General features: G+C 38.9%; 2 protein-coding genes across 2 annotated transcripts; both read right to left on the reverse strand.

The window, feature by feature from the left end:
- Positions 1–40,394: 40,394 nt before the first annotated feature.
- LOC131997993 (uncharacterized) lies at positions 40,395–41,537 on the reverse strand. The gene is made up of 2 exons (XM_059369944.1): positions 40,656–41,537; positions 40,395–40,439 (listed from the first exon to the last, which is right to left on the reverse strand). The coding sequence occupies exons 1-2, from the start codon at positions 41,535–41,537 to the stop codon at positions 40,395–40,397; spliced, it is 927 nt and encodes a 308-aa protein (XP_059225927.1).
- A 913-nt stretch (positions 41,538–42,450) lies between these two features.
- LOC131997994 (uncharacterized) lies at positions 42,451–45,941 on the reverse strand. The gene is made up of 2 exons (XM_059369945.1): positions 42,590–45,941; positions 42,451–42,515 (listed from the first exon to the last, which is right to left on the reverse strand). Exons 1-2 carry the CDS (start codon positions 45,939–45,941, stop codon positions 42,451–42,453), a joined length of 3,417 nt encoding a protein of 1,138 aa, XP_059225928.1.
- Positions 45,942–72,089: the final 26,148 nt, after the last annotated feature.

The raw sequence follows: 72,089 nt of genomic DNA on the forward strand, positions 1-72,089 counted from the left end.
TGCTTATTCCGATGATATAATGGCGCAGTGTCAAACTATTGCCCACTCCATGGAAAATGCCGTTGTTGGGTACCGGAAGTCTCCTCCAAGAAACCCATGGTACGACCAAAAGTGTCAAGATGCTACTGAAGCCAAGAATGCGGCATATAGAGCAACACTGCAATCAGTAGCAACGCACCAGATAAAGGAGAGGTATCGGGAGAAAAGGAGAGAGGAGAAACATGTATTCCGCAGAAAGAAATAGGAAATGGAAAGACGTGAGTGTGGGCGAATTGAGATGTACAGGAGTCAGAATGAAGTGCGGAAATACTACCAAAGAATTAAACATCAACTTCAAGTGGAAAGACGTGAGTGTGGGCGAATTGAGATGTACAGGAGTCAGAGTGAAGTCCGGAAATTCTACCAAAGAATTAAACATCAAACCGTTGGCTTTGGTGCAGGCACATCCCCCTGCAGAGACAAAGAAGGAGATCAGGTAACTGACACAGATAACATGCTAAGGATATGGAAATAACATTTTACCCAACTGCTAGTGTCCGACATTGGCGGCGAAGAGGTTACCTTAGAACCAATCCCTGATGATGGTATAGAATGTTTACCTCCTAGTCAGAATGAGGTCCAAGTAGCAGTGACCCGACTAAAGAACAACAAGGCAGCAGGAGCCGACGGATTACCCGCTGAACTATTTAAGAACGGAGGCGACACGCTGTTAAGGCTTATGCATCAGCTTATCTGCGCTATCTGGCTAGAAGAACGCATACCCGATGATTGGAACCTCAGAATACTATGTACCGTACACAAGAAAGGAGACATGACGGAATTTGCCAACTACAGAGGAATAAGTCTCTTCCCCATCGCATACAATATACTCTCGAGCGTACTGTGTGAAAGATTAAAACCTAAAGTCATTGCGATAATTGGGCCATACCAATGCGGCTTTAGACCTGGTAAATCCACCCTGGACCAGATATTCACACCGTGCCAAATCCTGGAAAAGACCCGAGAAGGACTAATCAACACCTACCATTTCTTTGTCGACTACAAAGCCGCCTTCGATACTCCTTTACGTTCAAAGGTATTTCAAGCCATGTCTGAGTTTTGGTATCCCTGCAAAATTAGTTAGAGTCTGCAGGATGACACTTGCTGATACGCGTTACTCAGTAAGAGTAGGAAAGAATCTCTCCGCACCATTTAATATCAAATGAGGTTTCAGACAAGGAGATAGTCTATCGTGTAATCTCTTTAATATTCTGCTGGAAAAGATTAGACGAGATGCAGATGCGAATAGATATGGCACACTAATCACAAGAGTACACATTCTACTCGCCAATGCCGACGACATCGATATCATGGGTCGGTCACCGGAAGTAGTAACTGCAGCCTTTGAAAGAATCGAAAGAGAGTAAGTGAAAATGGGTTTGACAGTAAATGGAGATAAAACGAAATGGATAGTTTCAACTCCCAAAAAGCCTTGCTCAACCGAGCAGATAAAGAAAATGGAGAAAGTTGGGAATCTCAACTTTGAGACAGTCAGTAACTTTATCTACCTCGGCACCGCCGTAACCAAAACGAATGACACCAGTTTTGGATTAAGCGAAGAATAATACTGGCAAACAGATGCTACTTTGGACTAAGTAAACTACTTTGGACACTGATGGTTCTGAAGCATGGGTACTTGTGAGAGCAGATGAGGCAGTGCTTGGAGTATTTGAGAGAAGGATTCTTCGTAAAATATATGGACCACTTTGCCTTAATGGAGAGCGTACCAGCAAAGAAGTCTTTTGAAGGCAAACACGGTGGTACACGCAAACCGTGAAGACCAAAAGCCCAATGGAAAGATCAAGTGGTGGGAGACGTCTCGAAACTTGGTGTCGGAGATTTTACAATGAGCGCAGAAGATCGAGGCGCTTGGAACGCTATTCTACGTTCGGCTAGTGGAACAAATATTCTGTCATATCCAATTAGAGTAAAGTAGGTATTGTGATAGAGTTAATTTCTTTGTAAGAAAGATAGATCCTTTGATAAATATGCAGATAGACTCAGAATCAGTTTTGATTCGATTTAGCTATGACCGTCCGTCAGTCAAGCTATGTCGGTCCGTCTATAATCTTTACATTTCACCCATACACCCGAACATGAGATAATACCCTCTCTGTATGCAATCCTTAAACTTTTCGTTGTCTTATCTCCGACCCAGGTTGGTAATTGAAAAAGTTCTTTAGAGTCCTTGGTTCAAAAACTACTCTCGTTTTAAAATTTTCTATTTTGTAAATTTTAATTCAAATACAAACAGTCAACACTTGAAATAGTTTTCTAAAATTTTTACAATATTGCCTGCCCCTTCCCTTAAAAATCTGAACAAATGCAAATAGTTGATATTGATGCCCCTATGTATAGCAAATGCATAGGAACAAAGCTTTTGCCATACTGCCTCTCTGAGAATAATTTTTTCAAAAGTAATTTTAACTTGATGTCAGTTTCAGAAACGTTTTTCATGTGGACAACACTTCAGTCAATTGAAATTGATGCATATTATGTGGAATGCATAAAACATAATTTTAAGCTGCAAGTGGCTCTTATCACCACCATCAACACGACAACAACGTCATGATCACCATCATCATAGTCGTCATCATCATTGTGTTATTATCATTTTCATGGACATGACCATGCAGCTGAACACCAGGGAACGAAGAACAATTTTTACATGGCATCAAGGATGATGACATTATTATGGTGAGTGGATGAATGAATGAATGAATGGCTCATGTTGTTTAACTTTTCAAGGGTTTTCCCATTTGTATGGGACCAAACTTACACATGGTCCAGATAAAAATTCACCTCGAGTGTGAAAAATCTGCCATTTAATAATAATGTTGAACACCAAAAAGTTTTAAATTAAAATGGGCAAATAAACTTTGGTATAAGTTTGCAAAATTGATTACACTACACGTTAAGTGACATAAAGGAAAATGAGAAGTTGTTAAGCAGCACCAAGGGATGCTGCCAATGTTAGGAAAATGAAATCATAGAAGACATTGAGAGGTATGCCTAAAGTTACATACCCTACACCACAACTGTAGAGTAACTTTGTGCATACGTTTGCAACACTAAGAAATAGCTCGTCTTCTTCTCCATCCATATTCATTTTTCTTTCATTCTTCTTTAATTGGCTATGACAGAATATTTGTTCCACTAGCCGAACGTAGAATAGCATTCCAAGCGCCTCCATCTTCTGCGCTCATTCTAAAATCTCTGACACCAAGTTTCGAGGTATATCCCACAACTTGATCTTTCCATCGGGCTTTTGATCTTCCCATTTTGCGTGTACCACCATGTTTCAAAAGACTTCTTTGCTGGAGCTTCTTCATCCATTCTGACAACATGACCTAGCCAACGCAGCAGTTGTATTTTGATGCGTGTAACTATGCTATCGTCGTCATACAGCTCATACAAATTGTGGTTCATACATCGCCTATATTCTCCAATAACGCAAACTGGTCCATATAAAGGGTGATTTTTTTGAGGTTAGGATTTTCATGCATTAGTATTTGACAGATCACGTGGGATTTCAGACATGGTGTCAAAGAGAAAGATGCTCAGTATGCTTTGACATTTCATCATGAATAGACTTACTAACGAGCAACGCTTGCAAATCATTGAATTTTATTACCAAAATCAGTGTTCGGTTCGAAATGTGTTCAAATGTTGACAAATTTTGTTCAGCGATGAGGCTCATTTCTGGTTGAATGGCTACGTAAATAAGCAAAATTGCCGCATTTGGAGTGAAGAGCAACCAGAAGCCGTTCAAGAACTGCCCATGCATCCCGAAAAATGCACTGTTTGGTGTGGTTTGTACGCTGGTGGAATCATTGGACCGTATTTTTTCAAAGATGCTGTTGGACGCAACGTTACGGTGAATGAACACATTTCGAACCGAACACTGATTTTGGTAATAAAATTCAATGATTTGCAAGCGTTGCTCGTTAGTAAGTCTATTCATGATGAAATGTCAAAGCATACTGAGCATCTTTCTCTTTGACACCATGTCTGAAATCCCACGTGATCTGTCAAATACTAATGCATGAAAATCCTAACCTCAAAAAAATCACCCTTTATTTAACGAAGAATCTTTCTCTCAAATACTCCAAGCACTGCCTCATCTGCTTTCACAAGTACCCATGTTTCAGAACCATATAACAGCACGGGTGGTATCAGTGTCTTGTAAAGTGTAATCTTCGTCTGTCGAGAGGTGGCCTTGTTTCTAAACTGCTTACTTAGTCCAAAGTAGCATCTGTTTGCCAGTATTATTCTTCGCTTAATCTCAAAGCTGGTTTCGTTCGTTTCGTTTACGGCGGTGCCGAGGTAGATAAAGTTACTGACTATCTAAAAGTTGTGGTTCCCAACTTTCTCCATGTTCTTTATCTGCTCAATTGTGCAAGGCTTTCAATGAGTTGAAACCTTCCATTTCGTCTTATCTCCATTTACTGCCAGACCCATTTTCACTGTCTCTCTTGCGATTCTTGCAAAGGCTGCAGTTACCACCTCCGGTGACCGACCTATGATATGGATGTCGTCGGCATAGGCGAGTAGCATATGTTCTCTTGTGATTAGTGTGCCACATCTTTTCACATCCGCATCTCGTTTAATCTTCTCCAGCAGGATATTGAAGAGATCACACTACAGGCTGTCACCTTGTCTGAAACCTCGTTTGGTATTAAATGGTTCGGAGAGATTCTTTCCTATTATTACTGAGGAACCCGTATCAGCAAGTATCATTCTGCAGAGCCTTATTAATTTTGCAGGGATACCAAACTCAGACATGGCTTGAAATACCTTTGAACGTAAAGGTGTATCGATGGCGGCTTTGTAGTCAACAAAGAGATGGTAGGTGTTGATTTGTCCTTCTCGGGTCTTTTCCAGGATTTGGCGCAGTGTGAATATATGGTCTAGGGTGGATTTACCAGGTCTAAAGCCGCATTGATAGGGCCCAATTATCTTATTGACTTTAGGTTTTAATCTTTCACACAGTACGCTTGAGAGTATCTTATATGCGTTGGGGAGGAGACTTATTCCTCTGTAGTTGGCACATTCCGTCTAGTCTCTTTTCTTGTGTACGGGACATAGTATGCTGAGGTTCCAATCATAGGGTATGCGTTCTTCTCGTCAGATTGCGCAGATAAGCTGATGCATATACCTTATCAGCGTGTCGCCGCCGTTCTTAAATAGTTCAGCGGGTAATCCGTTGGCTCCTGCTGCCTTGTTGATCTTGAGTCGGTTCACTGCTACTTGGACCTCATTCTGACTAGGAGGTAAATATTCTATACCAACATCAGAGATTGGTTCTGCGGTATCCTCTTCGCCGCCAACGTCGGACACTAGCAGTTAGGTAAAATGTCCTTCTTGAGTCTTTTCCAGGATTTGGCGCAGTGTGAATATCTGATCCAGAGTGGATTTACCAGATCTAAAGCCGCATTGATAGGGCCCAATTATCTCATTGACTTTAGGTTTTAATCTTTCACACAGTACGCTCGAGAGTATATTGTATGCGATGGGGAGTTGACTTATTCCTCTGTAGTTGACATATTCCGTCTTATCTCCTCTTGTGTACGGGACATAGTATGCTGAGGTTCCAATAATCGGGTATGGGTACTTCTAGCCAGATTGCGCCGATAAGCTGATGCACATGTCTTAACAGCGTGTCGCCTCCGATCTTTATTAGTTCAGCGGGTAACCCGTCGGCTCCTGCTGCCTTGTTGTTCTTTAATCGGATCACTGTTACTACACCAACATCAGGGATTGGTTCTGCGGAATCCTCTTCGCCGCCAACGTCGGACACTAGCAGTGGGGTAAAATGTTCTTTGCATATCCTCAGCATGTTATCTGTGTCAGTTACCAGATTTCCTTCTTTGTCTCTGCAGGAGGATGTGCATGCACCAAAGACATCGGTTTGATGTTTAATTCTTTGGTAGAATTTTCGGACTTCATTCTGACTCCTGTACATGTCAATTCGCTCACACTCACGTCTTTCCATTTCCTGTTTCTTTCTGTGCTTCGACAGTTAGTTTGAGCGCATACCAAAATGCATTAGTCATGCTGGAGGATACTTTAAAAAACCATAAAACCATTGTTGATGAAAAATTTTGTTTTTTCATTATTCGGCCAAAAATTTATATAGCAGCCCTCGCAAAAGGTATCCGCTTGAAATGTTGCACATATACTTCTTATTGATGTAGTTCATTGGGGATTTTAAATGAGCCATATCGGTGGTTAAGATTACCGATCCTTGAATATGAGTTAATTAATCACTAGAGAGCGCAATTTTTATAGGATTCGGCAATGACTTCCTTTTAAGACCTCCAACATCCCTTCTAAGTATTGTCTGAATTTGTTCCTTACCTGATATATCTTCCATAGAACCCATCCCCCTATAATACTTCTTGCATCCTTAAGGGCGCCAATATCATTGAATTTTTAACTTTAAACAAAATTCAATGTTCTTGACCCATCGGATCACCCTATATATGAACTGTAACTGAATTAACATTTTTTTCACACCATTTTTTGCTCACCTTTTTTAAAACACTTTTGCTAATGCTCCCCACTTGAGCCATGGATGGCTCCTTAAAATCCCTTGAAACCATTCATTGCAATTCTTGTAATTGCAAACAGTCTTTGTTTCGTCGATTCGTTCGTTCGTTCGTTTCGTTTCATTGGTGCTTCGAATTGAAACCTTTGTGTAATCAAAGATAAAAAAGGCCACAATGCGTAAACCTAGATTACGCTGATGAGTAAGTGAATATCAATTGAAGGACTTGATGTGAAGCATCCCCCCATGTGAGTGGTTGTGAATGCGTGTGCGTCAGAGTGTCAGTAATCCTGTCAAATTGAAACGGATTCAAAGGGGCTTACAATTGCTTTGAAAATTAATCAATTTGTATTAACTGAACAACCCATCCACGATTCAATGCACATCTATGCTCACGCACCTAACACCAGAAGATATGCGAGCATTTCAAATAAATTGAAATGTCGGCTGCAACAGTATCATCAACTTGCAAATTTCAACTCTTCTATGTGGGATGAATTCAAAAAAAAATAACTAAAAGGTGCAGGTCTAGTAAAAAGCATATGAATGGGGATACGCAAAGGTCCTGGTCAACAGCAATGAAATTCCGTATCTCTATTGGGCATAGACAATATCGTAAATCATGAACTGTCTGTTTGAGCTCTTTTATTGATATTTTCGTGATTTTTCGAACATTTTCCAGCTCTAGGTTATATTCAATGATTTTTATTCAAATAATAGCTTCGCAAAGAACTTTTAAAAATAAAAGAGCGCAAACAGACAAACCAAACAAAAAAATCGGCCCTTCGCACAGTGTCGCGGACAGAGCAAATAGGTGGGAAAAATCAACATTTTCATGAGCGCCTACGAAATTTTGAAAGAACCTATCTTATGGAAAACTTTCCAAAAAAATGGTACGTATTTTTTAGGAGATACTAGCTGGACAGGGCCCTCTACGTTGCGCCTTCTTTCACTCTCTTGTTTTACTGGCACGGTCAGGAAATATGTTCGGTCCAATGTGGATATCATTTTAGCGCTCATATTTGCCATATTCCACAAATATGTCCATTTTAAGGGGTATTTATGGTGGGGCGGCCAACCACATACTAAGCTCTTAAAAATTATCAGTATCATGCTCTACTTTCAAATTCCTACTATTTGGGCCCCAATTGCCATTGGCTTAAAGGGAGTTTATGGGGTGAGACGACCTCTACATACTTGGCCTCAAAATTGAATATCAAATTCATTTTCTACTATCAAATACCTATTAGTAGGTGAACATGGCCGGTTTGAAGGGAGTTTAGGGGGCGCACCCTGAGATAATAACAGCATCGTGCTAGAGCCCGATTTTATTTAAACCCCTATAATGTGAAACATTTTTTCGTTCAGATCTGCACAAATATTTTTTTTAGTATTGGTTATCTACATTCAAAACCGTACTTCCAAGTAAATACTTGGGATACCACATTTTTTAATATCCGTAGGTCCTCCTATGCCCATCCCAATTTGGGGATGTACTCTACTACCGAAGGCCTTCTATTGCTGTGCTCAGACAACAAGGAATACATTTTTATGTCAGATTTGTACTTTACTTTTGAACACCTTTCATTTGATACCCATATTGCCCAAAGCGGTGAAAGAGTCCTGTTGGGGGGGTTTTTTGGGTGTGGAGGACCCCCTCCGAACGCTTAGATTGAAATTTGCATACCAAGTATATAGTCTACTCTTAAATACTTTTCATTTGATACCCATATTGTCCCAATCGGAAAACTTGTCCGTTCTGCTGGGATTTGAGATGGGTCCCCCCCCCCAGGTTATTTGGGCCTAACATTTTATACCAATTTCGTGTTTTTGAGGTACCATGGGGATGACATAGAAAATTTCGCTTAAATCGGTGCACCAATCTCCGAGATCTGGCGATTTTTGAAAGGGCGGCAAAGGGGAGGGCCCCCCTCCCCCCAGGTAAAGGGGAGGCCCCCCCCAAACTATGAGGAAAGGAAGGCGTCGAGAAGGGACCCGACATGCCAGGATGAAGTCTTTAGCAGACTCAGAAGACGAGGCTCACGTTGTTCTTTTCCAAGATTTATGGGTCAGTGGAGGAATGGTATGTGGACTAAGAATTGCTAGTTGTAAACTTCTCAAGGATACAGAGAATGGTAGACTCAGATGCTGTATTCTTGCTAAGAGTAGCCTAAATATTTGTATACCCACCATCACAGGAAAGGGGGTGGATTAGGTTAGGTTAGGTTTAAGTGGCAGTCTGCCATAAGACTCAGTTAGACGTTTTCGTTCATTGTGATAGCACAGGAACAGAAGAATGAAGCTACCTTCTAGTTCCTACCGTTGAACCATCCAGATCGCGTTAAAAAGCCCAATAACTTGCGAAAGTTCACATCCGCTAAATCAGACAGGTTCTCAAAGAAATGAAGACCCTTAGTGAAACTCCTAACTGCTAGAGCGGTACACACACACAGAAGGTATTTTATAGTCTCTTCTTCTTCATTGTCCTCACAGCTTCTGCAAAAGTCGTTGCAAAAGTCGTTTCGGCGACACCGGACATTAAATGCGACATTTATGGGCCCAAAGATTTAAATCGAGAGATCGGTCTATATGGAAGCTATATCCAAATCTGGACCGATCTGAGCCTAATTGAAGAAGAATGTCGAAGGGCCTAACACAACTCACTGTGCCAAATTTCGGCGAAATCGGATAATAAATGCGCCTTTTATGGCCCCAAAACCTTAAATCGAGAGATCGGTCTATATGGCAGCTATATCCAACTCTGAATCGATCTGGGCCAAATTCAAGAGGGATGTCGAAGGTTCTAATGCAAATCACTATCTTACATTTCGGCGAAATTGGACAATAAACGCGCAATTTATGGGCCCAAAACCTTATATCTAGAGACCGGTCTAAATGGCAGCTTTATCCAAATCTGAACCGATATGGGGCAAATTGAAGAGGGATGTCGAAAGGCCTAACACAACTCACTGTTCCACAATTCGGTGATATCGGACATTAAATGCGCCTTTTATGGGACCAAAACCTTAAATAGCTATATCCAAATCTGGTCCGATCTGGGCTAAATTGAAGATGGATGTCGAGTGGCGTAACACAAATTTTGGGCAAAATCGGACAATAAATACGCCTTTTATGGGCCCAAGACTTTAAATCGAGAGATCGGTCTACATGGCAGCTATATCCAAATCTGCACCGACCGGGGCCTAACACAACTCACTGTTCCAAATTTCGGCGACATCGGACATTAAATGCGCCCGAAACCCTAAATCGAAAGATCGGTTTTTATGGCAGCTATATCCAAATCTAAACCATTCGGGGCCACATTGAAGAAGGATGTTGAAGGGCCTAACATAACTCACTGTAAAACATTTCAGCAAAATAGGATAGTAAAAGTGATCTTTATGAGGCTAAGACCTTTAATCGGCGGATCGGTCTATACGGGGGCTATATCAGGTTATTGACCGATTCGGACCGTTATTGCCACAGTGGTTGGAAGTCATAACAGAACACTACCTGCAAAATTTAATCCAAATCGGGTGCTTTAGATCGGGTGGAAGATCGGTTTATATGAGAGCTATATCAGGTTATGGAACGATTTAGACCGTACTTGACACAGCTGTTGGAAATCGTAACAGAACACCGCATGCGAAATTTCAGCCGAATCGGAAAAAAATTGTGGCTTCCGGGGTCTATTATGGAACTATATCAGGTTATAGACCGATTTGGACCGCACTTAGCACAGATATTGAAAGTCATAAAAGAATACCTTGTGCAAAATTTAAGCTCAATCGGAAAAAAATTGTGGCTTCCAGGGGCTCAGGAAATCAAATCGGGAGATCGGTTTATATGGGAGCTATATATCGGGTTATAGACCGATTCGGACCGTACAGAGTTGTTGGAAGCAATAAAAGAACACTTCGTGCAAAATTTAAGCCCAATCGGAAAAAAATTGTGGCTTCCAGGGGCTCAAGAAATCAAATTGGGAGTTGGATTTTTCGGAAGCTATATCTAAATTTGAACCGATCTCAATACTCAATTTTAAATATCTATGCAAAATTTAAAGCGGATAGCTTTACGCGTTCGGCCGCTATCATGATTTCAACAGACGGGCGGACGGTCGGACGGATGGACGGACGGACGGACGGACGGATGGACGGACGGATGGACGGACGGACGGACGGACGGACGGATGGACGGACGGACGGACGGACGGACGGATGGACGGACGGATGGACGGACGGTCGGACGGACGGTCGGACGGATGGACGGACGGATGGACGGACGGTCGGACGGATGGACGGACGGACGGTCGGACGGATGGACGGACGGACATGGCTAGATCGACTCATAACGTCGAGACGATCAAGAATATTTCGAGGCGTTACAAACGGAATGGCTGGATTAGTATAACCCCATCCTATGGTGGTGTTTATAAAAGCGAACCACAAATGGTTTCATAAATTGCGAAATACGAAGCCAATCTAAGCCAAAATTTCAACAAATGTAAATTGAAACTCCTATATTCCCGAAACGAGAAGAGATATTGTACACCTAAAGCTGTATTTTTTGTAAGATAGGATTTTTGAGCACTATCCAGTAAAAAAATTTTGAAAATTTGGCCATAAATAAAGATTTGGCAGCCCCAACAAATATTCGAAATACCGAGGTGACCAAAAGTCGCCTGGACAACCTAAAGCCTTGAAATTTTGCACACAATCTGGATAACACCTCAGCTCTAACCATTTATTCAAAGATATATCTCTACCCGTTCTCACACGGCATATTTTTTACTTGTTTTTTTTTTTATTTTCTCCCACTGTGCGTCGCTGTGCTGTGGCCTGATCACAAAAAGCACTTGCAGTGACATTCAAAGAATGTTCAAGTGCACAACAAAAAGAGTATGACAATGTTGATGTATATGTTGTTCTTTGCATTGATGATTAGTTTGTTTAGGAATAAGGCTTTCTTCTCTCTTACTGCACTAAGGAGTGTTAGAAGACTTATTGAGCCCTGTTTCAAAAAAAAAGCGTGCTCTACACTGTACTCAATTGTAGTTGGGTATGTAGAGCACCTTGATCTACTTGATAAAGGTGTTGATGAAGATACATGGCGTATCAGAAATCATGATCCACTAACCAGTCAAAGTGTTTAGAAAGATAACACACACTTCAAAGTTCTTTGCTATGCTATTCTTTGAATAGAAGGCACTGAATATTATCTCGATCTAGAATATGTTCGTAAAATCAAGAGACGTAAATGTTCACCTTACAATGAATCATTATGGGCCTCCGGACTTTCGTTAATGGATAGGATGGCTCCGAAATATATCAGGCAATGGAAAGGGTTTATCTTAAATTTGCAGTTTAAATTTTCATATTTGCCTGGAACATTTCAGTAAGACTTTCCTCAGCACGCAATTTTCAGTTTTAGGAACTTTTTTTGTGTTTTTTTACTTTGTTGATAAATGATTTCGTTATCTTTTTGCGTTTGGTTTTTTCTTCACCCACTCTCTACTCGCAATTATATCAAGAATTGCAGTTAGTATGCAATGGCACGATGCTGGGGAGGAATTCAGAATCTATGATCAACCTCCACCACTACCATCATGGTTAATTTTTTTTAGGCCTGCTATTCGTTTGGCGTTGCATTTTTTTTGCGGTGGCGAATTATTTTTTTAAGGAATGGCAAACAAGCCACAAAAATCGTTTTGACCATTACAAACATGTTTATTTTGCAGTCATTCGGCATTTTGCATGGGAGTCATTGTTTTGGTTTGTTGTTCTTGTTGATTTTTTTCCTTTTGTTTTTGGTGTATGGTCGGTTGCGGAGGGGAAGCCACAAAGCCGAAAAGTGATTTAAACTCCATGCCAAAAAGAAGCGAAAAAAGTGAATGGGATTCAAGCATCCATTCTCTCTCTCTTTCTTTTGCAATAGGCACAACAGTTACAAACTGCAAAATTACAATTGCCACTTGCAAACATTTGGCTGACCGCTGCATTTTTCCAAGCTAACAAAGCCTAGTTGTTCTGAACAGAATGTGAATGTGTGGGCCATACCGAAAGATATCAGTCGGTGTACAAGAGTGGGTTTGTATTTAACCATGGCTTATATACCTAATCCTTATGCAAAAAATAAAAAAAAAAAACATTTCAGAACAATTGTTACCAAAGTCCATTTGTTATTCAAACAGTCAACTTTCTTATTACACTGAAAATAAAAAAAATTTTGAAAACGTATAATTGGATCCATTTAAAATGTAGAAGTAGCCACCCAAAGTAACTAGCTGTCTTTGAAAAAGATGCAAGTTTGACTATGAACTCGTTCGCAAGAATTTTAATTGTCTCCACATTCAACCTTAAAATCCATGGTATTGTAATGCGGAAGCAGTTCACGGTAATTTATAGGGTACAACTTATTCGATTTTATAATACAATATAACTAGCTGAGCCCGACCCGCTTCGCTGCGCCTTCATTTGCATCATGCCTAAAATATATTTCTTATTCTTCCTCTAGAATTTAAATAATCAGAATTTCCTCCGAAATTCTATCTTCTATAGATATTTTTATACCCTCCACCATAGGATGGGAGTATACGCATTTCGTCATTCTGTTTGTAACACCTCTGAGACCCCATATAGTATATATATTCTTGATCGTCATGTCATTTTAAATCGATCTAGCCATGTCCGTCTGTCCGTCCGTCCGCCTGTCTGTCGAAACCACGCTAACTTTCGAAGGAGTAAAGCCAGGCGCTTGACATTTTCCACAAATACTTTCTATTAGTGTAGGTCGGTTGGGATTGTAAATGGGCCAAATAGGTCCATGTTTTGATATAGCTACCACATAAACGGATCTTGGGTCTTGACTTCTTGAGCCTCTAAAGGGCGCAATTCTCGTCCGATTTGGCTGAAATTTTGCACATAGTGTTTTGGTGTCACTTCCAACAACTGTGTTAAGTATGATTCAAATCGGTTCATAATCTGGTATATAAACCGATCTTGGATCTTGACTTCTTGAGCCGCTGGAGGGCGCAATTCTCATCCGATTTGGCTGAAATTTTGCATAAGCTGTTTTGTTATGACTTTCAATAACTGCGCTAAGTATGGCGCAGATCGGTACATAACCTAATATAGCTGCCATATAAACCGATCCGGGATCTTGAGTTCTTGAGCCTCTAGAGGGCGAAATACTCAACCGATTTGGCAGAAATATTGTACAACGGCTTCTCTAATTACCTTCAACATACGTGTCTAATATGGTCTGAATCGATCAATAGCTTGATGCAGCTCCCATATAAACCGATCTCCCGATTTTGCTTCTTGAGCCCCTACAAGGTGCAATTATTTTCCGAATGAAATATTACACAATGACTTCCATAATGTTCAGCATTTATTTATGGTCCGAATCGGACTATAACTTGATATAGCTCCAATAGCATAACAGTTCTTATTCAATATTCTTTGTTTGGCAAAAAAGAGATACCGCGCATAGGACTCGACAAAAGCGATCCATGGTGGAGAGTATATAAGATTCGGCCCGGCCGAACTTAGCACGCTCTTACTTGTTTATTATTTAGAGCGCTTAACAACCCGATTACTACTTAGGTGTATGCCTATAGTGGCATGGGGCGGATTAATATCCGGGATTGTAAATGGGCCATATCGGTCCATATTTTGATATAGCTGCCATATAAACCGATTAGAGATCTTGACTTCTTAAGCCTCTAGTATATTCATTATTGGTCGTCTTGTTATTCTAAGTCGGTGCAGTCATATCTGTCCATATGTCGTTCATTCGAGCGAATGCAAATAGGCACCTGAAATTTTGCCCATATACTTCCTATTAGTACAGGTCGGTTTGGATAGTAAATGGCCATGTTTTGATATCGCTGACATATGTACTGATCTCTAATATTGACTTTTTGAGCCTCTAGAGGGTGCAACTCCCTCTCTAGAGGCTCAAAAAGAAAAACAAGAAAACTTAGTTGGTATTGCTTTTGCGTATCGGGAAATTGCATAACTTATACCAGCGGGGATGCGAGGGTCAGCTATAAATTTATCGCAACCGACATATTTCATTGGGGTGATGGTGGATAGTAAATTAAAGAGAGGCTTGGACAGGGAGTCCACAGCAGACACGAAGTATTTCCAAGTTCACAATGATATATTGGGTTGCCTAAAAAGTAATTGCGGATTTTTTAAAAGAAAGTAACTGTATTTTTAATAAAACTTAGAATAAACTTTAATCAAATATATAATTGCCATTTTGTTCGATAACCTTTTGCCATCTTCCGCTCAAATTTAGTATTCCACGCTCATAGAACTTCTGGCCTTTATCTGCAAAAAACTGAACCAAGTGCGATTTAATAGCCTCATCATTGCCGAAAGTTTTACCATTTAAGGAGTTCTGCAAAGATCGAAATAAATGGTAGTCTGATGGTGCAAGGTCAAGGCTATATGGTGGATGCATCAAAAGTTCCCAGCCAAGCTCACTCAGTTTTTGGCGAGTGACCAAAGATGTGTGCGGTCTAGCGTTGTCCTGGTGGAATATGACACCTTTACGATTGACCAATTCTGGTCGCTTCTCCTTGATGGCTGCATTCAATTTGTCCAATTGTTGACAATAAACATCCGAATTGATCGTTTGGTTCCTTGGAAGCAGCTCAAAATATACCACACCCTTCCAATCCCGCCAAACAGACAGCATAACCTTCTTTTGGTGGATATCAGCCTTTGAAGTGGTTTGAGCTGGTTCACCATGCTTGGACCATGATCGTTTTCGACTAACGTTGTTGTAAACAATCCATTTTTCATCTCCAGTTATGATTCGTTTTAAAAACGGATCGAATTCATTGCGTTTAAGGTGCATATCACAAGCGTTGATTCGGTTTGTTAAATGAATTTCTTTCAATACATGTGGTACCCAAATATCAAGCTTTTTCACCAGTCCAAGACTTTTTTTGTGATAATGAAATTTCGCGCACTTTTTTTCTAAAGCAAGCTAAAAGTAACAGCTGATAACTGACAGAAGAAAGAATGCAATTACAGAGTCACAAGCCGTTGAAAAAATTTGTCAATGCCGACTATATGAAAAATCCGCAATTACTTTTTAGGCAACCCAATATTCATGTTATGGACAGCTCCTTTAATTGCTCCGCATATTGTTTAAAAGCCACCAAAAGTGTTTGCTTCAGAGTTAATTTGAATAGAAAGTTATTCGTGATGGCTTTCAAGTATCAACATAGGTTTGATGATAGGCCCGGCTAAACTTGATGCAGTTTCTTCCAGCTTTTATATTAGACACTAGCTGACCCGGGCCGGCTCCGCTGCGCCTTCTTTTACTTTATATGGAACAAAAGTTTCCTTGGAATATTTATTTTCGATAATGAAAGATGTTTTAGTGAAATACCATGCTAACTTGGCTAACAGTTTAACAATATAAGTGCCTCTATCTGAATCCCATATAATCTTTGTTGGTCTACGAATTTAAGTTTGGATGTACGGTATACTCCATTCTTAAAATACTTCATTTCAGACCGATATTCTCATGATGTCTGATTTATTGGTGTTTTGCGAGGGAGAGGTAGTCCCCCAGATACTTCTTACTTCTTACTTAAAATACTTCATTTCAGCCCGATATTCTCATGATGTCTGATTTAGTGGTGTTTTACGAGGGAGAGGTAGTCCCCCAGATACTTCTCTCAAATACCATTTATTTAAACCCCATATTGCCATTGGCTTAAGAGGAGTTTACAGGATGAGGCGTCCCCCAAACACATGGCCCCAAAATAGGTTATCAAATTCGTTTTCTAATCTCAAATACCTTTCATTTGGGCCACATATTGGCATGGTCGAAAAATGTTTTCCCTTTGGGGGTGTTTTGGGAAAGCGGTGATGTCCTAAATACATGGTCCTACATTTGGATTCCAAATTCGTATTCTACTCCCAAATACCTTTATTTGAGCCCCATATTGCGATGGTCACTAAAAAATTGCTGTTTGTGGGGTATTTTGGGAAAGGGGTAGACGCCCAGAAAATTGGTCCCGAAAATGGGTATCAATTCTTGCTCTTACCCCCCATTTCCTTTCATTTAAGCTCCACGCTGATTTAGGGGTGTTTTGGGGATTGGGGTGGTCCCCCAAACACTAAGCCCGGAAAATATATCAGCAACGTGCTCTATTCTCATATATCTATATATCATTTATTTGAAAGCCATATTGCCATTGCCCTCAAAATTGGATATCAAATTCGTTTTCTAATCTCATTTTAACTCCTTATTGCAAAAATCAGCAATTACGTCCGGTTTGGGGTATTGGCCCTAAAAACTATGAATATTTAGTTCCACTCTCTTTAAGAATTGTCTTGGTGAGCAAGTATGTCCTATTTGGGGGTTGTTATGGTGGTGGGTCGTCCGCTAGACAGTTGGTCCCTAATGTTGATATCAGATACGTGGTCTACTCCTACATTCCTTAAATTTGAGCCCCATATTTCCATAGTCGTAAAACATGACAGGCTTGGGGGGTGTTTTGTGGGATGGGCGGCAACTCTGTAACATGGCCTTAAAAATGCATATCGGATTCGTGTTCTACTCTAAAAACGCTCTTATTTGAGCCTCATATTGTAATAGTCAGCAAATACTTACTATTCGGGTGGTGTTGTGGGGGTGGGGTGGCCCCATAGACACTTTTCCCGAATATTGATATCAGATTTGCGCTTTACTTCCAAAGACTTTTCATTTTGAGCCCCATATTGCTATGGTGGTAAATTTTTCCCCTTGGGGGTATGTTTTTTGGGATAGGCGGCCCCCAAACATTTGGTCCCATATTTGGATATCAGATTCGAATTCTACATTCAAATACCCTTTATTGAAGCCCCATATTCCCATGGTCAGTTTATAAGTCCTGTTTGGGGGGTGTTTTGGGAAAGGGGTGGACCCCCAGAAACGTGGTCCCACATATGGATATCAGATTCGTATTTTACTCGCAAATACCTTTCATTTGAGTTCCATATTGCCATGGTCGGTAAATATGTCCGATTTAGGGGTGTTTTGGGGCTTGGGGTGGTCCACCTAGCACTTGGTTCAACAATTGGATATCAAATACGTTTTTTTATCCTAAATACCTTTTATTTGAGTCCCATATTGTCGTGATTGGTCTAAATATATGTTTGGTAGGTTTTAGGGTGGGGCGTCCCCCCTAGGTACCCCATCCGAAATTTGGTTCCAAATTTTTATTTCTAGGGTACTATAAGAGAGCACACAAAATTTAGTCTAAATCGCACCACCTATCTCCAAGATATTGTTTTGGTCGTAAATTTTTCCACTTTGGGGCATGTTTCTGGGAGGAGGCGGCCTCCAAACACTTGGTCCCATATTTGGATATCAGATTCGTATTCTACATTTAAATACCCTTTATTTAAGCCCCATATTCCCATGGTCAGTTTATAAGTCCTGTTTGGAGGGTGTTTTGGGGAAGGGGTGGACCACCAGGAACGTAGTCCCACATTTGGATATTAGATTCGTATTTTACTCGCAAATACCTTTCATTTGAGTTTCATATTGCCATGGTCGGTAAATATGTCCGATTTAGGGGAGTTTTGGGGCTTGGGGGTGGTCCCCCTAGCACTTGGTCCGATAATTGGATATCAGATACGTTTTCTTATCCTAAATACCTTTCATTTGAGTCCCATATTGTCGTGTTTGCTCTAAATATATGTTTGGTAGGTTTTAGGGTGGGGCGGCCCCCCTAGGTACCCCATCCGAAATTTGGTACCAAATTTTTATTTCTAGGGTACTATAAGAGAGCACACAAAATTTCGTTCAAATCGCACCACCCATCTCCAAGATCTGGCGTTTCTGAAAATTAGGATAAGGGGGAGGGTCCGCCCCCCTTCAGAATCGTACCCTATTTTCACCAGGGGGCATTGTGCACCATCTGTGAAAATTTCAAGAAAATCGGTTCAGCCGTTTTTGAGTCTATGAGGAACACACAAACATACAAACAAACACAAATTGATTTTTATATTGGGTTGCCCAAAAAGTAATTGCGGATTTTTTAAAAGAAAGTAAATGCATTTTTAATAAAACTTAGAATGCACTTTAATCAAATATACTTTTTTACACTTTTTTTCTAAAGCAAGCTAAAAGTAACAGCTGATAACTGACAGAAGAAAGAACGCAATCACAGAGTCACAAGCTGTGAAAAAATTTGTCAACGCCGACTATATGAAAAGTCCGCAATTACCTTTTGGGCAACCCAATAGGAAGACCTTTGCTCTACGAAAATAGAGGAATGTTCCATACTTGTGTCCTATTACTCTTATTTGCCAATTAAAAGATGTTTTACCTTAATTTTCATTGATGTTTCCATTATAAAGGTTATTAACAATGCTCCCTTTGACACTGCCCATTGTGACGCCACACATATGAAATCTACAGAGTATAACTCACTCCATTTTTTGAATACTGAAAAAAAAACAAACAATTTTACCATATCCCATAACCGCTTCCCTTATATATCCGCAGTTATTTCCCGGCGCCATAAAAAAAAAACCCCATGGACATGTCAGGATGATATTCGGATGTTACACATGCGGGCCATCATGATGTCGGCATGTTTTTGAAACATTTTGTGGTCTTTTGTGCATTTGACGTGTTGATAATTAACAAATTCCATTTTTACCCAATCGTTTACATAGAGTTGTACTGCGATTTCTGTTTATCTGCAATGCATTTTTTGCCTTTTTCACTCTTCTACGAATCGAAATTCTAATGGTTCCCTTTGGGGGTATGTGGCAAGGAATGCATAACAAGGTTGCATGATTGCTACTAGGCTTTTGTTGCATCAATTTTGTGTGTGTGTATGAGTGTAAGTTTAAATTTTTTGCCTAAGTGACACAGTTTTTTTTTTTTTAACCGCTTTTGTTTTGTAAGAAAATATTTATTTAAGTTTTGTTTGCACACCCCAGTGAGTGCATGACAAAGCAATGATGATGTCCTTTTGTCAGCCTTTTGAGCACTATCCAAAAGTTGTTATCAACAACAACAATTGCTACAACGAAACAATAACATTTCCCATCCATTTAACCATATTTTAAATTGATATGTTTGTATCATGACCATCAGAGATTTTTTTGCGTGAGCTGAGCGCTTTTTGTTGGGCGATTACCCTTTTTTGCCTCTTTTATCCTTGTCACACACAACAATCCTGAATGAATGATCCTGTTAAAAAGCTTTTAAAACAGTATTTTTCAATTATTTTGCCTGTTCTGTTGAAATAGGTATGAACAGCACAACCAACAGGGTTAAGCCGTCGTGTATCTTTTACTTTGTTTTTTGGCACTTATATGACAACTCTGTCCTTTTTGTGCCAAAACACGTCTGACATAGTGAAGTGTAAATTTTGCATGTGAAAATCGAAAATGATTTCTATTTTGGCAAAACTTAAATAAACAGATGGCTCATTTATGGCAAGCCCTAGGAGGTCAACGAGTTGAAAGCATGCTATTTGAAAAAAAAATTATATGTTGGAGACCTGTGTAAAATGTCAGCCAATTCGAATAAGAATTCCGCCCTTTGGGGGCTCAAGAAGTAAAATAGAGAGATCGATTTATGTAGGAGCTGTATCGGCCTATAGACCGATTCAGACCATAATAAACACGTATGTTAATGGTCATGAGAGAATCCGTCGTACAAAATTTGAGGCAAATCGGATAATAATTGCGACCTCTAGAGGCTCAAGAAGTCAAGATCCCAGATCGGTTTATATGGCAGCTATATCAGGTTATGAACCGACTAGTACTTTATTTGACATAGTTGTTGAAAGTAACAATAAAAACGTCTTGCGAAATTTCAGCCAAATCGGATAGAAATTGCGCCCTCTAGAGGCTCAAGAAGTCAAGTCCCCAGATCTGTTTATATGACAGCTATATCAGGTTATGAACCGATTTGAACCATACTTGGCACAGTTGTTGGATATCATAACAAAATACCACGTGCCAAAATTCATTCAAATTGGATAAGAATTGCGCCCTCTAGAGGCTCAAGAAGTCAAGACCCAAGTTCGGTTTATATGACAGCTATATAATGTTATGGACCGATTTGAACCATACTTGGCACAATTGTAGGAAGTGATACCAAAACACGTCGTGCAAAATTTCATTCCAATCGGATAAGAATTGCGCACTCTAGAGGCTCAAGAAGTCAAGATCCCAGATCGGTTTATATGGCAGCTATATCGGGTTATGGACCGATTTGAACCATATTTGGCACAGTTGTTGGATATTATAACGAAACACGTCGTGCAAAATTTCATTCCAATCGGATAAGAATTGCGCACTCTAGAGGCTCAAGAAGTCAAGACCCAAGATCGGTTTATATGACAGCTATATAAGGTTATGGGCCGATTTGAACCATACTTGACACAGTTATTGGATATCATAACGAAACACGTTGTGCAAAATTTCATTCCAATCGGATAAGAATTGCGCATTCTAGAGGCTCAATAAGTCAAGACCCCAGATAGGTTTATATGGCAGCTATATCAGGTTATGGACCGATTTGAACCATACTTGGCACAGTTGTTGGGTATAATAACAAAACACGTCGTGCAAAATTTCATTCCAATCGGATAAGAATAGCGCCCTCTATTGGCTCAAGAAGTCAAGACCCAAGATCGGTTTATATGGCAGCTATATCAGGTTATGGACCGATTTCGACCATACTTGGCACAGTTGTTGGATATAATAACGAAACACGTCGTGCAAAATTTCATTCCAATCGGATAAGAATTGCGCACTCTAGAGGCTCAAGAAGTCAAGACCCAAGATCGGTTTATATGGCAGCTATATCAGGTTATGAACCGATTTAAACCATACTTGGCACAATTGTTGGAAGTGATACCAAAACACCACGTGCAAAATTTCAGTCCAATCGGACCAGAATTGCACTCTCTAGAGACTCAAGAAGTCAAGACCCAAGATAGGTTTATATGGCAGCTATATCAAAACATGGAACGATATGGCCCATTTACAATCCCAACCAACCTACACTAATAAGAAGTATTTGTGCAAAATTTGAAGCGGCTAGCTTTACTCCTTCGAAAGTAAGCATGCTTTCGACAGACAGACAGACGGACGGACATGGCTAGTTCGACTTAAAATGTCATGACGATCAAGAATATATATACTTAAAGGGGTCTCAGACGAATATTTCGAGTAGTTACAAACAGAATGACGAAATTAGTATTCCCCCATCCTATGGAGGAGGGTATAAAAACAAGTAAAACGATAGATCGCAATTGACCTGTTCGTTGAATGACTTTCCAAATATACAGGAGATAGATCTACGGAGGTCAGTGTAATGCAAAGGTAAGTATGTCCGCCTATGACTCTAAATGCTGGTTTCGAATCCTGTTGAGAACATCAGAAAAACAAATTTAAATAGCGGTTATCCCCTCCCAATGCTGGCGACATTTGTAAGTCACTGTGACAAGCCGTTCAGAATCGGCTATAAACTCGATAATGGCTTGGTTCGTTTTAATTCGAGCTTTCTCAGAGATCGCACTATTCGAGTCGTTATAGATGGGTTCTCATCCAATGATCACAAATTGATCGCAGGTGTACCCCAGGGCTCTGTTCTTTCTCCTTCTCTTTGTCTAATTTTCATCAACGTTCTGTTGGGTCAGACATCGAAACCGATCTAGTCATTTGTGGATGACACTAATCTCTGTCATTCGTACTCATTCGACCTTGGCCTATGGTCGAGAGATTGAGGACAAGAGGCGGGTTATGGACGATACACTTCGCCAGGATTTGCTGGCCTTTTCTGAGTGGGTTCGAATGAATCGAGTAAATTCTAATACACGGAAGACGCAGTGCTGCATGTTGTCACACAAACGATTCGCTGACCCATAACGACCATCTTTGTCTATCAACGGTGCAGATGTTGAGCAATCAGAAGCTCTTGATATCTTGATGGGCATGAAAATACAAAGTGATGTCCGTTGGGCTAAACATGTATTCGAAGTGTCGAAAGAAGCATTCAAGTTTACTCCGTCTGATCTTCTTAACACCTACACCACTTTCATAAGGCCGAAAATGGAGTAAAACTCACATATATGGGCTGGAGCTTAAAAATCAACCCTGCAGCTACTGGACCGTGTACAGAGGAGAACGATGGCATTGATTGGGGACAGTGGGGTATCTAACTCTATTGCCTTCCTTCATCATCGTCGCAATGTGGGTTGTTTGGCGCTGTTCTATCCGTACTTTCATGGTGCGTGCTCGTCTGATATTAGTCTTCTTACTCCTGATGTAAGGATGTATGTCAGGGATAGATGACATTCCAGGAACTCACACCCGTTTGTAATTGATTGGCCAGCGGACCGCAATGTGCGGTCTTTGTTTCAAATTTCAGCGAGTCTTTGTTTCAAATTTCAGCGAGTCTTTGTTTCAAATTTCAGCGAAATCGGATGAAAATTGAGGCGACTGAGAGCGGGGATCGGTTTATATGGGGGTTATATCTGTTTACAGGCTGATTCGGATCATACTTAGCATGGATGTTGGAAGTCATATCCCTAGCTTAGGTTAGGTTGAATGGGTTGCCAACCAAAGGTGAGTTACCTCGGAGGTCAGTTTGGCCCATTGTGGTACCCCAGAGAGAGAAAGGGAAGAGAATAAAGAAGTGAAGAAGGAGGGCAAGGACAGGCAAAGGGGATCAGAAGTCAAGCATCGGAAGCGAAGCCAAGACGAAGCGGGGAAGCCAAAGAAATATCGGTGAGTAGAGTGAACAAGTGCTTAGTGACATAGACAAAGACAAAAGTGACAGTGTTCGCGCGCCGTGTGATATTCGTTAAACTTGGCCGTGTTACCCCCGTAAACAGTGAACTTTCGTGGTCACTGCTCCGTACAAGCATCGGTAAATTTTGCCGTTCGAACCCCGCAAACAGTGAACTTTCGTGGTCACTGCAACGTAAATGCCTTGATAAACTTTGCCGTTTTAGCCCCGTAAACAGTGAACTTTCGTGGTCACTGCAACGTAAATGCTTGTTAAACTTTGCCTTTTGAGCCGTCTGCCGTTTGAACAGTGGACTTTCGTGGTCACTGCAGCGTAAAAGCTTTGATAAACCTTGCCGTTTGATCCCCGTAAACAGTGAACTTTCGTGGTCACTGCAACGTAAATGCCTTGATAAACCTTGCCGTTTGATCCCCGTAAACAGTGAACTTTCGTGGTCACTGCAACGTAAATGCTTTGTTCAGCTTTGCCGTATGAGTCCCGTAAACAGTGAACTTTCGTGGTCACTGCACCGTAAAAGCTTCGCTAAACTTTGCCGTTTGAGCTCCGGACACGGTGAACTTTCGTGGTCACTGCACCGTAAAAGCTACGTTACACTTTGCCCCGGTATTCGTGCACCATAACCACCCAAGACAGCACCCCACCATTCGTACTCTGACTCAACAACCGACGGAACCTGACCCCGACTTTCTCGACGGGTGACCCTGACGAACCCCCCAACGCCACCCTTCCGCCTGGAAGTGCTGACTCCGGCTGCCGCGTAACCAAACCACTGGCCGTTGGCCTCAACCTAGCAACCGTGTAGAAAGTACTGTACCAGGTCTTTCACTTCGTCCTCCTGCACCAATCGGCATCGACCCGCGCTGCTACCCAAATCACCGCCCCGTGAGTGCCATTCTCGACTTCCACTGTGATACCCTACCGCAGCCAATAACCGCCGCCTAGCCAAGTCCCAGCCGTAAACTGAGCGTCTGTGTTTGGAAAAGTGCCGTCCTAGGTCTTCACCCACCCGGTGTAGCTGTGGGCTAACACACCTCGGAGATTGGAGGACTGTTCCAGGTCTCCACCGACATCAACCAACCACTACCCATTTTGGCCCGCATTTCCGAGTGCCGTCCCAGGCCTCGGCGTTAAGTATTCGCCTTTATACACTAACTATTGTTATAGCCCAAACTCAAATAAACAGATTGTGGAATCCCAAACAAACTCCGTGTTCTCTACTCTAGTCTCGGCAAATATAAATTTCTGTGACGAACCCTTCCCCCGCGAGTTATACCCCAGCACACGAGGGGAAACCTGTCGTTATATGCTTTTATATGTTATATAAAAAAACCTCTAGTCCTCTGTGAGAAAGACAGGAGGAATAGAGAACCCGAGGGGGGATGAAGAGACGCCCGTTCCCACGCAAGCACGTTCCCACGCAAGCACGTTCCCACGCAAGCTCAAGATCCATACCAGAGGTACGTTCGCAAGTTCATTCAGATCACAGAAAAAAGGCTCTCCACAAAGCAGAGCCTACGTCTCTGCAGACCCGGACAAGAAGACAGCATGTGCTCAATAGTCTCCTCCTCATCCTCATCGAGGCAACTCCTACAGAAGTCATTGTGCGGCAACCCCATGCGAGCCGTCATGCGGCCTATGGCACAATGTCCGGTTATGACCCCTGTCAAGGCATACGTCTCTGCAGACCCGGACAAGAAGACAGCAAGTGCTCAATAGTCTCCTCCTCATCCTCATCGAAGCAATTCCTACAGAAGTCATTGTGCGGTATCCCCATGCGAGCCGTAATGCTGCCTATGGAACAGTGTCCGGTTGTGACCCTTCTCAAGGTACCCATCGACCACTTATCGAACGCCAGCAACTCCTTAGTCCTCCTCCTGTCGATGACCGGCCATAGCGCCTTTGCAGTCCGGCAATCATCCACCGAGTCCCCCCTCGCCACCGACGCCGCCCTGGCCATTCCCTCTACTGTGTTCAGTAGCTCGACAAATGGCACGTAGGCAAGAACGATGACCGGTCTGCCCGGCGCAGAGGAACCCCTCCTGGCGCACTCGTCCGCCCTCTCATTCCCCGGAATACCCTCATCCCAAGCAAGCCATGTCAGCGGAACATCCGCCACGCATCTTCATCTCATCATCCCCGATCCGTAGGCCTTAAGCGCCGCCATGCTGTCCACATGAATTCTAAGTTCCGGGAGCGGTAAATCCCTTACCAGAATTTCTCTTGTGGCCACTGCAATGGCACAAACCTCTGCCTGAAAGACTGTACACTCATCCGGCAGTCTCAGAGACATACTGATATTGAGTACATCAGAGTAGACCCCCAATTCAGTCCTTTACTCCATTTTGGTGCCTGTGTAGATCGAAGACTCATCCTCCCCAAGTACACCATTCGCTCTTCATTCGTCCCTCTCAGGAAGTCGGCATTGGTGCCAGGTAGTTGGAGATCCTCCTCAGTCTACCCTTCGCATCCATAACACCCAGAAGCGAACTGTGCCCGCAACCATCCTTCTTCAGCATGCCGAGCTCCCTCAGCCAAAGAGCGACCATAGCGGCGCAGTTCCGAATATAGGTCTCAATTGGCTGCATATCCAGCATCGCCTCCAGGCCTGCCTGCGGTGCAGATCTCAGTGCACCTGTAATCCCGACGCAGGCCAGTCTCTGGACCTTCTCGAACTCCCTCGCACGTGTCCTCTTCCCTACGGCATTCCACCATACCAGTGCTCCATAGGTCAGTACTGGTCTCACGATGGCCGTATACATCGAATAAGTCATCTTGGGAGTTACCCTAGCTACTTCACCTCCTTCGACAGCCGCAGGGTGACCCCGTCCAAGGACGGAAGTCTGAACTCCGGTATCTTATATCTACGCGTGAAGAGCACCAGCTCCGTCTTCCCTGGGTTGGTCCTCAACCCATTTCTGGTAACCCATCGCGAACACCTCCTCAGTGACCCTTTCGTTATCCCGCTGATCGTCAACAGAAACCTGCCTCGGACCAGCAGCACGACGTCGTCCGCATAAGCGATAATCCTCGTGCCGTCGCCACCAAGATCCATCAGGTTTTCATTAATCACGAGGTTCCATAGAATCGGTGAGAACACCCCTCCCTTTTAATTAAAGCAAAAACGGTTGTGGATGTAGTCCAAATGGTGAATACCATTTTCGAAGGTTTTCAAGCATACATCGGCCTATACTGCTGCAATTTTGCTTTCGATATGTGTACGAAGTTCATCAATCGTCGCTGGCTTGCGGCATAGATCATAAACTTAACGTAGCCTCACAGGAAATAGTCTAACGGCGTCAAATCTCACGACCGAGTATGCCAATCTCCTGGACCACTTCGTGAGATAGCACGTTCTACAAACTTGGTTTCCAATAAATTGACTGTGACATTCTGTTGGAACCACATATCTTCCAAGTCCATATCATCCGATATAGGACAAAAATATTCTATTATCATTGAATGGTAGAGCTTCCCATTCACAGTAACGTGTCGGTCTTGATCATCATGAATGACGCCGCCAGTCCATAAACCGCAACAAACCGTAATTTTCTCTGGATGCAGTGATGACTCATGGAGTGCGTATCATGGAGTGACGAATCCATTTGGCCAGAAATGTGCCTCAATGCTGAATATGATTTTCGATGAAAACTATGGCCTCATAGCCACATTTTCATGTGGAGGTGGCGATCGTCGTCAAACTCCTGTAGATGAGCAAGCTCGTTCCGGTCCAACGGTCCGATTGCCCCAGGAACATGGTGGGCATTGGCTATTTAAAGGCATCAATAGCTCGCCTTGTCATATCGAGCATTATAGGCACTCAGTATTTGTGCAAGAGCAAGTGCCACTCGATCTCTCACTGAGACTCTCCACTCGATACCGCTGATTGTCCACGACTGCTGTTACAGCTACTCCGTATGGAGCATTCCACTATCCGTAACCTATGAAGGCGTTCAGTAGCTCCCAGCTAAGCTTCTCATGACAGCAATGAACACCACACAGATCGGACCTTAATGTTCCAGCTTTGTGGTGCTCACAGCTATCCCTTATTACAAGATCGGTTTATATGGCAGCTATATCAGATTATCATCCGGCTTAAACCATACTAGGAACAGTTATTGAATATCATAACCATGGACTGAGATCTATTTTCGACTGACTGGCCATAATACGGTCCTGCAGGCGGAGATCCGGGCAATCAAGGAATGCGTGAGGTGGTGTGGTTCACACTCGAAGACATCGAGTGTGAACATCTTTACTGATAGGGCAATAACAACCAGGACGGTAAGGTCACGAACAGTTTTGGAGTGTAAGAAGGAGATTAACACCATCTCTGAGGATGTCACGATCCTCATCGGGTCGTAGGGGGAATGAAGGAGCCACGATTTGGCAGTGATGGCTAGAGTACAGTCATCAATAATCTTGGTTAACCCGAAGCCTTTCGGGTCGACTCAGTTCAAGTTAAAGGCGTGCTCAACGAATGTGACACTGTTGAGCAGCGAAACGCTCGGTAGGACGGCAAAAATCTTATGGCGAGATCCGGATTGTGAGATAATGAAGCTATTATTGAATGGAAGTAGGGATGAAGTCAGTAAAGCTTTTGGTATGACAACGGGACACATAGGACTACGAGCTCACTTATGCAAAGTCGGTGCGGCAAGTGATCGCATGTGTAGGAAATATGGTGAAGATGATGAGACTTTGGAGCATTTGCCATATCATTGCCCTGCTTTCGGGGCTAACAGACACCGGTATTTCGATGGGGACACAATACCAGACATGAACCAAAATAGGGGCGTGGTAAGGATAACAATTAAGGATTTTGTAAGTAGCACCTAACTCCAATCGAAGATTTTCTTTTTCGAGGTTACATTAACAACAAGCCGATTACTGGCTTAGGTGTATGCCCATAGTGTCATGGGGCGGATTAATATCCGTACCCTATTTTCAACCTAACCTAACCTTAAAGCGTGTTAAGTTCGGCTAGGCCGAATCTTATATACCTAAGTGCATTTGATGAAGGTCATAGGAGAAGTTATCGAGCAAATTTTCAGCCAAATCTAATTTATATTGCGCTCTCTTAACATCCAAGAAGTATTATTTGGACTCAGGTTTTGGGCCAATACAAACTACACTTCGTACATCTGTTGGGGGTCATAGTAGGAGTCGTATTGCAAATTCTTGAACTCGGTTTATATAGGAGCTATTGCGAAACGTAAACTGATTAGGCCCATTTAGAATCCTAGCCGTCCTACAATAATAAGAAGTATTTGTGACCAATTTAGGAGGCCACCTTAGCGCAGTGGTTGGCATGTCCGCATATGAAGCAGAACGCCTGAGTTCAAATTCTGGGGAGAACATCAGAAAACATTTTCAGCTCTAGTTATCCCCTCCTAATGCTGGCGACATTTGTGAGATACTATGTCATGTAAATACTTCTCACCAAAGAGGTTGCCCACTGCGGCACCCTGTTAGGAACTCGGCTATAAAAAGGAGGTTCATCATCATTGAGCTTAAAGTTGAATCGGACCGCTGTTCCTTAAAGAAATGTTCATGACCAAATTTCCGACAATAACCGTGCTTTCAATAAACGGACAGACGAAGTATGGCTAGATCGGCTTAAAATTTCATGATGACCAAGAATCTGTATACCTTTTGTGTCTTGGACGAAATGATGATATTGGCACACCCCCATCTTACGGTGGAGGGTGAAAACATATGGCCTGGGCTGGTAAATACTAAATATCTGAGAGATTACATTCGTGCAGCTTGCAACTTGTTTTTTGACCATCTCAGAGCAACAGTCAATGCTAAAGATGATCATATCGATCAAAAGTAGGGTGATCAGTTGGGTTTTTGAAAAACGGGTTTAAGGTTTTCTGTGTAAAGAAATGTTTCATCAATATTCTCGCTTGAAAATTACAAAAATATTATGAAACACAATAAATTTGTTTTAAATGTTTCTAAGAGATATTTTCATGGTAAATTTTCTTTTCATCTTTTCAGAGACTACTTTTGCTAAGAAACAACTAAGGATGGGCTAGAGTTGGACAAAGTCGAATTTTTGATACCCTAAACCAACCACATTGGGTATGCAGGGTAAGTCATCCAAATTAAAATTTCACCATCTTTAATTTCCAAAGGTTATCTTTATCCATTCTCGAAGGGCATATTTTTTTCTAGTTTTGTTCGATTCCACTGTGCGACATGCCTATTTGAATTCTTGAAGTCTTAGATGTACCAATTTTTTTTTGACTTGACTGTCTATGGAGTCCGATATGTAGCTTCCATATAATCCGATCTCCCGTTTTAATGTCCGCGCAATTATTATCAAATTTTGCGAATATTTTGCATGTGCTCTTCTCTTATGACTTGAGCTATACTGGGTGTGCTTAAAATCGCTCTAAAGCATTATATAGCTTACATTGCAACCAATGTGATATCTTTTAAATACGAAGGGCTAAATCTTTATCGGATTTGACTGAGAATTGCGTGTTGAGTTATTTTATGATTTCCAACACCCATGTAGTATTTTCCGAATTTTCCATTTGGACTTCTTGGTACTGACTGTAAGGCGCTTTCTATGCCTTCGGCTTGGACCCACACGAACTTTGACTTATTACTTAAACCGTATTAAACTTTTCTAAATCCTTATCAATTCGATTTAATTTTGATTTATCCAAATAGAATTCAATTAACAAAGTTTAATGAAGTTAACAACTTGACATTTTCATCCAGATGGCAATTCAATTTATTGCTGTCTTCCTTAGTCCCTGATTTTCTAATCATCAACATATTAAGGAAACTTTTCAAATTTCATACATGGCTTTTTTTTCGAGAAAATCTTGGATAATAAGCTTTGTGCGATAAACAATTTTTGTTTTTAAAAACAAAATTAAATCTCATCAATTTAAAATAACATTATAACTGATGTTGTTTCCTTAATTTGAAAATTTCTTGAAAATAAAAATTACTCATATAGTCTGGGGGTAGGAATTAATCTGCTGCTTTGGCGTCTTTCACACCATAAGCTGAAAATAACATTTGGCGTTTGCTACAATGATTGTGTATACTTCGCAGAAAAAGTTTACTTGCAAGCCAAGATTTGTTTACGGATAATCTCTGATAAGGTGTGAAATACGAACACGCGTATGTCAAATTTCCTTTTGCAAGCAAAGCTCCTATTGTACGGCGTTTGTGTTTAAAAAACCGCCCACCATTAAGACATGACAAGAAATTTCTTTTTAAAGTTTAAAAGAGTTTTTTTTTAGAATTGTGCTTTATGACTTAAGAAAGTCGAGCATAGGACAGAAAATATTTTCTTTGCCATTTGTGTTTTTTATACCTATGTGTCATTATTATATAGAATTATTTGCCAAAATCGCGAAGGTTTAGCATGGGGGTAAAATATATCGTAGATCCAAACTAAGGTTAATTCATAATCACGTCGAAAAATTGATATTTTTATAAAAAGTGAATTTTTCCCTTCCAAAACTTAAAATGGCCATATCTCCTTAACTAAGCCTCGTAGAGCAAAACTAAGGTTAATTCGTGATCACTTCGGAAAATTTGTTTTTTTCATGAAAATCAGCCAAAAAGTGAATTTTTCTCTACCAAAACTTAAAATGGCCATATCTCCTTAACTAAGCCTCGTAGAGCAAAACTAAGGTTAATTCGTGATCACTTCGAAAAATTTGTATTTTTGATGAAAATCGGCCAAAAAGTGAATTGTTCCCTTCCAAAACTTAAAATGGCCATATCTCCTTAACTAAGCCTCGTAGAGAAAAACTAAGATTAATTCGTGATCACTTCGGAAAATTATTTTTTCATGAAAATCAGCAAAATAGTGAATTTTTCCCTACCAAAACTTAAAATGGCCATATCTCCTTAACTAAGCCTTGTAGAGCAAAACTAAGGTTAATTCGTGATCACTTCGGAAATTTTGTATTTTTCATGAAAATCAGCCAAAAAGTGAATTTTTTCCTTCCAAAACTTAAAATGGCCATATCTCCTTAACTAAGCCTCTTAGAGCAAAACTAAGGTTAATTTGTGATTACTTCGGAAAATTTGTATTTTTCATGAAAATCAGCCAAAAAGTGAATTTTTCCCTTCCAAAACTTAAAATGGCCATATCTCCTTAACTAAGCCTCGTAGAGCAAAACTAAGGTTAATTCGCGATCACTTTTCATGAAAATCATCCAAAAAATAAATTTTTCCCTTCCAAAACTTAAAATGGCCATATCTCCTTAAATAAGCCTCGTAGAGCAAAACTAAGGTTAATTCGTGATCACTTCGGAAAATTTGTATTTTTGATAAAAATCGGCCAAAAAGTGAATTGTTCCCTTCCAAAACTTAAAATGGCCATATCTCCTTAACTAAGCCTCGTAGAGCAAAACTAAGGTTAATTCGTGATCGCTTCGGAAAATTTGTATTTTTCATGAAAATCACCCAAAAAATGAATTTTTTCCTTCCAAAACTTAAAATGGACATATCTCCTTAACTAAGCCTCGTAGAGCAAAACTAAGGTTAATTCGTGATCACTTCGAAAACTTTGTATTTTTCATGAAAATCAGCCAAAAAGTGAATTTTTCCCTTCCAAAACTTAAAATGGCCATATCTCCTTAACTAAGCCTCGTAGAGCAAAACTAAGGTTAATTTGTGATTACTTTAGAAATTTTGTATTTTTCATGAAAATCAGCCAAAAAGTAAATTTTTCCCTACCAAAACTTAAAAGGCCACTAAGCCTCGTAGAGCAAAACTAAGGTTAATTCATGATCACTTCGGAAATTTGGTATTTTTCAAATTTCAAAAATACCAAAAATTAAAAAGGCCATATCTCCTTAACTAAGCCTCGTAGAGGTTAATTCGTGATCACTTCGGAAAATTTGTATTTTTGATGAAAATCAGCCAAAAATTGAATTTTTCCCTACCAAAACATGAAATGGCGATATCTCCTTAACTAAGCCTCGTAGAGCAAAACTAAGGTTAATTCGTGATCACTTCGGAAAAATTTTATATTTTGATGTAAATCGGCCGAAAGGTGTATTTTTCCCTTCCAAAACTTAAAATGGCCATATCTCCTTAACTAAGCCTCGTAGAGCAAAACTAAGGTTAATTCGTGATCACTTCGAAAAATTGGTATTTATCATGAAAATCAGCCAAAAAGTGTATTTTTTCCTACCAAAACTTAAAATTGCCATATCTACTTAACTAAGCCTCGTAGAGCAAAACTAAGGTTAATTCGTGATCACTTCGAAAAATTGGTATTTTTCATGAAAATCGGCCGAAAAGTGAATTTTTCCCTTCCAAAACTTAAAATGGCCATATCTCCTTAACTAAGCCTCGTAGAGTAAAACTAAGGTTAATTCGTGATCACTTCTGAAATTTTTATTCTTCATGAAAATTAGCCAAAAAGTGAATTTTTCCCTTCCAAAACTTAAAATGGCCATATCTCCTTAACTAAGCCTCGTAGAGCAAAACTAAGGTTAATTCGTGATCACTTCGAAAAATTGGAATTTTCGGTGAAAATCACCCAAAAAGTGTACTTTTCCTTTCCAAAACTTAAAATGGCCATATCTCCTTAACTAAGCCTCGTAGAGTAAAACTAAGGTTAATTCGTGATCACTTCGGAAAATTTGTATTTTTCATGAAAGTCGGCCAAAAAGTAAATTTTTCCCTTCCAAAACTTAAAATGGCCATATCTCCTTAACTAAGCCTCGTAGAGCAAAACTAAGGTTAATTCGTGATCACTTCAGAAAATTTGTATTTTTCATGAAAATCAGCCAAAAAGTGAATTTTTCCCTAAGAAAAATTAAAAAGGCCATATCTCCTTAACTAAGCCTCGTGGAGCAAAACTAAGGTAAATTCGTGATTACTTTGGAAAATTTATATTTTTCATGAAAATCAGCCGAAAAGTGTATTTTTACCTACCACAACTTAAAATGGCCATATCTCCTTAAGTAAGCCTCGTAGAGCAAAACTAAGGTTAATTCGTGATCACCTTGGAAAATTTTATATTTTTCATGAAAATCAGCCAAAAGGTGAATTTTTTCCCTACCTAAACTTAAAATGGCCATATCTCCTTAACTAAGCCTCGTAGAGCAAAACTAAGGTTAATTCCTGATCACTTCGAAAAATTTGTATTTTTGATGAAAATCGGCCAAAAAGTGAATTTTTCCCTACCAAAACTTAAAATGGCCATATCTCCTTAACTAAGCCTCTCAGAGCAAAACTAAGGTTAATTCGTGATCACTTCGGAAAATTAGTATTTTTCATGAAAATCAGCCAAAAAGTGAATTTTTCCCTACCAAAACTTAAAATAGCCATATCTCCTTAACTAAGCCTCGTAGAGCAAAACTAAGGTTAATTCGTGATCACTTCGCAAAATTTTTATTTTTCATGAAAATCGGCCAAAAAGTGAATTTTTCCCTACCAAAACTTAAAATGGCCATATCTCCTTAACTAAGCCTCGTAGAACAAAACTAAGGTTAATTCGTGATCACTTCGGAAAATTTGTATTTTTGATAAAAATCGGCCAAAAAGTGAATTTTTCTCTTCCAAAACTTAAAATGGCCATATCTCCTTAACTAAGCCTCGTAGAGCAAAACTAAGGTGAATTCGTGATCACTTTTGAAATTTTGTATTTTTCATTAAAAATCAGCCAAAAAGTGAATTTTTCCCTTCCAAAACTTAAAATGGCCATATCTCCTTAACTAAGCCTCTTAGAGCAAAACTAAGGTTAATTCGTGATCACTTTGAAAAATTTGTATTTTTGATGAAAATCGGCCAAAAAGTGAATTTTTCCCTACCAAAACTTAAAATGGCCATATCTCCTTAACTAAGCCTCTTAGAGCAAAACTAAGGTTAATTCGTGATCACTTTGAAAAATTTGTATTTTTGATGAAAATCGGCCAAAAAGTGAATTTTTCCCTACCAAAACTTAAAATGGCCATATCTCCTTAACTAAGCCTCGTAGAGCAAAACTAAGTTTAATTCGTGATCACTTCGGAAAATTTGTATTTTTGATGAAAATCGTGAAGTGAATTTTTCCCTTCCAAAACTTAAAATGGCCATATCTCCTCAACTAAGCCTCGTAGAGCAAAACTAAGGTTAAATCGTGATCACTTCGGAAAATTTGTATTTTTCATGAAATTCAGCCAAAAAGTGAATTTTTCCCTACCAAAACTTAAAATGGCCATATCTCCTTAACTAAGCCTCGTAGAGCAAAACTAATGTTAATTCGTGATCACTTCAGAAAATTTGTATTTTTCATGAAAATCAGCCAAAAAGTGAATTTTTCCCTACCAAAACTTAAAATGGCCATATCTCCTTAACTAAGCCTCGTAGAGCAAAACTAAGGTTAAATCGTGATCACTTCGAAAAATTTGTATTTTTCATGAAAATCAGCAAAAAAGTGAATTTTTCCCTACCAAAACTTAAAATGGCCATATCTCCTTAACTAAGCCTCTCAGAGCAAAACTAAGGTTAATTCGTGATCACTTCGGAAAATTTGTATTTTTCATGAAAATCAGCCAAAAAGTGAATTTTTCCCTACCAAAACTTAAAATAGCCATATCTCCTTAACTAAGCCTCGTAGAGCAAAACTAAGGTTAATTCGTGATCACTTCGCAAAATTTTTATTTTTCATGAAAATCGGCCAAAAAGTGAATTTTTCCCTACCAAAACTTAAAATGGCCATATCTCCTTAACTAAGCCTCGTAGAACAAAACTAAGGTTAATTCGTGATCACTTCGGAAAATTTGTATTTTTGATAAAAATCGGCCAAAAAGTGAATTTTTCCCTTCCAAAACTTAAAATGGCCATATCTCCTTAACTGAGCCTCGTAGAGCAAAACTAAGGTTAATTCGTAATCACTTCGCAAAATTTGTATTTTTCATGAAAATCAGCCAAAAAGTGAAATTTTCCCTTCCAAAACTTAAAATGGCCATATCTCCTTAACTAAGCCTCGTAGATCAAAAATCGGCCAAAATTAAATTTTGTATTTTTGATGAAAATCGGCCAAAAAGTGAATTTTTCCCTTCCAAAACTTAAGGTTAATTCGTGATCACTTCGAAAAATTTGTATTTTTCATGAAAATCAGCAAAAAAGTGAATTTTTCCGTACCAAAACTTGAAATGGCCATATTTCCTTAACTAAGCCTCGTAGAGCAAAACTAAGGTTAATTCGTGATCACTTCGAAAATTTTTATTTTTCATGAAAATCAGCCAAAAAGTGAATTTTTCCCTACCAAAACTTAAAATGGCCATATCTCCTTAACTAAGCCTCGTAGAGCAAAACTAAGGTTAATTCGTGATCACTTCGGAAAATTTGAATTTTTGATGAAAATCGGCCAAAAAGTGAATTTTTCCCTTCCAAAACTTAAAATGGCCATATCTCCTTAACTAAGCCTCGTAGAGCAAAACTAATGTTAATTCGTGATCACTTCGGAAAATTTGTATTTTTCATGAAAATCAGCCAAAATGTGAATTTTTCCCTACCAAAACTTAAAATGGCCATATCTCCTTAACTAAGCCTCGTAGAGTAAAACTAAGGTTAATTCGTGATCACTTCTGAAATTTTTATTCTTCATGAAAATTAGCCAAAAAGTGAATTTTTCCCTTCCAAAACTTAAAATGGCCATATCTCCTTAACTAAGCCTCGTAGAGCAAAACTAAGGTTAATTCGTGATCACTTCGAAAAATTGGAATTTTCGGTGAAAATCACCCAAAAAGTGTACTTTTCCTTTCCAAAACTTAAAATGGCCATATCTCCTTAACTAAGCCTCGTAGAGTAAAACTAAGGTTAATTCGTGATCACTTCGGAAAATTTGTATTTTTCATGAAAGTCGGCCAAAAAGTAAATTTTTCCCTTCCAAAACTTAAAATGGCCATATCTCCTTAACTAAGCCTCGTAGAGCAAAACTAAGGTTAATTCGTGATCACTTCAGAAAATTTGTATTTTTCATGAAAATCAGCCAAAAAGTGAATTTTTCCCTAAGAAAAATTAAAAAGGCCATATCTCCTTAACTAAGCCTCGTGGAGCAAAACTAAGGTAAATTCGTGATTACTTTGGAAAATTTATATTTTTCATGAAAATCAGCCGAAAAGTGTATTTTTACCTACCACAACTTAAAATGGCCATATCTCCTTAAGTAAGCCTCGTAGAGCAAAACTAAGGTTAATTCGTGATCACCTTGGAAAATTTTATATTTTTCATGAAAATCAGCCAAAAGGTGAATTTTTTCCCTACCTAAACTTAAAATGGCCATATCTCCTTAACTAAGCCTCGTAGAGCAAAACTAAGGTTAATTCCTGATCACTTCGAAAAATTTGTATTTTTGATGAAAATCGGCCAAAAAGTGAATTTTTCCCTACCAAAACTTAAAATGGCCATATCTCCTTAACTAAGCCTCTCAGAGCAAATCTAAGGTTAATTCGTGATCACTTCGGAAAATTAGTATTTTTCATGAAAATCAGCCAAAAAGTGAATTTTTCCCTACCAAAACTTAAAATAGCCATATCTCCTTAACTAAGCCTCGTAGAGCAAAACTAAGGTTAAATCGTGATCACTTCGGAAAATTTGTATTTTTCATGAAAATCGGCCAAAAAGTGAATTTTTCCCTACCAAAACTTAAAATGGCCATATCTCCTTAACTAAGCCTCGTAGAACAAAACTAAGGTTAATTCGTGATCACTTCGGAAAATTTGTATTTTTGATAAAAATCGGCCAAAAAGTGAATTTTTCTCTTCCAAAACTTAAAATGGCCATATCTCCTTAACTAAGCCTCGTAGAGCAAAACTAAGGTGAATTCGTGATCACTTTTGAAATTTTGTATTTTTCATTAAAAATCAGCCAAAAAGTGAATTTTTCCCTTCCAAAACTTAAAATGGCCATATCTCCTTAACTAAGCCTCTTAGAGCAAAACTAAGGTTAATTCGTGATCACTTTGAAAAATTTGTATTTTTGATGAAAATCGGCCAAAAAGTGAATTTTTCCCTACCAAAACTTAAAATGGCCATATCTCCTTAACTAAGCCTCTTAGAGCAAAACTAAGGTTAATTCGTGATCACTTTGAAAAATTTGTATTTTTGATGAAAATCGGCCAAAAAGTGAATTTTTCCCTACCAAAACTTAAAATGGCCATATCTCCTTAACTAAGCCTCGTAGAGCAAAACTAAGTTTAATTCGTGATCACTTCGGAAAATTTGTATTTTTGATGAAAATCGTGAAGTGAATTTTTCCCTTCCAAAACTTAAAATGGCCATATCTCCTCAACTAAGCCTCGTAGAGCAAAACTAAGGTTAATTCGTGATCACTTCGGAAAATTTACTTTTCATGAAAATCAGCCAAAAAGTGAATTTTTCCCTACCAAAACTTAAAATGGCCATATCTCCTTAACTAAGCCTCGTAGAGCAAAACTAAGGTTAAATCGTGATCACTTCGGAAAATTTGTATTTTTCATGAAATTCAGCCAAAAAGTGAATTTTTCCCTACCAAAACTTAAAATGGCCATATCTCCTTAACTAAGCCTCGTAGAGCAAAACTAATGTTAATTCGTGATCACTTCAGAAAATTTGTATTTTTCATGAAAATCAGCCAAAAAGTGAATTTTTCCCTACCAAAACTTAAAATGGCCATATCTCCTTAACTAAGCCTCGTAGAGCAAAACTAAGGTTAATTTGTGATCACTTCGAAAAATTTGTATTTTTCATGAAAATCAGCAAAAAAGTGAATTTTTCCCTACCAAAACTTAAAATGGCCATATCTCCTTAACTAAGCCTCGAAGAGCAAAACTAAGGTTAATTCGTGATCACTTCGGAAAATTTGTATTTTTCATGAAAATCAGCCAAAAAGTGAATTTTTCCCTACCAAAACTTAAAATAGCCATATCTCCTTAACTAAGCCTCGTAGAGCAAAACTAAGGTTAATTCGTGATCACTTCGCAAAATTTTTATTTTTCATGAAAATCGGCCAAAAAGTGAATTTTTCCCTACCAAAACTTAAAATGGCCATATCTCCTTAACTAAGCCTCGTAGAACAAAACTAAGGTTAATTCGTGATCACTTCGGAAAATTTGTATTTTTGATAAAAATCGGCCAAAAAGTGAATTTTTCCCTTCCAAAACTTAAAATGGCCATATCTCCTTAACTGAGCCTCGTAGAGCAAAACTAAGGTTAATTCGTAATCACTTCGCAAAATTTGTATTTTTCATGAAAATCAGCCAAAAAGTGAAATTTTCCCTTCCAAAACTTAAAATGGCCATATCTCCTTAACTAAGCCTCGTAGATCAAAAATCGGCCAAAATTAAATTTTGTGTATTTGATGAAAATCGGCCAAAAAGTGAATTTTTCCCTTCCAAAACTTAAGGTTAATTCGTGATCACTTCGAAAAATTTGTATTTTTCATGAAAATCAGCAAAAAAGTGAGTTTTTCCGTACCAAAACTTGAAATGGCCATATTTCCTTAACTAAGCCTCGTAGAGCAAAACTAAGGTTAATTCGTGATCACTTCGAAAATTTTTATTTTTCATGAAAATCAGCCAAAAAGTGAATTTTTCCCTACCAAAACTTAAAATGGCCATATCTCCTTAACTAAGCCTCGTAGAGCAAAACTAAGGTTAATTCGTGATCACTTCGGAAAATTTGAATTTTTGATGAAAATCGGCCAAAAAGTGAATTTTTCCCTTCCAAAACTTAAAATGGCCATATCTCCTTAACTAAGCCTCGTAGAGCAAAACTAAGGTTAATTCGTGATCACTTCGGAAAATTTGTATTTTTCATGAAAATCAGCCAAAATGTGAATTTTTCCCTACCAAAACTTAAAATGGCCATATCTCCTTAACTAAGCCTCGTAGAGTAAAACTAATGCACAAAAATTGGGGGGTTTTCCTATGTGTACGTAGCGGGGGTGAATAGAATGAGCGGATTAGCTGCGGTGTGTCGATCTTTGGCCTTGTGACGTCACTATTGGAATTCCCTCTGTGAAACAAGTGGACTGTATGTAAGCGGGTTTACTACTTATTATTCCTCGTACATAGAGGAATAATAAGTAAAGTGAAAGGTTGAGGTAGCCCAAAAATTAAAAGTGTGAAATAAAAGGATGGTTAGATTTCGGTTTATGACGAGTATATGGTGTTAGAGTTTATTGTGGCAAAAGAGGAGAAATAGCTTGTGTTGCTCACCTTGACTGCGGTTGTAGAGTAAGTGAAGTGAGTGGGCATAAAAAGTTAACAGCTAACCTTTTGTACTAAACTCTTAAAAACAATTAATTCACAATAACTTAGATTCTATTACATTTCAATAGCAAACTTAGAACTAAATGGCAATTCAAATCTTATGTTATAGATAATTCACAATAATACTCTATAATTCAGGGTAATAAATTCAAAAATATTTAAAGCTTAAGTTAAGGACAAATGCAAATTTGTCCATGGCGCCGGCCTTGCGTTTACGCAAAGTTTGATGGTGTAGCGCACAATACGGTCGCTAAGGACTTTATAGCTTCCGAGAGGATTAAGACATTTGGTTGAGGGGTTGAAGATTGCTTCTTTGTAAGTTGCTGTTGTTGCCTCTTACCAGGCTTTTGGTGGTTTCTTTTTGTCTTCTGAGGCTTCTTGCGTTGATGCGTGCGTTGCTGGGTGTGTTGCTGTTTGGTACGGCGTGTGAGTTGCTGATGTCGAGATGATTTGTGAATGGCGGTAGAGTGGGACTTTGCTGACCTTTTCGGTGGCTTGGTGGAAGCGATGGATCTTGCAGGCTGTTGCTTTTGGAGGCGAGACTGGATGGATCTGGTCGAAGTGTTGGATTTCGTTTGTTGCACGGTGAATTTTCGTGGGTGCAACATAGTGTGGTGCTGAAATCCACACTTTCGACATGTTCCAGAAGATTCACATTCTTCGATGGTGTGGCTTCGCGCTAAGCAATTGCGACAATAGTTGTGTTGTCGAACGGCCGCTCGTCTTTCCTCTACGGTCATCTTGACAAATTTTGGGCAATATCTAAGAGCGTGCCTTTTCTTACATAGATGGCATTTGTACATATCTTGACCAGGCATGTTTTATCTGAAAATGGTGAGAGGTTAGCGAATTGCATTTGAAAGGTTGAAGTGGCAAATTAAAATGAGATGAGAAAAGATTCTGTATTAGTTAGAGTAAAAGTTGGGTTTGATCATCCAGATACCAATACATCTCAGCGATATACTACTGGGGTTGGTCCAGAAAGGGAAGGAGACATAATTTCACAATCGGTCGAGTAATGATACCGGAGGCAATCCTCACCTCCGCAACTCTTGTATTGCTATCGGACCCAGCGTGAGTCTTAACTACTCTCCCCAATCGCCAGTCGCTAGGGGGCAGCAAATCATCAATTACGACTACAAGATCACCGATCTTTACATTAGGAGAAGTGTTCTTCCACTTATATCGTTTTTGAAGAGCCTTGAGGTAATCTTCCTTCCATTGTGTAGCGAACTGGTGATGTATCGCCTTCAGCCTTAGCCATCTATTTATCAGGGATATGTCTTGCGCATTCGGCTCCGGAAATGACATGATTGGCGAACCCTTCAAAAAGTGCCCGGGAGTCAAAGCTGTGAGGTCGTTCGGGTCCTCAGAGACGGCGGAAATTGGACGTGAGTTCAAGACTCCTTCGATCCGCGCAAGAACGGTAGCAAACTGTTCGAAGGTGAACAAGTGAGCTCCAGCCACTCGTTTAAAATGGTGTTTGAAGCTCTTAACGGCTGCCTCCCAAAGTCCACCCATATGTGGAGCATGGGGCGGTATAAATTGCCATTCAAACCCCTGTGTCGAGTATTTCTCAGATATATCGCTTGCTACTACTTGGATAAAACTCCTGAATTCCCGTAGAAGCTTGCGACTGGCACCAACGAAATTCCTACCATTATCCGAAACTACCTTCCGAGGTAGGCCTCGTCTCCCAAGAAAACGAGCAAAAGCGGCCTCCAATGCCGCCGTGGAAAGTTCCGAGCATGGTTCCAGATGTACGGCTTTCGTGGCGAAGCATACAAAGATGCTGACATAACCCTTTAAGAGAGGGGAACGGCGTAGTGGCGAACTCTTAATGTCAAAAGGCCCTGCAAAGTCTATGCCCGTGACGTGAAATGCCGGAGTTATCGTACATCTATCTTGAGGGAGCGGTGCCATTATCTGGGCGCAAGATCTTTTCTTGAAAATTATGCATGTCTTGCATTTATGGATGATACTTTTCACCCTTGGTTTTAGACGAGAAATGTAAAATTCTGTCTGGACCATACGACACATTAAAATACATTCTCCATGGGCCAGGAACGTGTGCAAGTGGAGCAAATACAGCTGACAGAGACGAGAGTTACCAGGAAGTATAACTGGGAATTTCTCGTTATACGGTAGGGAAGAGGCGGCCAGCCGACCATTCACCCGTAGGACTTTGTTACGGTCCAGAAATGGGTTCAAGCATTGCAGTGAACTTTTGCAAGACAATTCCTCGGATCTACTTACAGTCTTGTACTCCTCTGGGTACCATCTAATTTGAGCCAGCATTATGAGACGATTTTTCGTGAAAGTCACTTCATCTTGGGTGAGGATGGGGGAGGAATTCCTCGCGGTACCCCTATATCTACTCAGGCAGTTATGGTAAAAACGAAATACAAAAGAGATCACTCTCAAGGCACGGGTGTAGGAAGAAAACCTTATCAAGATGTCAGAGTCCTCGATAGTTCCATGCATGACCTGAATATTCTGCCGCCTCCCTATTTCCGGAGAGACCAACGGATTTCGGTTGGGCCATTCTGATGGTGGGTTCGTTAGCCAAGTCGGGCCATTAAACCACAACGAATTGCCGATGAGATCCTGTGGCCTGCAGCCTCTCGTTCCGAGGTCAGCTGGATTGTCGTGAGTAGGGACATGTCGCCATGTCCCCCCGGGTAAGAGATCGTGTATCTTCGACGTTCGATTTGCCACGTATGTCTCCCAGGTCCATGGTGGCTTTGTCAACCAACCAAGTACTATTGAAGAGTCCGTCCAAAGAGTTATGCCACTGATATTCAAATCAAAAGTACATAGTACGAAGTTGACGAGCTTAGCGAGCAGAAATGCCCCATTGAGCTCCAATCGAGGCAGGCAGACGGGTTTTAGTGGTGCTACCTTGCTTTTCGCAACGAGCAAGTTAGAGAAGACAACATATTTCAGAGTCTGACACCGGATATAAACGCACGCACACATTGCCGCTTGAGACGCGTCAGAGAATCCGTGTATTTCAACTATATCGGAGGGATTGTACTGCAGCCATCTAGGAATAGAAATTGACCCGATGTGCTTCAAATCGGATACCAGAGCGTTCCACTTCAGCAAAGTCTCTGGGCTGAGTTCATCATCCCAATCAAGACCTTCGAGCCAAAGTTGTTGCATCAATATCTTCGATCTAATTACTACAGGAGCAACCCAACCTGCAGGATCAAATAATTGAGCAACGGCTGAAAGTACCTTGCGTTTACTAATGGGTTGGTCTGTCGGAATGGCGCCGAGAGTGTAACTGAAGGAATCAGTTAGCGCATTCCATTTGATGCCAAGTGTCTTGGTAGTGCTCGACTCGTTAAAGCGCAAGAACTCGGAGTCATATAGACTCTCTTGTGGGAGATGAGCAAGCAATTTGGGGTTGTTTGCAGTCATTTTGACAAGAGGAAACCCTGCATGCTTAAGGACTGAGCTTAAGTTCTCTTGTGCTCGAATAGTGTCCTCTATAGAGAAGCCTCCGGACAAAATGTCGTCGACATATGTCTCTTTTCTCAATGTTTCTGCAACATCGGGAAATTCACTTTCAGAATCCGAGGCGAGTTGTAGGAGCGTGCGAATTGCTAAAAACGGCGCACAGTTCAGGCCAAAGGTAACCGTTTTTAACTCAAAATCTTTTACCGGTCCCTTGGGATCTGGCCGGAAAAGTATACGCTGATAAGCTCTGTCGATAGGGTGTAGCCATATCTGCCTATACATCTTTTGAATGTCCCCGCAGAAAACATATCTATACTTTCGCCAATTGAGAAGTACTGATGTCAAATCAGTCTGGAGCGTAGGCCCAGTATGGAGCACATCATTTAAAGACTGGCCCGATTTGCTCTTACGAGACGCGTTAAAGACGATTCTGACTTTAGTGGACTTATGCTCTGGACGGACGACTGCATGGTGGGGGAGATAGAACGAATTGTATTTTCCACCGGAGTTTATTTCTTGGGATGAGGTCTCTTCAGCATGACCGAGAGAGATGTACTCATTCAAAACTGAATTATATTCGGTATTTAGCTCGGGATCATCGGAGAGCTTTGACTCCATTCGATTATATTGAGCCAGAGCGAGAAAACGAGATGAGCCAAGAGATAGGGAGTCGGAGAATTCTGCTTTGAAAGGCAGTCTCACGACGTATCTACCATCCGGGGATCTGGAGGTAGTTTTCGAGTAGAACTCCTCGCAAAACTGATCTTCCTCACACAGAGGGGAAGCCATGGGTATCTCTTCTTGCTCCCAGAATTTTCTCAGAAGTTCGCTTATTTTTACATCCTCGGATTCAACTACGTTCGTGGAAAATGAGAAAATTCTGTCAGTTTGCATTGGACCGCTCAATACCCAGCCAAAAACTGTATTGTATGCTGAGGTATCGCCACATATATTCTTCCTGATTCCATCAATATTTATGAATCGTTCAGAATCATTGCCTAAAATTAGGTCAATTTGAGCGGATTTATTAAAGTTTGGATCGGCTAAGTCAAGCTCCTCCAAGTCTGAGGGATTTGAAATCTCGAATGAGACTGAAGGGAGCCATTTTGTCACTTTAGGCAAAACTATTGCCGAGACAGTAAAGCGGACATCGTACTTCTCGGCAACAATGACGAGTTGGCATTCCTTTTCCGACGTTTGAGTTTGTTCGCCAATTCCAAAAATCTCAAAGTGCGCTTTAGTAGTGGGAAGTTGCAAGCGCTTCTGCATTCTTTGAGTAATGAATGTTCGTTGAGAACCAGGATCAATGAGGGCTCTTAGAGTAAACAGCTCCCCATGATGTTCAATGCGAACCAGAGCTGTTCGTAGCAAAATCATTTCATTGTTGGCCGAGAAATTGGCCTGAACATGAGAGGGGCGTCTTGCCCCTGAAGTTGAGGGCGCTTCAATATGAGATGAAGCCTTTGGGCTTGGATCAGATGATTGGATCGGAACTTTGTTGTCGTTATGACTGGTATGAGGTACTTGATCCTCAGATTTTCCCTCAGGTTTACCTTTAAGGTGAAGAAGGGTATGATGTGGCTTGTGACAAACGATGCAAGTGTTTGTACTTTTGCAATTTGTCTTGAGATGAGACGAGGATAAGCAATTAATGCATAATTTGTGTTTAAACGCAAAATCTATGCGTTGCTGTGCAGTATATTTGCGAAACTGGCCACAACTTCTTATCGAGTGATCGGAACTGCATAGGGGGCAAGAAGAACTGAGCTTTTCTTGCGAGTGATAAGTTTGGATCTTACCACTGTTTTGAGATGGGAGCGAACTTCTAGTTTTTGTGGCCTTCATGCTTGAGAGACGTTCTACGATCTCGTATCGGCTAATGAGAAACTCGTCTAGCTGGTTCCAAGTGGGAAGTTCACGGTGAGATGTGAGTGATTGTTCCCAGAGAGCCAGTGTCTCATCTGGCAACTTGGTTGATACCAAGTATAACAAGATTGGATCCCAGCTTTCCACATTGACGTCAAGAGTTCTTAGAGTGCAGAGACAATCGTTAACTGTGGATTGAATCCTGTGAATTGCTTCACTATTCTCCACAGAGGCCGTTGGGATGTTGAAGAGGATTTTCAACTGATTATCTACTAAGACTCGCTTATTTTCATACCGAGCCTTGAGGGCACTCCAAGCGAGCTCAAAATTCTCATCACAGAGAGTGTATCTTTTGACTATGGCGCCGGCTGCCCCCTTAGTCTTATTTCGCAGATGATATAACTTTTGAGCTCGAGTCAATTTCGGATGGTTTGCGTAAACCGCCGTGAACATGTCACGGAATGACGGCCATTCCTCGTAGCCTCCTTTAAATACCTCAGTATCACAGGGAGGGACCTTGATGTAGCCACTACCAATCTCTTGAGAAGGATGGTTAGCCGAGGGTTGGGGAATATAAGCCGGAATAAGGCTGTGCCTCGCGTTTTGGCGAGCATTTCCCCCCGAGATTCTCAGAATGTCGAGAATCTGCGATCTAGCTGTGTAATAAGCTTCGGAGCTGGCGTTGAAATTTATCCTCGCGTTCGCCCTAAAGTCCTTGGTATTGGTGTTACTTGGAGCTAGCATGAGACCTTCATAGGTAGCTTGAAGCCGTTGCCACCTATTCTCCAAGTCCTCCAACTTCACCTCCAATACCGAATCCGTTTGATCTTGAATATCACTCTGTTCAAACTGAGTGCAAAAGTTGATCAAATGGTCACAGTCAAAGAGAAACTTGTCCTGACTTGGTGAATTTCTCACTGAGGAAGACGAGCTTGTAAGATTATTAGATCCCGAAGGTAGGGATGCTAAATCTGAGGCTGCGTTTTCCAAGCTCATCTTAAATCGGTCCCGTACAATAGAGCGAGAGAAGAAAACTGGATCGAAAGGGAGAGAAGCGCAGAGTTGGCTATGTTCTCAGTAAGTCTAAAAATTATTTGGTATTGTTTCGGTTGAACTCTCTTTGTAGCGAAACAGAGAGAGAGAGAAACGATTTGGATTTGAGGTTCGAGTAAATGCAAGCGTAAGCTACAATAAACAACCAAATCGTTGCTTCAGCGTCTGAGAGAATCAACAAAATTCTGAATTAGTAAGGTAGCGGGGTATGCAATCAATGCCGAAATATAGCCTTCTAATTCAGAACTACGCGGTCGTCTAAAAGGAGCTGCCCTCTTAGACTTAATAATAAACTCGAGATTTCAGGAAAATCCAAATAATCCTTTAGATCGTAAGCGGGAGATTTAAACGTACGAGATGAGCATAACCATAGCGGTAAAAAGCGATATACTGTCGAAAGGCATTCGAATTCAAAAGAGCTTGACTAACAAACCCAAATTGCGGTTTCGGCAATGTAATTCGTGTGAATTCTCTCACAAGAACACAAGCCCTTAAAAAAAGTTCAACGTATTCAACAAATCCAACCTGCAAAACTAGTTCACACCAGAAATGTTGTAAGAATTCAATGTGTCTGGGGTGTAGCAGAGATAAGTGAAATAGGGTGTCGCGTTTCGGCAATATGCACTGAAAGGCACAATCCCGCAACTAATCAAAAATCCCCAAATCCGGCAACACTATATATGTGATTGAGTCTTTTATCTAGTCAATGACCCCAAGGCAGTAGAACATAGACAAAACGAAGAGGAAAAGTGTTTACGAATTATATGCTTGACCTGTACGCATGTACATGCGTAAGTTTTCTTATCTTGTCTTGAACTTCCTCCTATCCATTCGCAATAAGAATAGCGAATGATCAAACACAATAAACTGGGTGCAATATTAATGAGTGTGAGAGAACAGCGTAGTATTAAAAAATGAATTATAGCAATGTTCAAATAATGATTTTACTGAGATTTGTGACGTTGCAATATGGAGCAAGTGCAATTACTTTTAATTACATGCAATAGCAATGGAACGTTAATGTGATATTAGGTAGGTTTAGTTTTAGCAGTTTCTGACATGAAAACAAGTGCAATATATTCTACACAACCCAGTGGCTTTAAACGACTGAATGAATACGACGACAGTGTTTTGAAAATTTCGTCTTTTTCGTTACGTAAATACAAATTGGGACTTGTACAATTTATAAGCAACAATGGGAAACAAGCACGTAAACAGTCTTGTCCCTTAAATACCAGTTGTGTGTAAACGAATGAAAATAAAACCACAATCCCAGAAATATTTAAAAATCAATTCATCTGGCACCACTGAATGCTTGGTGGATGATTCTTCATCTAGTCAATGACCCAATGTAATAAGCAAAACAACGAGGAAGTGCATCTACGTATATACATATGTGTATGCTATGCCTGCTATGTACGTATGTACATATATGTATTTTGTCCTGATTCGTCTTTGTTCGTCTTTGTGCCTATTCTTTTCAATAGTTAGCGGACGATAATCAAACACCTTATACAGCCTGAACTGTGAACAAAACGATGTAAATGTGCCACCAATAAGCTAACGTGACTGCCGTGCCGTGATTTAAACAGGTGCAATACTTCCAACCAACTGTAATAATGTATGGTGTGTTACGCAAATTTAGTCTCTGTGGCAGAGTCCTTCCGATAATTCGAAGTTCAAAAGTGGACTCAAATCAATAAACAGTACGATCAAATGGCTTTAAGTATTTAAAAATTTCTTTTTTCATACTATGACAACCTGGGACTCGTGCAATTAAAAACGTCAGGGGCAAGTGCAATTTAAATGTAATAGTGTTACGACTTGTGGCAAGTGCAATGTTCATCAATCGATGCAATAAACCAAATATTTATTATATAAATTCATTAGATTTTCCAGTGCATATACATATCTATGTTAGTTTGAAGATTAGTGCAGTATTTTCTCCCTTTACCCTATCTTACTGTACCATGCGTTCTGTCATACGTAACCAAATCAATGAAAACCAGAGTTGGTTGATGGCCTCCCTTGTCTGTACGTATGTGCGTATGTACGTAAGTGTGTTTTTGTTTTGTTTTCGTTATTCTTATTCCGGACAACCAAAGCTTGGTTTATTCTTCTTTTCTTTGTCTATGCTTAATAGATGGGTAAATGATGTGGAAATAGAACTGTGGAAAAGTGTATTATCTCAAAATGTTATCTTCTTCCCTTTTTTTCTTGTCTTTTAATCGGTATGTGCTCTGTCTTGATTTCGCCTTCGTTATATTTTTGAAGTGACAGGTCTCCGTAGGTATGTTTGTGTTTCCCTCCTTTTGTTCGATGTTTGATGGATTGGCTAGTGATCTTTACAGATAATTTACATGGACAACGAAAGGGAGTGCAAAAATAAACGAATAGTGGAGAAAACAAAATGAGTGCAATAATAACAGGTTGAGGCAATGACTTGTAACAGTGCTGTGAATTTGAAAAGGCCCAGTTCTAGTGCAATACTTCTCTTTCTCCCAAAATCACAAAGGTGCCAAGAATAAACCACCTTATAAATAATAGGGAACTGTGCAATTGCAACCAAACAACGCTGTGATATGAGGGAAGTGCAATATCGAAAACGTTCGTGCAATAATTTTAACCTTGTTTGTTTCGTTCTTGAATGCTAGTTTAATCTTAATTGAAAAGTACTTGATTTTACCTTTCGATAGGGCGATTATAATCGATTTCCAAAACTTTAAAAATTTTTTCCGGTTTCGTTTTCTATCTTCTTCTACTTTTCTGTCGGGCTTACACAGACTTCTTTCGTCTTTTTTTTCAATTATTCACAAATCTTTAATTTCGCTTGTTAATCATTTCACAATTTCTTTATTCAGACTGCAATAAATTAAACTTTTCTCCTTTAAATTATTTAAAATTTTCTGTTTTTCATTCCTTCTCTTTCCCGTTCACATAAGTACTTCAAATACAGACTGTATTCTATTGCATATAGGCTGCACAACTTCTATTTCGCACCACATAAAATTATGAACTAACTCTTCTGCTTCTTCTAAGTGCTGTTTGTCTGTCCGCGCTCTTCTTTCCTTTCGTTCCAATTTGGCATATGACACTTGTTGACTATTCTCTCCGAATCTCTTGTTTCTTCTCTCTCTCTCTTGCTCAAAAGAATGAGAGAATCCAATCTGTGAGTTATGTATTGCACGGTGAAAAAAGGTTACTGAACTTTAACGTTGCACATAGGCGATCTATGTATCACAAGCTCTTTCTATTTGTTGCAAAGATATGTATGTATAACAATTGCGGGACTGCGACCCGTTACATGAAACTTTGTCAAATTTTGCGTTTTGTGTCTTTAGATGAGCTGAATTTGAATTTTTGCCAATAGAAAAAGGGTTGGAAACGTACTCAAATGAAAAGATTTCACACGAAACCACTAGAGAGAATTTTTTTTTCTCTATGTCAAACGAAGCTGGACAGACAAATGAACACTTTGCACACCTTTATATGAATATTGTGATTAAAAGAAGGCATTTACATACATACATACACTTGCGACACTAATAGAGATGATCAGTCTTTTCTTCAATTACCACGATTTTGAATATACATGCAGGGATTGCACCTCTTCTTCTTTGTTTCGCATAAACACTTCGAATCTTTCACAATTTTAACCTCTTTTGATCTTTATGTATGTCACATTGATTTTTATGTATGTATGTTTGCCTTTTTTATATTTAAGAACAAAACCAAAAAAAGGTTCACTTACCGACAACTATGTTGGGCAATGTAAGGAGATGGGGTTACCTCAGTCAATGGTCTTCTCAGTGAACGGCGTACGATGGACCATAATTCAGGGTAATAAATTCAAAAATATTTAAAGCTTAAGTTAAGGACAAATGCAAATTTGTCCAACTAAGGTTAATTCGTGATCACTTCTGAAATTTTTATTCTTCATGAAAATTAGCCAAAAAGTGAATTTTTCCCTTCCAAAACTTAAAATGGCCATATCTCCTTAACTAAGCCTCGTAGAGCAAAACTAAGGTTAATTCGTGATCACTTCGAAAAATTGGAATTTTCGGTGAAAATCACCCAAAAAGTGTACTTTTCCTTTCCAAAACTTAAAATGGCCATATCTCCTTAACTAAGCCTCGTAGAGTAAAACTAAGGTTAATTCGTGATCACTTCGGAAAATTTGTATTTTTGATAAAAATCGGCCAAAAAGTGAATTGTTCCCTTCCAAAACTTAAAATGGCCATATCTCCTTAACTAAGCCTCGTAGAGCAAAACTAAGGTTAATTCGTGATCACTTCAGAAAATTTGTATTTTTCATGAAAATCAGCCAAAAAGTGAATTTTTCCCTAAGAAAATTAAAAGGCCATATCTCCTTAACTAAGCCTCGTGGAGCAAAACTAAGGTAAATTCGTGATTACTTTGGAAAATTTATATTTTTCATGAAAATCAGCCGAAAAGTGTATTTTTACCTACCACAACTTAAAATGGCCATATCTCCTTAAGTAAGCCTCGTAGAGCAAAACTAAGGTTAATTCGTGATCACCTTGGAAAATTTATATTTTTCATGAAAATCAGCCAAAAGGTGAATTTTTTCCCTACCTAAACTTAAAATGGCCATATCTCCTTAACTAAGCCTCGTAGAGCAAAACTAAGGTTAATTCCTGATCACTTCGAAAAATTTGTATTTTTGATGAAAATCGGCCAAAAAGTGAATTTTTCCCTACCAAAACTTAAAATGGCCATATCTCCTTAACTAAGCCTCTCAGAGCAAAACTAAGGTTAATTCGTGATCACTTCGGAAAATTAGTATTTTTCATGAAAATCAGCCAAAAAGTGAATTTTTCCCTACCAAAACTTAAAATAGCCATATCTCCTTAACTAAGCCTCGTAGAGCAAAACTAAGGTTAAATCGTGATCACTTCGGAAAATTTGTATTTTTCATGAAAATCGGCCAAAAGTGAATTTTTCCCTACCAAAACTTAAAATGGCCATATCTCCTTAACTAAGCCTCGTAGAACAAAACTAAGGTTAATTCGTGATCACTTCGGAAAATTTGTATTTTTGATAAAAATCGGCCAAAAAGTGAATTTTTCTCTTCCAAAACTTAAAATGGCCATATCTCCTTAACTAAGCCTCGTAGAGCAAAACTAAGGTGAATTCGTGATCACTTTTGAAATTTTGTATTTTTCATTAAAAATCAGCCAAAAAGTGAATTTTTCCCTTCCAAAACTTAAAATGGCCATATCTCCTTAACTAAGCCTCTTAGAGCAAAACTAAGGTTAATTCGTGATCACTTTGAAAAATTTGTATTTTGATGAAAATCGGCCAAAAAGTGAATTTTTCCCTACCAAAACTTAAAATGGCCATATCTCCTTAACTAAGCCTCTTAGAGCAAAACTAAGGTTAATTCGTGATCACTTTGAAAAATTTGTATTTTTGATGAAAATCGGCCAAAAAGTGAATTTTTCCCTACCAAAACTTAAAATGGCCATATCTCCTTAACTAAGCCTCGTAGAGCAAAACTAAGTTTAATTCGTGATCACTTCGGAAAATTTGTATTTTTGATGAAAATCGTGAAGTGAATTTTTCCCTTCCAAACTTAAAATGGCCATATCTCCTCAACTAAGCCTCGTAGAGCAAAACTAAGGTTAATTCGTGATCACTTCGGAAAATTTACTTTTCATGAAAATCAGCCAAAAAGTGAATTTTTCCCTACCAAAACTTAAAATGGCCATATCTCCTTAACTAAGCCTCGTAGAGCAAAACTAAGGTTAAATCGTGATCACTTCGGAAAATTTGTATTTTTCATGAAATTCAGCCAAAAAGTGAATTTTTCCCTACCAAAACTTAAAATGGCCATATCTCCTTAACTAAGCCTCGTAGAGTAAAACTAGGGTTAATTCGTGATCACTTCAGAAAATTTGTATTTTTCATGAAAATCAGCCAAAAAGTGAATTTTTCCCTACCAAAACTTAAAATGGCCATATCTCCTTAACTAAGCCTCGTAGAGCAAAACTAAGGTTAATTTGTGATCACTTCGGATAATTTGTATTTTTGATGAAAATCGGCCAAAAAGTGAATTGTTGCCTTCCAAATGAAAAATGGCCATATCTCCTTAACTAAGCCTCGTAGAGCAAAACTAAGGTTAATTCGTGATCACTTCGGATAATTTGTATTTTTCATGAAAATCAGCCAAAAAGTGAATTGTTCCCTTCCAAAATGAAAAATGGCTATACCTCCTTAACTAAGCCTCGTAGAGCAAAACTAAGGTTAATTCGTGATCACTTCGGATAATTTGTATTTTTCATGAAAATCAGCCAAAAAGCGAATTTTTCCCTTCCAAAACTTAAAATGGCCATATCTCCTTAACTAAGCCTCGTAGAGCAAAACTAAGGTTAATTCGTGATCACTTCGGAAAATTTGTATTTTTCATGAAAATCGGCCAAAAAGTGAATTGTTGCCTTCCAAAATGAAAAATGGCCATATCTCCTTAACTAAGCCTCGTAGAGCAAAAGTAAGGTTAATTCGTGATCACTTCGGATAATTTGTATTTTTCATGAAAATCAGCCAAAAAGTGAATTGTTCCCTTCCAAAATGAAAAATGGCCATACCTCCTTAACTGAGCCTCGTAGAGCAAAACTAAGGTTAATTCGTGATCACTTCGGATAATTTGTATTTTTCATGAAAATCAGCCAAAAAGCGAATTTTTCCCTTCCAAAACTTAAAATGGCCATATCTCCTTAACTAAGCCTCGTAGAGCAAAACTAAGGTTAATTCGTGATCACTTCGGAAAATTTGTATTTTTCATGAAAATCGGCCAAAAAGTGAATTTTTCCCTTCCAAAACTTAAAATGGCCATATCTCCTTAACTAAGCCTCATAGAGCAAAACTAAGGTTAATTCGTGATCACTTCGGATAATTTGTATTTTTGATGAAAATCGGCCAAAAAGTGAATTGTTGCCTTCCAAAATGAAAAATGGCCATATCTCCTTAACTAAGCCTCGTAGAGCAAAAGTAAGGTTAATTCGTGATCACTTCGGATAATTTGTATTTTTCATGAAAATCAGCCAAAAAGTGAATTGTTCCCTTCCAAAATGAAAAATGGCCATACCTCCTTAACTAAGCCTCGTAGAGCAAAACTAAGGTTAATTCGTGATCACTTCGGATAATTTGTATTTTTCATGAAAATCAGCCAAAAAGCGAATTTTTCCCTTCCAAAACTTAAAATGGCCATATCTCCTTAACTAAGCCTCGTAGAGCAAAACTAAGGTTAATTCGTGATCACTTCGGAAAATTTGTATTTTTCATGAAAATCGGCCAAAAAGTGAATTGTTGCCTTCCAAAATGAAAAATGGCCATATCTCCTTAACTAAGCCTCGTAGAGCAAAACTAAGGTTAATTCGTGATCACTTCGGAAAATTTGTATTTTTCATGAAAATCAGCCAAAAAGTGAATTTTTCCCTACCAAAACTTAAAATGGCCATACCTCCTTAACTAAGCCTCGTAGAGCAAAACTAAGGTTAAATCGTGATCACTTCGGAAAATTTGTATTTTTCATGAAAATCAGCCAAAAGTGAATTTTTCTCTTCCAAAAACTTAAAATGGTCATATCTCCTTAACTAAGCCTCGTAGAGCAAAACTAAGGTTAATTTGTGATCACTTCGGATAATTTGTATTTTTGATGAAAATCGGCCAAAAAGTGAATTGTTGCCTTCCAAAATGAAAAATGGCCATATCTCCTTAACTAAGCCTCGTAGAGCAAAAGTAAGGTTAATTCGTGATCACTTCGGATAATTTGTATTTTTCATGAAAATCAGCCAAAAAGTGAATTGTTCCCTTCCAAAATGAAAAATGGCCATACCTCCTTAACTAAGCCTCGTAGAGCAAAACTAAGGTTAATTCGTGATCACTTCGGATAATTTGTATTTTTCATGAAAATCAGCCAAAAAGCGAATTTTTCCCTTCCAAAACTTAAAATGGCCATATCTCCTTAACTAAGCCTCGTAGAGCAAAACTAAGGTTAATTCGTGATCACTTCGCAAAATTTTTATTTTTCATGAAAATCGGCCAAAAAGTGAATTTTTCCGTACCAAAACTTAAAATGGCCATATCTCCTTAAATAAGCCTCGTAGAGCAAAACTAAGGTTAATCCGTGATCACTTCGGAAAATTTGTATTTTTGATGAAAATCGGCCAAAAAGTGAATTTTTCCCTACCAAAACTTAAAATGGCCATATCTCCTTAACTAAGCCTCGTAGAGCAAAACTAAGGTTAATTCGTGATCACTTCGGAAAATTTGTATTTTTCATGAAATTCAGCCAAAAAGTGAATTTTTCCCTACCAAAACTTAAAATGGCCATATCTCCTTAACTAAGCCTCGTAGAGCAAAACTAAGGTTAATTCGTGATCACTTCGGAAAATTTGTATTTTTCATTAAAATCAGCCAAAAAGTGAATTTTTCTCTTCCAAAACTTAAAATGGTCATATCTCCTTAACTAAGCCTCGTAGAGCAAAACTAAGGTTAATTCGTGATCACTTCGGATAATTTGTATTTTTGATGAAAATCGGCCAAAAAGTGAATTCTTCCCTTCCAAAACTTAAAATGGCCATATCTCCTTAACTAAGCCTCGTAGAGAAAAACTAAGATTAATTCGTGATCACTTCGGAAAATTTGTATTTTTGATGAAAATCGGCAAAAAGTGAATTTTTCCGTACCAAAACTTAAAATGGCCATATCTCCTTAACTAAGCCTCGTAGAACAAAACTAAGGTTAATTCGTGATCACTTCGGAAAATTTGTATTTTTGATAAAAATCGGCCAAAAAGTGAATTTTTCTCTTCCAAAACTTAAAATGGCCATATCTCCTTAACTAAGCCTCGTAGAGCAAAACTAAGGTGAATTCGTGATCACTTTTGAAATTTTGTATTTTTCATTAAAAATCAGCCAAAAAGTGAATTTTTCCCTTCCAAAACTTAAAATGGCCATATCTCCTTAACTAAGCCTCTTAGAGCAAAACTAAGGTTAATTCGTGATCACTTTGAAAAATTTGTATTTTTGATGAAAATCGGCCAAAAAGTGAATTTTTCCGTACCAAAACTTAAAATGGCCATATCTCCTTAAATAAGCCTCGTAGAGCAAAACTAAGGTTAATCCGTGATCACTTCGGAAAATTTGTATTTTTGATGAAAATCGGCCAAAAAGTGAATTTTTCTCTTCCAAAACTTAAAATCGCCATATCTCCTTAACTAAGCCTCGTAGAGCAAAACTAAGGTGAATTCCTGATCACTTTTGAAATTTTGTATTTTTCATGAAAATCAGCCAAAGCCTCGTAGAGCAAAACTAAGGTTAATTCGTGATCACTTCGGAAAATTTGTATTTTTCATGAAAATCAGCCAAAAAGTGAATTTTTCCCTACCAAAACTTAAAATGGGCATATCTCCTTAACTAATCCTCGTAGAGCAAAACTAAGGTTAATTCGTGATCACTTCGGAAAATTTGTATTTTTGATAAAAATCGGACAAAAAGTGAATTTTTCTCTTCCAAAACTTAAAATGGCCATATCTCCTTAACTAAGCCTCGTAGAGCAAAACTAAGGTGAATTCGTGATCACTTCGGAAAATTTGTATTATTGATGAAAATCAGCCAAAAAGTGAATTTTTCCCTTCCAAAACTTAAAATGGCCATATCTCCTTAACTAAGCCTTGTAGAGCAAAACTAAGGTTAATTCGTGATCACTTCGGAAAATTTGTATATTTGATGAAAATCGGCCAAAAAGTGCATTTTTCCCTACCAAAACTTAAAATGGTCATATCTCCTTAACTAAGCCTCGTAGAGCAAAACTAAGATTAATTCGTGATCACTTCGGAAAATTTGTATTTTTCATGAAAATCAGCCAAAAAGTGAATTTTTCCCTTCCAAAACTTAAAATGGCCATATCTCCTTAACTAAGCCTCGTAGAGCAAACCTAAGGTTAATTCGTGATCACTTCGGAAAATTTGTATTTTTGATGAAAATCGGCCAAAAAGTGAAATTTTCCCTTCCAAAACTTAAAATGGCCATATCTCCTTAACTAAGCCTCGTAGAGCAAAACTAAGGTTAATTCGTGATCACTTCGGAAAATTTGTATTTTTGATGAAAATCAGCCAAAAAGTGAATTTTTCTCTACCAAAACTTAAAATGGCCATATCTCCTTAAGTAAGCCTCGTAGAGCAAAACTAAGGTTAATTCGTGATCACTTCGAAAATTTTGTATTTTTCATGAAAATCAGCCAAAAAGTGAATTTTTCCCTACCAAAACTTAAAATGGCCATATCTCCTTAACTAAGCCTCGTAGAGCAAAACTAAGGTTAATTCGTGATCACTTCGGAAAATTTGTATTTTTGATGAAAATCGGCCAAAAAGTGAATTTTTCTCTACCAAAACTTAAAATGGCCATATCTCCTTAACTAATCCTCGTAGAGCAAAACTAAGGTTAATTCGTGATCACTTCGGAAAATTTGTATTTTTGATAAAAATCGGACAAAAAGTGAATTTTTCTCTTCCAAAACTTAAAATGGCCATATCTCCTTAACTAAGCCTCGTAGAGCAAAACTAAGGTGAATTCGTGATCACTTTTGAATTTTTGTATTTTTCATGAAAATCAGCCAAAAAGTGAATTTTTCCCTATCAAAACTTAAAATGGCCATATCTCCTTAACTAAGCCTCGAAGAGCAAAACTAAGGTTAATTCGTGATCACTTCGGAAAATTTGTATTTTTGATGAAAATTTGTATTTTTTCCCTTCCAAAACTTAAAATGGCCATATCTCCTTAACTAAGCCTCGTAGAGCAAAACTAAGGTTAATTCGTGATCACTTCGGAAAATTTGTATTTTTCATGAAAATCAGCAAAAAGTGAATTTTTCCCTTCCAAAACTTAAAATGGCCATATCTCCTTAACTAAGCCTCATAGAGCAAAACTAAGGTTAATTCGTGATCACTTCGAAAATTTTGTATTTTTCATGAAAATCAGCCAAAAAGTGAATTTTTCCCTTCCAAAACTTAAAATGGCCATATCTCCTTAACTAAGCCTCGTAGAACAAAACTAAGGTTAATTCGTGATCACTTCGGAAATTTTGTATTTTTCATGAAAATCAGCCAAAAAGTGAATTTTTCTCTACCAAAACTTAAAATGGCCATATCTCCTTAACTAAGCCTCGTAGAGCAAAACTAAGGTTAATTCGTGATCACTTCGAAAATTTTGTATTTTTCATGAAAATCAGCCAAAAAGTGAATTTTTCCCTTCCAAAACTTGAAATGGCCATATCTCCTTAACTAAGCCTCGTAGAGCAAAACTAAGGTTAATTCGTGATCACTTCGGAAATTTTGTATTTTTCATGAAAATCAGCCAAAAAGTGAGTTTTTCCCTTCCAAAACTTAAAATGGCCATATCTCCTTAACTAAGCCTCGTAGAGCAAAACTAAGGTTAATTCGTGATCACTTCGGAAAATTTGTATTTTTCATGAAAATCAGCCAAAAAGTGAATTTTTCCCTTCCAAAACTTAAAATGGCCACAGCTCCTTAACTAAGCCACGTAGAGCAAAACTAAGGTTAATTCGTGATCACTTCGAAAATTTCGTATTTTTCATGAAAATCAGCCAAAAAGTTAATTTTTTCCTTCCAAAACTTAAAATGGCCATATCTCCTTAACTAAGCCTCGTAGAATAAAACTAGGGTTAATTCGTGATCCCTTCGGAAATTTTGTATTTTTCATGAAAATCGGCCAAAAATGAATTCTTTCCTTCCAAAACTTCAAATGACCATATCTCCTTAACTAAGCCTCGTAGAGCAAAACTAAGGTTAATTCGTGATCACTTCGGAAATTTTGTATTTTTCATGAAAATCAGCCAAAAAGTGAATTTTTCCCTTCCAAAACTTAAAATGGCCATATCTCCTTAACTAAGCCTCGTAGAGTAAAACTAGGGTTAATTCGTGATCCCTTCGGAAAATTTGTATATATTATGAAAATCAGCCAAAAAGTGAATTTTTCCCTACCAAAACTTGAAACGGCCATATCTCCTTAACTAATCCTCGTAGAGCAAAACTAAGGTTAATTCGTGATCACTTCGAAAAATTTGTATTTTTGATGAAAATCGGCCAAAAAGTGAATTTTTTCCTTCCAAAACTTAAAATGGCCATATCTCCTTAACTAAGCCTCGTAGAGTAAAACTAGGGTTAATTCGTGATCCCTTCGGAAATTTTTTATTTTTCATGAAAATCGGCCAAAAATGAATTCTTTCCTTCCAAAACTTAAAATGGCCATATCTCCTTAACTAAGCCTCGTAGAGCAAAACTAAGGTTAATTCGTGATCACTTTTGAAATTTTGTATTTTTCATGAAAATCAGCCAAAAAGTGAATTTTTCCCTTCCAAAACTTAAAATGGCCATATCTCCTTAACTAAGCCTCGTAGAGCAAAACTAAGGTTAATTCGTGATCACTTCGGAAATTTTGTATTTTTCATGAAAATCAGCCAAAAAGTGAATTTTTCCCTTCCAAAACTTAAAATGGCCATATCTCCTTAACTAAGCCTCGTAGAGTAAAACTAGGGTTAATTCGTGATCCCTTCGGAAAATTTGTATTTTTCATGAAAATCAGCCAAAAAGTGAATTTTTCCCTTCCAAAACTTAAAATGGCCATATCTTCTTAACTAAGCCTCGTAGAGCACAACTAAGGTTAATTCGTGATCAAATTCGGAAAATTTGTATTTATGATTAAAATCGTCCAAAAAATGAATTTTTCGCTTCCAAAACTTAAAATGGCCATATCTCCTTAACTAAGCCTCGTAGAGCAAAACTAAGGTTAATTCGTGATCACTTCGGAAATTTTGTATTTTTCATGAAAATCAGCCAAAAAGTGAATTTTTCCCTTCCAAAACTTAAAATGGCCATATCTCCTTAACTAAGCCTCGTAGAGCAAAACTAAGGTTAATTCGTGATCACTTCGGAAATTTTGTATTTTTCATGAAAATCAGCCAAAAAGTGAATTTTTCCCTTCCAAAACTTAAAATGGCCATATCTCCTTAACTAAGCCTCGTAGAGCAAAACTAAGATTAATTCGTGATCACTTCGGAAAATTTGTATTTTTCATGAAAATCAGCCAAAAAGTGAATTTTTCCCTCCCAAAACTTAAAATGGCCATATCTCCTTAACTAATACTCGTAGAGCAAAACAAAGGTTAATTCGTGATCACTTCGGAAATTTTGTTTTTTTCATTAATATCAGCCAAAAAGTGAATTGTTCCCTTCCAAAACTTAAAATGGCCATATCTCCTTAACTAAGCCTTGTAGAGCAAAACTAAGGTTAATTCGTGATCACTTCGGAAAATTTGTATTTTTCATGAAAATCAGCCAAAAAGTGAATTTTTCCCTTCCAAAACTTAAAATGGCCACATCTCCTTAACTAAGCTTCGTAGAGCAAAACTAAGGTTAATTCGTGATCACTTCGGAAAATTTGTATTTTTGATGAAAATCGGCCAAAAAGTGAATTTTTCCCTTCCAAAACTTAAAATGGCCATATCTCCTTAACCAAGCCTCGTAGAGCAAAACTAAGGTTAATTCGTGATCACTTCGGAAATTTTGTATTTTTCATGAAAATCAGCCAAAAAGTGAATTTTTCTCTTTCAAAACTTAAAATGGCCATATCTCTTTAAATAAGCCTCGTAGAGCAAAACTAAGGTTAATTCGTGATCACTTCGAAAAATTTGTATTTTTGATGAAAATCAGCCAAAAAGTGAATTTTTCTCTACCAAAACTTAAAATGGCCATATCTCCTTAACTAAGCCTCGTAGAGCAAAACTAATTTTAATTCGTGATCACTTCGGAAAATTTGTATTTTTCATGAAAATCAGCCAAAAAGTGAATTTTTCCCTTCCAAAACTTAAAATGGCCACATCTCCTTAACTAAGCCTCGTAGAGCAAAACTAAGGTTAATTCGTGATCACTTCGGAAAATTTGTATTTTTGATGAAAATCGGCCAAAAAGTGAATTTTTCCCTTCCAAAACTTAAAATGGCCATATCTCCTTAACTAAGCCTCGTAGAGCAAAACTAAGGTTAATTCGTGATCACTTCGGAAAATTTGTATTTTTCATGAAAATCAGCCAAAAAGTAAATCTTTCCCTTTCAAAACTTAAAATGGCCATATCTCTTTAAATAAGCCTCGTAGAGCAAAACTAAGGTTAATTCGTGATCACTTCGGAAAATTTGTATTTTTGATGAAAATCGGCCAAAAAGTGAATTTTTCCCTTCCAAAACTTAAAATGGCCATATCTCCTTAACTAAGCCTCGTAGAGCAAAACTAAGGTTAATTCGTGATCACTTCGGAAATTTTGTATTTTTCATGAAAATCAGCCAAAAAGTGAATTTTTCCCTTTCAAAACTTAAAATGGCCATATCTCTTTAAATAAGCCTCGTAGAGCAAAACTAAGGTTAATTGGTGATCACTTCGAAAAATTTGTATTTTTGATGAAAATCAGCCAAAAAGTGAATTTTTCTCTACCAAAACTTAAAATGGCCATATCTCCTTAACTAAGCCTCGTAGAGTAAAACTAGGGTTAATTCGTGATCCCTTCGGAAAATTTGTATTTTTCATGAAAATCGGCCAAAAAGTGAATTTTTTCCTTCCAAAACTTAAAATGGCCATATCTCCTTAACTAAGCCTCGTAGAGTAAAACTAGGGTTAATTCGTGATCCCTTCGGAAATTTTGTATTTTTCATGAAAATCGGCCAAAAATGAATTCTTTCCTTCCAAAACTTAAAATGGCCATATCTCCTTAACTAAGCCTCGTAGAGCAAAACTAAGATTAATTCGTGATCACTTTTGAAATTTTGTATTTTTCATGAAAATCAGCCAAAAAGTGAATTTTTCCCTTCCAAAACTTAAAATGGCCATATCTCCTTAACTAAGCCTCGTAGAGCACAACTAAGGTTAATTCGTGATCACTTCGGAAATTTTGTATTTTTCATGAAAATCAGCCAAAAAGTGAATTTTTCCCTTCCAAAACTTAAAATGGCCATATCTCCTTAACTAAGCCTCGTAGAGTAAAACTAGGGTTAATTCGTGATCCCTTCGGAAAATTTGTATTTTTCATGAAAATCAGCCAAAAAGTGAATTTTTCCCTACCAAAACTTGAAACGGCCATATCTCCTTAACTAATCCTCGTAGAGCAAAACTAAGGTTAATTCGTGATCACTTCGGAAATTTTGTATTTTTCATGAAAATTAGCCAAAAAGTGAAAACTGGAAATGGCCATATCTCCTTAACTAAGCCTCGTAGAGCAAAACTAAGGTTAATTCGTGATCACTTCGGAAATTTTGTATTTTTCATTAATATCAGCCAAAAAGTGAATTTTTCCCTTCCAAAACTTAAAATGGCCATATCTTCTTAACTAAGCCTCGTAGAGCAAAACTAAGGTTAATTCGTGATCAAATTCGGAAAATTTGTATTTATGATTAAAATCGGCCAAAAAATTAATTTTTCGCTTCCAAAACTTAAAATGGCCATATCTCCTTAACTAAGCCTCGTAGAGCAAAACTAAGATTAATTCGTGATCACTTCGGAAAATTTGTATTTTTCATGAAAATCAGCCAAAACGTGAATTTTTCCCTCCCAAAACTTAAAATGGCCATATCTCCTTAACTAAGCCTCGTAGAGCAAAACAAAGGTTAATTCGTGATCACTTCGGAAATTTTGTTTTTTTCATTAATATCAGCCAAAAAGTGAATTGTTCCCTTCCAAAACTTAAAATGGCCATATCTCCTTAACTAAGCCTTGTAGAGCAAAACTAAGGTTAATTCGTGATCACTTCGGAAAATTTGTATATTTGATGAAAATCGGCCAAAAAGTGAATTTTTCCCTCCCAAAACTTAAAATGGCCATATCTCCTTAACTAAGCCTCGTAGAGCAAAACTAAGATTAATTCGTGATCACTTCGGAAAATTTGTATTTTTCATGAAAATCAGCCAAAAAGTGAATTTTTCCCTTCCATAACTTAAAATGGTCATATCTCCTTAACTAAGCCTTGTAGAGCAAAACTAAGGTTAATTCGTGATCACTTCGGAAAATTTGTATTTTTCATGAAAATCAGCCAAAAAGTGAATTTTTCCCTTCCAAAACTTAAAATGGCCACATCTCCTTAACTAAGCCTCGTAGAGCAAAACTAAGGTTAATTCGTGATCACTTCGGAAAATTTGTATTTTTGATGAAAATCGGCCGAAAAGTGTATTTTTTCCTTCCAAAACTTAAAATGGCCATATCACCTTAACTAAGCCTCGTAGAGCAAAACTAAGGTTAATTCGTGATCACTTCGGAAAATTTGTATTTTTCATGAAAATCAGCCAAAAAGTGAATTGTTCCCTTCCAAAACTTAAAATGGCCATATCTCCTTAACTAAGCCTCGTAGAGCAAAACTAAGTTTTATTCGTGATCACTTCGGAAAATTTGTATTTTTCATGAAAATCAGCCAAAAAGTGAACTTTTCCCTTCCAAAACTTAAAATGGACATATCTCCTTAACTAAGCCTTGTAGAGCAAAACTAAGGTTAATTCATAATTACTTCGGAAATTTTGTATTTTTGATGAAAATCGGCCAAAAAGTGAATTTTTCCTTTCCAAAACTTAAAATGGCCATATCTCCTTAACTGAGCCTTGTAGAGTAAAACTAAGGTTAATTCGTGATCACTTCGGAAAAATTTTTTTTCCATGAAAATCAGCCAAAAAGTGAACTTTTCGCTACCAAAACTTAAAATGGCCATATCTTCTTAACTAAGCCTCGTAGAGTAAAACTAAGGTCAATTCGTGATCACTTTTGAAATTTTGTATTTTTCATGAAAATCAGCCAAAAAGTGAATTTTCCCTACCAAAATTAAAATTGCCATATCTCCTTAACTAAGCCTCGTGGAGCAAAACTAAGGTTAATTCGTGATCTCTTCGAAAAATTTGTATTTCCCATGAAAATCGGCCGAAAAGTGTATTTTTCCCTTCCAAAACTTAAAATGGCCATATCTCCTTAACTAAGCCTCGTAGAGCAAAACTAAGGTTAATTCGTGATCACTTCGGAAAATTTGCATTTTTCATGAAAATCAGCCAAAAAGTGAATTTTTCCCTTCCAAAACTTAAAATGGCCATATCTCCGTAACTAAGCCTCGTAGAGCAAAACTAAGGTAAATTCGTGATCACTTCGGAAAATTTGAATTTTCCATGAAAATCGGCCAAAAAGTGAATTTTTCCCTTCCAAAACTTAAAATGGCCATATCTCCTTAACTAAGCCTCGTAGAGCAAATTGAAAATTGGTATTTTTCATGAAAATCGTCCAAAAAGTGAATTTTCCAAAACTTAAAATGGCCATATCGCCTTGGCAAAGCCTCGTTGACTTTTTAAAAGTAGCAACAATTTGATTTCTTAAAAAACCTATAGGTTCATTATTTTCGTTTAAATACAGACTTAGGGCAAAAACTAAGTTAAGCTCTTTTGCCACAACTCCTTAGATATGTTGTCGCAGATTTTCCGTTATATTTTTCCCTAGCTGAGAATGGTTATAAATTGCAATTCTTTCCTTTCCACCTTTTTTTTTTTTTTGGTGGAGTGTTACCTCCCATTTTCATTTCTCTTTGTAATGTTAAGTAAATAAATAAGTTTTCTGATAAGCGATTTGGTTTTCCTCATGACTGAGGGGTGAGTTTGTTTACAGTTTTACCCCACGATGTCAACGTCATCGTCTGTGTCTGGTGGAGGGGATGGGAAATTCGTTTCTTGTTTTTGTTTTTTTTTTTTTTTTGTATTGTGGAAACGAAAACATTAAATTGATTTTCTTTGATGTTTGATGAGGTGTTTGCCAAGTTCTTTTCTTTAGACAGTGCATTGTGGTTGTTGTTGCGTCAAGATTCTGAAGTCTGTTGAAACAGATTTGCAGGCTTCGTTTCGTAGCTGCCTTTAAGAAAACAACAAACAATGATTTCAAAGATCTCCATCGTCTGTGTTGAGATTGTCTCACTGTCATGTCTTAGATTTTTCCATTGAGTTACAATGGAGGAGGGCGGGAGGTGAGCCTTACCTTGTTTTGGTTTGGGCTTTGTTGTTGTTTTGTTTTTCAATTTGCATTTTAATCAAATTCCTTAATCATTTTATGGTTTATGCTTCTTAGTTTTCTTTTCGTTTTTGGTATAATGTGTCTTTTTTGCTGTATCTCTCGCTCTTGACGTCTATTAGATACATTTTTAAGGGCCTAAATATGGGTCTAAGAAGGTCTGTCGAAGTTTGCTGTTAACATTTTTATATGTGAGAGCGTCTGTAGGTGTTCGTATAGGTTTCCTTTTTGTTTTTGTTGGCTTCTTTGCTCGAAAGGAGCATATAAAAATTTTCCACCTGACTGATGGCACGAGGAGTTAAGAAGAGTAAGAGCACAACGACAGACGTTGAGTTGAATCAGAAAGTTGATGCTTGGTAAAGTTTCACTGCTGCAAAAAGACATTAAACTCAATCATCCATACCGGGTTAAATTGGATAAAACATATGTTCACTTTTTTCCCTCCCTCCCGCCAAATATGTGCGCTTTTCTTCACAAAATAGCATATTTTTCATGTATAAATTACCCTTAACATTGAACTCGTTGACTTTGGTTAACCCTTTTCAAGGTAATGACTTTAACATTAGTTTCCTTTTCTTTATTTGGATGTTGCAGCAAAATTGGCAATTTTCATACCAACTAAAAACTTATAGAACATAAAAACTTGAAGACAAAAATAAAAATATGATGTTCTTTGTTAGTTGAGCTTAACATATATTGGGTTGCCCAAAAAGTAATTGCGGATTTTTCATATAGTCGGCGTTGACAAATTTTTTCACAGCTTGTGACTCTGTAATTGCATTTTTTCCTCTGTCAGTTATCAACTGTTACTTTTAGCTTGCTTTAGAAAAAAAGTGTAAAAAAAGTATTTTTGATTAAAGTTCATTCTAAGATTTATTAAAAATGCATTTACTTTCTTTTAAAAAATCCGCAATTACTTTTTGGGCAACCCAATACAATTTAAATTAGGAGAAATAGAGAAATCAATTTTTGCTTAAGGTAAATCAAAATTACGAAATTGTTAAAAAAAAAACTTTGAGGTCTTGTATCCTGCACCAGCTAAACATTCACCCAAAAATAAGTTTCACAGCAAAGGTATTAGGAAATATATAAGGATTCAGATAAGGTCCTATTGGTCTTGTTCAGAACAATGTGGTACTAGAACACGTTCTAAAATGCAGTAAATTCTGCAGCCGGGCAGACATTTTGATATCCACTACCATGGATACATTTCTAGTTCCTTCCATCTAATCCTTTCCTCCAAACTCCAGAAAAATCGACAAGCTTCCAGCTTTATTCAAATAGGGGCCATATTTGAATAAAACTGAAAGCTTTTCGATTTCGGAAATACTGCTCAAGGCTGTTGCACACCACTTAGGTTAGGTTAGGTTAGGTTGAAAAGAGGGTGCAGATATTAATCCGCCCCATGCCACTATGGACATACACCTAAGCCAGTAATCGGCTTGTTGTGCGCTCTAAAAACTATAAAGTAACCTCTACAAAAAAAATTTTAAGTTAGGAATTCCGCGCTACTTACAAAATCCTTAATTGTTTTCAATGCCACTCCCCTAAGTTGGTTCATGTCTGATATTGTGTCTCCACCTAAGTACCGGTATCTGTTGGACGCGAAAGTCGGGCAATGACAAAGGAAATGCTCCAACGTCTCATCAACTTTCCCGCATGCCCTACACATGCTATCACTTGCCGCACCGAGTTTACAGAAGTGAGCTCGTAGTCCTATGTGTCCTGTTATGATACCAATAACTTTACTGACCTCCTTCTTACTTCCTTTCACTAACGGTCTCGTCTTCTCACGATCTGGATCGCCCCATAGGATTTTTCGCCGTCCTACCGACCGTTTCGCTGTTCCACAATGTTGCATGCGCATTCGTCGTCCACTCCCTTAACTCAGACTGCGTCGACCCGAAAGGATTCGGGTTCCTGGGTCCTCCGGACTTCACCGCCAAATCGTCTGCCCTTTCATTTCCCCTTACTCCGTTATGGACCGGCACCCAAACGATGCGGATTTTGCCATCCTCAGAGAAGGCGTTAATCTCCTTCTTACAGTGCAAGACTGTTCGTGACCTTACCGTCCTGGTTGTTATTGCCCTTATGGCAATTTTACTGTCGGTAAAGATATTCAGACTCGACGTCCTCGTGTTAGCACCACACCACTTCAAGCATTCTGTGATCGCCCGGATCTCCGCCTGCAGGACCGTATTATGGTCAGGCAGTCTAAAACAGATGTCAGTCCCTGGGCTTTCAATAAAAACCCCCTGGCCCACTCTGTCCTCTAGCCTTGATCCATCCGTGTAACATGATCTTCCAGATGGCAATACTAGGGTTCCGTCAATCCAAGACTGTGCCGATGGCAGCAGTGCGTCGCACTCGACTTCAAGGTTCATCTCAGGTATCCGATCGGAAACCTCTCCACTTCCTTCCAGGTTTCCTATCGTCACCTCGATTATACCGCGATGGTATGAGCTGATCCCATCCTCAATCCATTCTCCCATAGCCTTAAATCTCATAGCCGTAGTGGCTGCGTCACACTTAATCTGTATGTCAATGGGTCGGATATCTAAAATAGTCTCCAGTGCCCTAGTGAGCGTGGTCCTCATTGCACACCACTTACGACATCCATATAGGATGTTAATTTGGTAGATGAATCAATATAGCACTAATATATCAATCGGATCCAGAACGTTTTCGGCAGCCATGTTGCGCCAAAGGTCAAAACGACTCCTTATTCCACATTCTCAGATGTGTCTTAATAATGAGCTTAATACCCTTAATCGGGAGATGGGTGTAAATGGCAGCCATATCCACATATGTTCCAATTTGACCCATCTAAGAATTTAACCAGCATACAGACAACAAGTGAAAAGGCATCAAGTTCGGCCGGACCTTAAATCGAGAGATCGGTCTACATGGCAGCTATATCCAAATCTGGACGGATCTGAGCCAGATTGCAGAGAGATGTCGAAGGGCCTGACAAAACTCAAGTTTCGGCGAAATTGGACAATAAATGCGCCATTTATGGGTCCAAGACAAATAACCGAGAGACCGGTCTATATGGCAGCTATATCCAAATCTGGACCGATCTGGGCGAAATTGAAGAACAATGTCGATGGCCTTAACACAACTTACTGTCCCAAATTTCGGTGACATCGGACAATTAATGCGCCTTTTATGGGCCCAAAACCTTAAATCGAAAGATCGTCTATAGGGCAGCTATTGTATATCCAAATCTGGGCCGATCTAAGCCGAATTGTGGGTCATAAAGATAAGGGAGAAATTGGTGCAGGCCACGTCACTGGGAGACATTTTATTACCACTGTTATGGGTGTCCACTGGATACTTAGACCCACTGGGTACTTAGACCCAAATTTTAATACCATATTCCTTTTCTGGTCTCCAATACCTTTCATTTGGTACCCTTATTGTGCCCATCGGACCACTTTTGGATATGGGTGGCGTTTTTGGGGTAAGGGGAGGGTCCACCTCCACCCGATATCTAAAAATTATATAGACTATGTTTCCTTTCAGACAAACGTACACAATCTACGAAAATTATACCCATTTTATTTCATAATGAGTCTAACGGCGTTTTTGAGGGGTGGCGTGACCCCCTATACTCGGATCTGATTTTGTATGCCAGATTCGAAATCTACTCCTGAATACCTTTCTTTTTTTTGGGGTTGGGGCGGCCCGATGGTATGTGCTTATCGAATTTTAATGCCATATTCGTATTCTAATCTCCAATACCTTTCATTTGATGCCTATATTGTCCCGATCGGTCAATTTTTGATTTTGGGTTGTTTTTTTTGGCATAAGGGGGAGAGTCCGTCCCCCTTCCGATACCGAAAAATTATATAGCCTATGTTTCCTTCCAGACAAACCTACACAATATGCGAAAATTCCGAGAAAATCGGTCCTGCCGTTTTTCAGTCTATACGGAATAAACAAACCTTTCTTATATCCGTGATTGGCTAATGTGCCCATTTTGGGCGTTTTTGTGGGGGTGGGGTGACCCCCTATACTTTTACATGAAATATGCCAGATTTGTGAACTACTCCCCCATACTTTTCATTTGATACCCATACTGTCCCTATCGGTCAACTTTTGATTTTGGGTGGCGTTTTTGGGGTAACGGTGGAGGGTTCGCCCCCTTTCGTTATGAATAAATTATAAATCCTAATTCTAATACCTGACCATATTCGTAATCTACTCCCGAATACCTTTCATTTGAGTCTCATATTGTCATGATCGTCAAATAATCCAATTTTAAGGGGTTTCGGGGCTGGGGCGACCCCCCAGGTACTTGGACCTTACTTTAATTATGAAATTCGTACTCTACTCTTGAATACTTTCATTTGAATCCCATATTGTTCCGATCGCTTCACTTTTATTTTTGGGTAGTATTTTTGGGGTAAGGGGGTGGGTCCGCCGCCTCCCGATATCAAAAACCAGTAAGCAAGGGAAAAAGTCGGGCGGTGCCGACTGTATAATACCCTACACCTACCCTATAAGTACAATGTGGGAGCTATATCCAATCCTGAACCAATTTTGATGGACTTCGGCGAGCAAATATGTTTAAACTGTATTAACTAGTTTGACAAATGACAACATCATTGCAAATCGTCGAGGAAAGCGTTGTGGAAAATTTTGGCAAGATTGGTCAAACAATGCGCTTGCAGTGGCTCTTGGGGTGAAAATCTGGCGATATACATGTATGATGGCTATATTTAAATCTGGGCCAATTTCTATGAAATTCAGCAGTAATATCGAGAGTTATAAGAAAATCCTTCCTGCCGAATTTCGAGAGAATCGGGTAACAAGTGACTATTTTATTGCATTATTTCTGCAAATCGGACGAACATATATATGGGAGCTATATCCAAATCTGAACCGATTTTATTGAAATTCACCTGTAATGTCGGGAGTCATAAGAAATTCCTTCCTTCCAAATTTCGAGAGAATCGGGCAACAAGTGACTATTTTATTGCATTATTACTGAAAATCATACGAACATATATATGGGAGCTATATCCAAATCTGAACCGATATTAATGAAATTCAGCAGTAATATCGAGAGTCATAAGAAAATCCTTCCTGCCGAATTTCGAGAGAATCGGGTAAAAAGTGACTATTTTATTGCATTATTACTGCAAATCGGACGAACATATATATGGGAGCTATATCCAAATCTGAACCGATTTTATTGAAATTCACCTGTAATGTCGGGAGTCATAAGAAATGCACTCCTGCCAAATTTGGAGAGAATCGGGCAACAAGTGACTTTTTTATTGCATTATTACTGCAAATCGGACGAACATATATATGGGAGCTATATCCAAATTTTAACCGATTTTATTGAAATTCACCTGTAATGTCGGGAGTCCTAAGAAAATCCTTCCTGCCAAATTTCGAGAGAATCGGGTAACAAGTGACTATTTTGTTGAATTATTACTGCAAATCGTACGAACATATAAAGGGTGATTTTTTTGAGGTTAGGATTTTCATGCATTAGTATTTGACAGATCACGTGGGATTTCAGACATGGTGTCAAAGAGAAAGATGCTCAGTATGCTTTGACATTTCATCATGAATAGACTTACTAACGAGCAACGCTTGCAAATCATTTTCAGTGAATGGGCCCTAGAAAAGTTGGCAGAAAATCCGCTTTTTTATCGACAAATTTTGTTCAGCGATGAGGCTCATTTCTGGTTGAATGGCTACGTAAATAAGCAAAATTGCCGCATTTGGAGTGAAGAGCAACCAGAAGCCGTTCAAGAACTGTCCATGCATCCCGAAAAATGCACTGTTTGGTGTGGTTTGTACGCTGGTGGAATCATTGGACCGTATTTTTTCAAAGATGCTGTTGGACGCAACGTTACGGTGAATGAACACATTTCGAACCGAACACTGATTTTGGTAATAAAATTCAATGATTTGCAAGTCCTGGTTGTTATTGGCTTTATGGCAATTTTACTGTCGCTAAAGATGTTCAGACTCGACGTCCTCGCATTAGTAACACACCACTTCACGCATTCCGTGATCGCCCGGATCTCCGCCTGCAGGACCGTATTATGGTCAGTCAGTCTAAAACAGATCTCAGTCCCTGGGTTCTCAATGTAAACCCCCAGGCCCGCTTTGATCCATCCGTGTAACATGATCTTCCAGATGGCAATACTAGGGTTCCGTCAATCCAAGACTGTGCCGATGGCAGAAGTGCCTGGCACTCGACTTCAAGGTTCATCTCAGGTATCCGATCGGAAACTGCTCCACTTCCTTCCAGGTATCCTATCGTCACCTCGATTATACCGCGATGGTATGAGCTGATCCCATCCTCAATCCATTCTCCCATCGCCTTAAGTCTCATAGCCGTAGTGGCTGTTTCACACTTAATCTGTATGTCAATGGGTCGGATATCTAGAATAGTCTCCAGTGCCCTAGTGGGCGTGGTCCTCATTGCACACCACTTACGACATGCATATAGGATGTTAATTTGGTAGATGAGCCAATATAGCACTAATATATCAATCGGATCCAGAACGTTTTCGGCAGCCATGTTGCGCAAAAGGTCAAAACGACTCTTATTCCACATTCTCAGATGTGTCTTTTATGAGCTTAATACCCTTAATCGGGAGATCGGTGTAAATGGCAGCCATATCCACATATGTTCCAATTTGACCCATCTAAGAATTTAACCAGAATACAGACAACAAGTGAAAAGGCGTCAAGTTCGGCCGGGTCAAACTTTGGATAGAATGTCCGACTATGACCCTGAACGCCTGGATTCGAATCCTGGCGAGACCATCAGAAAAAATTTTCAGTGGTGCTTTTCTCCTCATAATGCTGGCAACATTTGTGAGGTACTATGCCGTGTAAAACTTCTCTCCAAAGAGGTGTCGCACTGCGGCACGCCGTTCGGACTCGGCCATAAAAAAGAGGCCCCTTATTTTCTTTGAGCTTAAACTTGAATCGGACTGCACTCATTGATATGTGAGAAGTTTTCCCCTGTCCCTTAGTGGAATGTTCATGGGCAAAATTTGCAATTTGCAATAAGTACAAGTCATTGTTCAATTTTGTAGCTATATCCAAATAAAGACCGATCTGAACCATATACGACACGGATGTCGAAAAGCCTAAACATAAGGCACTGTGTCGAAATCGCATTATTATTTCGCCTTTTATGGGCCCAAACCTTAAATCGAGAGATCGGTCTACATGGCAGCTATATCCAAATCTGGGACCCATTTCGAACCGAACACTGATTTTGGTAATAAAATTCAATGATTTGCAAGCGTTGCTCGTTAGTAAGTCTATTCATGATGAAATGTCAAAGCATACTGAGCATCTTTCTCTTTGACACCATGTCTGAAATCCCACGTGATCTGTCAAATACTAATGCATGAAAATCCTAACCTCAAAAAATCACCCTTTATATGGGAGCTATATCCAGATCTGAACCGATTTTATTGAAATTCACCTGTAATGTCGGGAGTCATAAGAAATTCCTTCCTTCCAAATTTCGAGAAAATTGGGCAACAAGTGACTATTTTATTGCATTATTACTGCAAATCGGACGAACATATATATGGGAGCTATATCCAAATTTGAACCGATTTTTACCAATTTAAATAGGCTTCGACTCTAGACCGAAAAACACGTCCATACCAAGTTTGAAGATGATCGGATGAAAATTGGGACTTGTAGTTTGTGCACAAATTAACATGGACAGACGGACAGACAGACGGACGGACAGACAGATAGACGGACATAGCTAAATCGAATCAGAAAGTGATTCTGAGTCGATCAGTATACTTATCAATGGGCCTATCTCTCTACCTTTTGGGTGTTACAAACTAATTCACTAAGTTGTAATACCCTGTACCACAGTAGTGGTGTAGGGTATAAATATATAGCTTATGTTTCCTTCCAGACCAGCCTACACAATCTGTGAAAATTTCAAGGTAATCGGTTCAGCCGTTTTTGAAAC

The sequence above is a fragment of the Stomoxys calcitrans genome, chromosome 5 (assembly GCF_963082655.1).
Source record: "Stomoxys calcitrans chromosome 5, idStoCalc2.1, whole genome shotgun sequence".
Taxonomy (NCBI): domain Eukaryota; kingdom Metazoa; phylum Arthropoda; class Insecta; order Diptera; family Muscidae; genus Stomoxys; species Stomoxys calcitrans.

Bases quoted from the DNA above. Each gene is read 5' to 3' on its own strand.
- LOC131997993 (XM_059369944.1), bottom strand. From the start codon at position 41,537: ATGGCACCGCTCCCTCAAGATAGATGTACGATAACTCCGGCATTTCAC. The intron at 40,440-40,655 runs GTGAGGATTGCC...CACCATTTTCAG, and splicing joins GCAATACAAGAGTTGCGGAG to ATAAAACATGCCTGGTCAAG.
- LOC131997994 (XM_059369945.1), bottom strand. From the start codon at position 45,941: ATGAGCTTGGAAAACGCAGCCTCAGATTTAGCATCCCTACCTTCGGGA. The intron at 42,516-42,589 runs GTGCGTGCGTTT...GCGAAAAGCAAG, and splicing joins CGCGTCTCAAGCGGCAATGT to GTAGCACCACTAAAACCCGT.